A 72,089-nucleotide genomic window follows, 5' to 3' on the forward strand; every position below is an offset into this window, starting at 1 on the left:
AATAAAAAGGAGAAGACAAGACAATATGGGGTCTTGGTTAAATCAACAATAATGCATATAAGAGCCACTTCAACAATTTAATCATGGTCTTCTCCTATCTACCCCCAAAGAAAAGAAAAGAAATAAAACTATTTACACGGGAAAACTCCCAACAAGCAAACTAATTACTACTACTACTACAGCAAGAAAGGTAAACTAGCTAAAAGCTACTACTATTTTTTTTCTTAAGGTTTATCAAACACACAAGAAGAAAGCATAAAAAGGGAAAATAAACTAGCATGGATATTACAGTGAAAAAGTATGAGCACCGACATCTAGCAATGAGTGTGTGAACATGAATGTAATGCCGGTGAGAAATACGTACTCCCCCAAGCTTAGGCTTTTGGTCTAAGTTGGTCTATTGCCAAGGCTGGCGTGGCGGATATCCAAAGTTGTAGTTGGGGTCGTACTGTGATGCAGCCGTCATTGCATTGTGGGCTGCAGCTTGGAGGCGAGCTATCTCAGCCTCCTCTCTGGTTATAAAATATCTCCCTTTTGCATGAAAGTCAAAGAAAGTAGAAGCAGGGAGAGCGACGTGATAGGTGCGTCGTGTGTCAAAGATTAGTCGGTACTGGAGGAACTTATCGTTCCTCTCAACAAAACGATGACGAACCATAGCCTCATAATCTAAATAAGCAGGAGGGAACTCAATATCATCCTCACGTATGGTTACACCAAGAAAATTAGCTAAACGGGTTGCATAAATTCCACCAAAGAAATCTCCATTAAATCTATTATTATTCAACCTGCGTGCAACAATGGCTCCCAAATTATAATGTTTATCTCCTAACACAGCACTCCTGAGAACACTGAGGTCAGGGACACACATGTGACATACTTCATCCTTACCATTTATGCACCTACCTACGAAGAGAGCAAAATAATGTATAGCAGGAAAATGAATGCTCCCTATGGTAGCTTGTGCTATGTCTCTAGATTCCCCCACAGTTATACTAGCAAGAAAATCTCTAAATTCAGATTTGCAAGGTTCACTAGTACTACCCCATTGTGAAAGTTTGCAAGCAGTGGTAAAATCCTCTAAGTCCATAGTATAAGAATTTTCATAAAGATCAAACAGGACAGTTTGAGAATTACGTGAAGATGAAAATTCAAACCTCCCCACAAAGGAACTAGTGAGAAAGTGGTACTGACGGAACTTATCTGCCTCGAAGCTCACAAGATCAGCGTTACGCACATATGCATTAAATTCTTCCTTGATTCCTGCTTGATCCATGAAGTCTTCGGAAGGCCATTCACAATCCCACACTGGAGCGTCCCTTGGTGGTTCATCATCAGCATCGCGCATTGCAAGCCTGGGTCCTTGCTTCCTTGAAGGACCACCTCGGTACATTTTCCTAAACATATTTCTTCCTCTGAAAAATTTCTGAAAATTTTAGTAACTTTAAATAAAAGTGAACCAAGCTCAACAAAATTGATAGCAACTACTCCTACAAGTGCCTAGAGCCTATATCGTGCATTAATTTGCAATGAATAAAGCACTAGAACAAAAACTAATTGGACCAACGGAGGAGTCACATACCAAGGAACAATCCCCCAAAGCAGTTTTGTGAGAGGTGCTTTGAGCAAGGAGATCGAAAATCGCAGCAAAATGAGCTAGAACTCGTGCTTGAGCTGGTTGGTGATTTTTTGGGAGGAAGAAGGAGTATGTGGCGGCTGGGATAAGTGGAGGAGAGCCACCATGGGCCCATGAGGCAGGGGGCGCGCCAGGAGGGTGGGTGCGCCCTGGACCCTCGTGCCCAGGTGCTTGCTCCCCCTGCTATGTTCTGAGTGCCAGATATTCTCAAATATTCTAGAAAAAATCATATTTCTATTTCGGGGCATTTGGAGAACTTTTATTTTCGGGGTATTTTTTTGCACGGATAATTCAGAAAACAGACAGAAAATATTATTTTTACTTTATTTCAACTAAATAACAGAAAGTAAAATGAGGGTACAGAAGGTTGTGCCTTCTAACTTCATCCTCTCATGCTCATCAAAAGGAATCCACTAACAAGGTTGATCAGGTCTTGTTAACAAACTCATTCCGAATCGCATGAAACCGGAGAAATTTTGAATAACACTATGTTACCTCAATGGGGATATGCACATCCCCAATAATAAGATATCATATTTCTTCTTGATAGTAGGTAGAGGAAATTCAAAACCTCCAAAAATAATCGATGGAATTTTTCCAATAGAGCTTATACTATGAACTTGAGGCTGTTTCCTCAGAAAGTGCACCGTATGCTCATTGCCATTAACATGAAAAGTGACATTGCCTTTGTTGCAATCAATAATAGCCCCTGCAGTATTCAAAATGGGTCTTCCCAGAATAATAGACATACTATCGTCCTCGGGAATATAAGAATAACAAAGTCCGTTAAAATAGTAACGTTTGCAACCACAACAGGCACATCCTCACAAATACCGACGGGTATAGCAGTTGATTTATGTCACAACCCTAGTCAGTGCTTGCATTAGAGTGATGCATCATGTTTAAAATTTCCAGAAACTTGAAATGGTGATGAACCAAACCCCTAGCACCACTTAAACCAACTAGGGTTACGAAAATATTTTCCCAATGAACCTAAAATGCCCTTAAAATATGTTCATCACTTTTGTCTTGGTCTAGAACCTCTGCCAAAATTGGTTCACATTTTTCTAGGACACCTAAGGTCACTGGATTAAATCTTTAGCTATTTGCATTTGGGCATTTAAATTATATATATTATTTTAAATGTCCAATTATTCATGAACTGAAATGTTGGCTGTTGGAAATAATCCAAACAGTGGCCACAACCAGTCTCATGATTTTTGAAAGTACCTAGGCATTGTTAATAAAGCCCTAATTTACAGAATAATAGAAAACAGAAAGTTTAAATAGGAAGCACTAATTTACCTGGCCTTACCTAAAGCCGGCCCAGCTCCTGTTCTCGCCCAACCCACCACCGCAGCCCCCCACCCCCCGCCTGTCGTCTTTGTCACAACCCTAGTCAGTGCTTGCATTAGAGTGATGCATCATGTTTAAAATTTCCAGAAACTAGAAATGGGGATGAACCAAACCCCCAGCACCACTTAAACCAACTAAGGTTACGAAAATATTTTCCCAATGAACCTGAAATGCCCTTCAAAAATGTTCATCACTTTTGTCTTGGTCTAGAACCTCTGCCAAAATTGGTTCACATTTTTCTAGGACACCTAAGGTCACTGGATTAAATCTTGAGCTATTTGCATTCGGGCATTTAAATTTTATATATTATTTAAATGTCCAATTATTCATGAACTGAAATTTTGGCTGTTGGAAATAATCCAAACAGTGTGCACAAGCAGTCTCATGATTTTTGAAAGTACCTAGGCATTTTTAATAAATCCCTAAGTTTACAGAATAATAGAAAACAGAAAGTTTAAATAGGAAGCACTAATTTACCTGGCCTTACCTGAAGCTGGCCCAGCTCCTGTTCTAGCCCAACCCACCACCGCAGCCCCCCGCCTGTCGTCTTCCTCCCAAGACAGAAGGACAGGGGCGCGTGGTCGTCGCGCGCGAGTACGCGCCCTGGCCAGCTCCTCCCTGCCTGCTAGCCCGGCCTCCCCTGAGGATGCCACGCGACCCTAGAGCCGTCCGGCTCTCCCTCTCTCGCTCTCGAGCGTTCCCCCCTCCCCTGGACCTCTCTCTCCCACCCACCGAACGGGTTCGTCGCCGCCGCTCGCCATAGCCGTGCCCACCGTGCTCCCCTCGCCTCGCTGCTGTGTCCTAGAGCTCCGCCCCGTCGCCTGCTTCGTCTTCATCAAGCCACGTAGCTGGGGACGCCCTACTTCGACCTCGCTGCCATCGTTTTCAACCGCGAGCGCCCGAGATCGCCGGCGCTCGTTCGTCACCTCCGACGCCCCCCGAGCCTTCTAAGCTCTGATCCGACTCCGCTATGAGCCCCGCCGCCTTTCCCCTCCTCTCTAAGCTCGTCCTCGTCCTCTAACCGTCACGTCTTCGAGACCGAGAATCACCGCCGCCGTGCTTGTCGTCGATGTTGCTCCGGCGACCTTTTGGTCACCCCATGCTGCCGAAAACGCTCGCCGCACCGCGTAGTGCCTCTTTAGCCTGCTACTTTGCTCGAACGCAAGCGTAGCGCCAAGCCCGCAACCATCGGAACTCCGGCCACCTCAAAGCTCATCGCCGGCACCTCTACAGCCCACCCCAGCTCCAGCCGCCACCTCCATTCGATGCGGCTCACTCCCAGAAGCAGGTAGGAGCAAACCACGAGTAAAATGGTGCCCTGTAGCGGGCGCACGGTACACCTCTGCCGTCGGCTGTGGTCGTTGCCGGTTAACCTCCGGTGATGATGACGTGGGTCCGCCATTACTGGCTAATTCCCCTTAATTAGCCACCTCATAGCAACTGACAGTGGGCCTCACCGCTGGGTCAAACCCAGTCAGCGCTGGTTTTGACCGGGTTTAGTCCCTCTGTCAATGACACGCAGGTCCCACCGGTCAGGTTTGACATGGACCGGCTCTGTTGACCAGAGAACGTCAGCGTGATGCAAGGCTGACGCGGTAAATGCTTTTCTGTATTTTAAATAAATCTAAATGATTTATTTATTTTCAGAAAATCCCCTAAATTTCCAAAAATCATAGAAATTCAACTTTAACTTCAAATGAAATAATTTATATATGAAAAATTATCAAAAAAATTCAATCTATCCATCTGTACCATTTTCATGCATGTTAGAACAATTTATGGCTGCTGTTTAGGACAAATCATATAAATGACATTTGAATTTCACATATGGAGTTTGAATTTGAACCTAGGGTTCAAACCAACTTCATTTAACTTTTTTGCTAGTTGCATTAGCTCAAAACACCACCATATTGCCATGTCATGATCATGCATCATAATGTTGCATTGCATTGATTGTTTTTCCTCTCTGTTGCCGGTAATTGTTCCCCCTCAGTAGACGTGGTTCCGATGATGAGATCGATGACACCGATGAAGAGCTATATTATCTTCAGAAGTGCCAGGCAAGTAAAACCACCCTTGTTCATTCCGATACAATCCCACTCTCTCGCTCCTGCTCTCTTTTACTACATTAGGACAACAAAGATTCAACTGTTACATGCTGCGGTAGTTGAACCCCTTTCCTCTGCATGACCTGTCATTGCCACAGTAAATAGATGAAAGCCACTAGCATGAGTAGGAGTTGTTTGAGCCCTGATGTGCCTATTCATTCATGCTTGTTTGTCATGCCTGCTACTGCTTAGAGTTGAGTCAGGTCTAATTCATCGGGGATGAATTGGAATGGTGATGAACATGTCCTACTGTTGAGAGCTAAGTGTGTGAACACGATTTGGTAAAGGTAGCGATGAGAGGCCATGTAGGAGTACATGGTGGGTTGTCTCATTGAAACCATCCTCAGGAACTAAGTTCTGTGTTTGTGATCCATGAACAGTTACTACCACACATTGGGATCCTTAATTGACTCTCTCGACTTATTAATCGCCTTGATCTCTGTCAAGGAGTTGCAACTAGTTTCTGGTGTTTGTAGGATATGTGTTGGAGGCCGTGCGTAGCGCTGACACTAGGGGTGGGCTATGATGCGGTAGATACATCGTGGCCCGGTGTACCGAGTCGCCCGTTTGGTGTCTCGGGAACCCTGCACACATCGTTTGGGGCTGTGAGCGAAACCCCGGCCGGATCTCCTCGCGGATGGAACCCGAATAGGCGATAAACCTAGACTAGAGACTAGTGTGGTTAGTCAGGTCGTGGCTGACTCCCTCGACAGGCTTCCGCTTGAAGGTTGCCGAGATACACGACGTGTACATGGTGGTAAGTGGCGAGACCGTGTGTGAAGAAGTACACCCCTGTAGGGTTATAAATGATCTATTGGAATAGCCGTGTCCGTGGTAAAGGACTTCTGGGTTGCCTGTACAGTTCATAGACAAGTGAAAGTGGATACTCTAAAATGCGCAAGATACGTGTGAGTGCTATGGATGGCCTTCTCGTAGGGGACGGGAGCGGATCCATAGTGGTGTATTGATATGGTGAATATGTGGACTCGTGTGCGCCACCTCAAAAGAGTTACTTGCAGTAGTAGTTCAGGTTAGCCACTGAGTTAAAGCTGGCTTGCTGTAGTTATACCCCACCATCCCTTTGTTGATAATGATGCATATGTAGTTAGTTCTGATGTAAGTCTTGCTGGGTACATTTGTACTCACGTTTGCTTAATTTATGTTTTCCAGAGAGACTTCAGTCTCGCTAGTAGTTTCGTGTGGACTTCGACGTTTAGCTTGTTACCTCAGCTACGATCTTGTGCCCTCGGCAGGATCTGGTAGATAGTCAGGCTTCTCAGCCTTCTTCATTTGTAGATGTCTGTACTCAGACATGTTAAGCTTCCGCATGTGCTATTGCTTGTATGACTTGAATGCTTGGTCATGAGACCCATGTTTGTAATATCTGACGCTTCAGAGTCTTATGAATAAATACTTTGAGTCATAGAGTTTTGTTGTGATGCCATGTTGTATTTACACATATCGAGCATATTGTGTGTATGATTGAAATGCTTGGTATGTGTGGGATCCGACAACCTAGTTGTCTATCCTTGGTAGCCTCTCTTATGGGGAAATGTAGTCTACTGCTTCCACTGAGCCAAGGTAGTCTGCTACAGCCCGGTTTACCGGAGTCCTGTTAGCCCAGTTGCTACTGCTCTGGAACACTTAGACTGGCCGGCATGTGTCCTTCTTCGATCCTGTGTCTGTCCCTTCGAGGAAATGTCACGCGGTGTCTTTCAGAGTCATGTTAGCCTGCTACAGCCCGGATTCCCGGAGTCCTGCTAGCCCAGTTGCTACAGCCCGAATTCACTCGCTGATGACCGACACGTTCATTGCTGGGTCACGTATGCATGTTGTCACGACCGGTTTTTCAATAAAATAATTATTGAGAGACCAATCCCTTTTACGGACCAGCGAGGAAGAATTCCTTCTCACTGGTAGACAATATCTTGGTCACAGAAGAAAAATACCAGGAGTACTAAATATAATACAAGGTTGAGCAGAGACTGCCCAACAATTTATTACAAGCACGCCGCTAAAAACAAAACGACGGATAGGGTGGCAACTACTAACTCACGACAATGATGGTGGTGGAAATATCACCGCGAAGCGAGTGATATGATTCCAGAAGACTACAACTCATCGAGCGTCTGAGTGAGGCTCGAGAAGATTTATTACGGGTGGCGGAAGCGTAAACGATACAAGTGACCAATATCCGGGATCGCGCAGGACTGACTGGGACTCCTCTAGGCGTCGGACGCGCTATCAAACTCTTCATCCAAGAGATCGCCTTCGTCAATATCTGGCCAAATCAACAAGCCAGGTGAGTACTATGAAAGTACTCGCAAGACAGTTCGGACATAATGTATAACAAAAGTAAACATGAAGCACATGAATAAGTTAGCCAGTGCGATCAGACATAAATAAATACTGGGTGCCAAGTGAGGGTCTGAATGACGCCTCGAGCGGAAACTGCAGAGTAGTAATACTGGTGCCAAATGAGTGTCTGAAAGACTCCTCGAGCGGAAAATGCGGAATAATAATGCGGGTGCCAAACGAGTGTCTGAAACACTCCTCGAGCGGAAAATGCGGAATAATAATGCGGGTGCCAAACGAGTGTCTGAAAGACTCCTCGAGAGGTAAATGCAGAATAATAATGCCACAGTCGGGCGTCGGGGCGACACCACAGAAAGGGCTTATAACAGTAAGTAAAGACAGTGCATGCCGCAGTCGGACGTCTGAGCGACATCACATAAAGGGCTTATATTGAAAGTGAGAAACGAGTACACACCATAGTCGGACGTCTGCGCGACGTCACATAAAGGGCTTATATTGAAAGTGAGAAACAAGTACACGCCACAGTCGGACGTCTGAGCGACGTCACATAAAGGGCTTATATCACATCTCATCAATACAACAGTTCGGGAACATAAATTAACACAAGCATGAGACACAAAATAAAGTTAGTCCATCCACAGGAGTAACAATAAGTCGGAATTTTACCACTTGAACTTGTTCACCGGGGACAAGTTTTCACACGGATAGATATGGATATAATGTTCTCATTACTTGATCATGGATACGATGATTTGGAAGGACTTGACTCTGCAGAGTTTGTACTTAACCACAGCCAACGGATTTGAGTAGTCACGGGGACTAGTTCCGTCTACGGTGTTTTGGAAGAAACACGTCTAACCAGTACACACCCAATTCAACCATCCGAAGCCAGGGATCACCCTCGGCAACTTTCAAGAAAAATCTTGAGACGGGGAGGCTACAACCTCGCGTACCATGGGATCAAATTTCTATACGCGCGCTTTAAGGGGGTGCCCCCCCTCTCGGTCCCAACCGGAAACACCCATGCCCCCTGACCGGATGACTGGCTTTAATCCTGGGCCAAGGTACCATCATCCCGGCCCCTCTGTTTGGTGTGTACACGGAAAGAGGTTACCAACTTACTAAACCGCATCCTGGCAATGAGACATGTGGTAGCACGGAAAAGGGAAAGAATGGTAACGTGGCTCCAACCACGTTAACGTCGGAGAAAGTCGGATGTCACAAGGCTGGCATGCTACAACAGTACCACCTTGCTGCCATCCATGTCACCACATGATTTGGCCATCTCTCATCAGAGACCATCGCAACTTTGGAACAGGCGGAAAAAGATCGTTAACGTAGCTCCAACCACGTTAACGTCGAAGAAAGTTGGATGACGCAAGGCTGGCATGCCACAACAGTACCACCTTGCTGCCCTTCATGTCACCACATGCTTAGGCCACCTCTCAACAGAGGTCATCGCAACTTTGGGACAACCGGGTCGTTGCCTTACAAGCAACGAGGTTTTTTACCGGCACTCATATGCCACGCACAAACTCTCACGTGAACATGCAAAACATCAGCCATATCAAATGTTCAAAACATGCTTGCCTAGTTCGGAGAAGTCGGAGTCTAGCTCGGCGAAGTTCGCGGCTCCGTCACCTCTCCCGGAACCTACGGCAAATCACGAAACGGGTACTAACGTGAAAACCAACACATACACAGAAACTTTTCCAAATATTTTTCAAATAAATCCCATAAAAAACTAGACAAAATTTGAAGATTGATAGAAAAAGAATCACTCAAAAATACCTTTTTATTAAAAAGTTATAAAGGTTTCTGTCCAGGGACTTATCTGTAATGAAACAGAAAAGTTCCAGGGTTTTAACTGAGAAAACAGAAAATGCTTCGGCTGGGAATGCGCAAGCGCAAAGGAGGAAACGTCTTTTTCCTGAAGGCGCCAACAGAAAACGGTTCGCGAATAAAAGAACAGAGGCTGACATGCGGGGTCCACGTGTCAGGTTTGAAAAGCTCGCCGGCGCCCGAAGACTGCGGTGGACGCCGGCGTCGAACCACGGCGAGATAGGGGGAACGGAGGGTACCAAGAGCTTCAGCGTCCTCTTCCGCGTCGGTGGGTGGTGGACTCGTCCAACGGGGAGCCCTAAGTCTACGGCGACACTTTCTCCGGCGGACGGCGACTCGGGTGAGGATGGGGAACTCCGGTGGAGGGCTGCAAGCTTCAAATTGAAGTGCGGGTCAGAAAGAGGGATGCATGGTGAAGCTACTGGCAAGAGAATGGAGGCGGAGGAGCACACACGGGGGCGAATCGGGCTGGATCCCGTGGCGGGTCGCGGCGGCCGGAGTCGAGGAAAGAGACCTCCTCGGGGCTCTTCCAGTGGCTAGGCGTGCTCTAGGGGGAGTGCAGGGCTGGTGGGTGCTCGAGTTGAAGCTCGGGGCCTCTATTTATAGGCAGATCGACGGGGTGGCCGTGAACGGAGAATCTCCGGCGAGCGATTACGGCGGAGCAGTGGATTTGCAGGGGGTTTGAGCGGCCGGGCAGCATCAGTGGAGGTTACTGGACTCGTTTTGCAGCTAAACGGGGTCGGTCTTGGCGTAATGGCGTCGGTCCACGGTGAGGTGACCGCACGGGCTCAATGGCGGCAGAGAGCGCGCTCCGCGCCCTGCGGTTCACGACGAGAGCGGCAGCGCGTTCGGGGGAGTGGAAGGCCACGCGGCGAGCTCCGGTGGTTTGGGCGGCGCTGGGTGGCGTCGTCGGCGCCGTGTCTCCTGCTGGCGTCCGCAAAGCCGCCGCCGGCGTCGGTCACGGGGCGGCGCACCTTCTGCTGCTCGTCGCCGACGCCCGCAAGGCGCCAGGCGTTCGTGCGGTGCAGGAACAAGAGAGCGGGGACGAGGAGCAAGGCGGCGCGGTGGCACTGGAGAGATCGACGTCCGCTTCTGAAGAAAACGACAGCAGCCACTTGACTGAATCTCTGAACTTTCTGAATGTGACAAAGACAGTGCACTGCAGGTGTTCGACAGAAGGTTTTGGCTTTGAGATAAATTTTTCTAGAGCTGTAATTTGGTGAGATGACCACTCAATGCACCCAGAGGCTGCCTGATTTTACTTGGAATTTTTGGAGAAGGTTTGGGATGAATTTCACCAAATTTGGCAAATCTGGTCCAAACTTGCAGCAAGTGTAGTTTGAAAATTTTGAACTGAAGACCAGTGGATCTTCATGGTTCTAGGTTGAGGGTACAAAGGACTAGGAGGGAGAGTTGGTTTGGTGGCAAAAATCCAAACAGAAAAAGGAGTTCCTTTGTAAATCTCCAAGAGCTAGAGGAGAAGACAGAAATTTGTTTGAATAGAATTTAAATGGAAATAGACATATGGGGAGGTTCAACTTGCTAGATTTGGTGCAAAACATGATCCAAAGGTGAGGGGAGTGGTTAGGAGAGATCATTTGCACTAGGGCCATGGCAAGGAGGAATTGTTGAAAGTGGCAAAGAACTTTCCAAAAGCCATAGTGCAAAATTCAAAAAGGTTTTCAAAAGTTATTTTTTTCCCAAATGAAAAACGTTTTGTCTTGAGTCCAAATGAAAAGCAAGGACTTCCAAGACCAAAGGAAGATCTTGGGTGAATCCAAATAAAACTTTTTTCCATAAAAAAAATATTTGAGAGGGAGAGTTCTCTTGAAGAGAAATTTAAATCACCTCCCTCAAGTCACATAAAATCTTTTGAAAGAAAAAAATCCAAAAAAAAACTTGGGTGTCACACATGTCCCTGTAAGTTAGTGCCACGTTGGGTTCATGACTAGTCATGTCGGCCCGGGTTCTCTGTCATATGGATGCTAGCGACACTATCATATACGTGAGCCAAAAGGCGGAAACGGTCCCGGGCCAGGTAAGGTGGCACCCGTGGGGATACCGTGCGTGAGGCTGCAAACTGATATGATGTGTTACATGCTAGATCAATGTGGCTTCGGATCGGGGTCCTGACAGCTTTGGTATCAGAGCCTGACTGCCTGTAGGATTACCAAGAAAACTGGTCGAAGTTGAGTCTAGAAATTCTTTAGTTATATAAGGGAATTGATTGTGGAAGGGAACGTATGGCTATTTTTACTCCTTTACCTTATGCCCTTCTGATCCGAGTCATCCTATCTTTCCTACGGGGTTAAGGAACTAGGCTTTCTCTTCTTTCTATCAGGATCATGTGTTACTAATCTGAAGACTTATATGATTGTTGGTTTCAACCCCAGTTCAGTTCCTACTATTTTTGTGTGTTGATAGTTGATCTCAGAACCTTGATAGTGTGATGTTAAGTGGTCATCCACTATTTTGCAAGATGTCTCCAATCTTTTTGAGCATTTACAGTCGTTATGTTGTCCGAGTCATCCCAGGTTTCTAAATAGTCCGATGCATTTGCAAATCCCTTCTTTCCGTTCTCAATGTACCTTTGGGCCGGATTAACCACACTAATCGCCGAGTTGAGGTACTCCGTTGCCTCGCCGTATATGTTGAAGCCATTATTATGACCCTAGGCGGCCTAGAGAACCACCCACTAATCTAGCAATGCTTTATGTTCCCAGTGTGATGATTCTGGCCCCCATTCTCGAAAGCATCCCGTGATGCCATTTAGTTACTAGGCCTTCTATTTCTGGGTTCTTAAGCCCAAGATTCACTCTACTTACCTCGTGTTGATAGTGTTGCTCGTACGTTTAGGATATTAGTAACCTTTGCGATAGTTCTCGAGGTCCGTGTTATTTCCTTCTTCCAAATACCATGAACGGCTTATGGCGGAAGTTCTTTTGAACCAAAAGATCACAACCAGGGTGCTCTTGAGGAGTACTCCATTCATATTGTGAATCTGCCAGTTCTACCTTTCTACATGGGTTATTCGGAAGAAATATGTTGAACTCATTCGACATGGTAATCTATGTGTCCACAGCTCAGAAAATGATGTGTTCCTTTGATTTGTTCTCTTTAGTTGTATCCTGACCTCCGTCTATCATTTGATAGTCAAGAGCATGTCATGCATTCATGCTCATCGATACCTCATATTCTTGTGGTCCGTCAAGCCATTCTATCCCGGACTGACTAGGAGAAACAAACTCCAGTACCCCATCTATATCTAGGATTGGGTCAAAGTAGTTGTATTCCGCAGATCAAAATGCCAAACCAGCTTTTGTTCTGTTCTACCTTCGAGTATTACCCCCTTCATGTCGAAAATATCATAGGAATTGCACCACCTCTTATGAATTCTTGACGCAGTGATACTCCTCACCATCATCATTCATTTCTTGGTCCCGTGTTGTTGCAACCGGAATGCCGACAAGTGAACTATGATGTGTGAAATCAATACTCCTAGCAACCCCGTTGCTTGGTAGTTAATGGACAATAAACTCATTCTTAGCATGTTGGTTATTGAATTATCATTCTAAGATTGATCGTGCTTCCTAGTCCATGTTTCTGGTGCACACTTCGATCAATGAGTTAGGATTGTGTAATCCATCACTCTCCTGATCACATCGTCTTGCCCTGAAAAGCAAGATTTTTTTCGAGCTTAATAACATATTGGTGGTTCGTGATTTTACGGATATCTTCTCGGAAGTATTACCAGGTTGTCACCTGACCGCTATGTTGAGTTCGTGATCAAGTTGGTTTTTCCATAAACCACCCTTTCTCCAAGGATCTGTGTTGGTTATTCCTGAACTAGTTGGATAAGCTAAACAATAACTTGGAGAGTTGGAAGATAAAAGCTTTATCTGGCTTAGTTCATCTCCAAAGGGATATCCTTGTGTTTGTGTGTTTGTTGAAGAAAGATGATATCTTCATCGACTGATCCTCGTGATCAATTGTCGGCGCTATTGTCTTATCCAATCTTTGATTTGCGCATGGGCTATCGTCAAATCAAATCAGAACCAACGATAATCGTAATGCTGTCTTACTCGTGGTTGATCCCACGAAAACGGACGGCAAAGAAGTGGCTGATGGCAAAGAAGGTGTTTGCCATCAGCCAACTCTTTGCCGTCCGCTGGCTGACGGCAAAGAAACTATGCCGTCCGCTAGCGGACGGCAAAGAGGTTGGTGGGTCCAGTTATTGTGTAACCAACCCAAGCCCACCAGCCCCACCTCTTTGCCGTCCGTTGGCGGACGACAAAGAATGTTTGCCGACCGTTGGCGGACGGCAAAGATGCGGGTACGTTAACGGCCGTCCAGCCCCCGTCCTATGTCTCTTCTCTCCACTCTCTCTCGCTCTCGTTCCCTCCCCACCCACAACCACGCCGCTGCCGCCGACCCCGTCTGCCGTAGCCGGCCGCCCCGCCGCCCCGCACCCCTCCCCAACCTCCATCGCGGCCTCGATCTCCACCGCACCCTCGCCGCCTCTTCCACATCGCCCCGCCCACACCAGCCCGTGCCGCCGCCGCCGACCCCGTCCGGCGTAGCCGGCCTCCCCGCCGCCCCGCACCCCTCCCCAACCTCCATCGCGGCCCCGCCGCTCCGTCCACGCCGGCCAGCCGCGCCGCGGCCGTCCAGGCCCCGTACCGCCGCGCCCGTCCCCGCCCCCGACCCCCGACCAACCGCCGCTGCCGCTGCAGCCGTGGGTCGACCGCCCCCCGAGGAGCGCCGCCCATCGCTGCCCCTCCCCTCCCCATCGCTGCGCCGCCTCGCTGCCGCCCCGTCGCCGCCCCCTCACCGACCCGTCGCCGCCCCCCACGGTGAGCCCCTGCCGCCCCCCTGTGTCCTATTTTCTTTTTTGTTTTTTTGTTTTTCTTTTCTGTTTAGATAAGGTTTTTTAGTTTAAGTTTTTTCAGTTTAGAATTAATTAGTTTAGGTTATTTATTTTAATTAGTTTAGGTTTAATTAGTTTAAATAGTTTAGTTTTAATTAGTTTAGGTTTTTAGTTTAGGTTTAGGTTATATAGTTAGCTAGATTAGATTAATTAGATTGGATTATATTAGACTAGTGTTAGGTTTTAGTTAAATAGTCATAATTAAAGGAAGTGAAAAAAGATGAAAAAAGAAGACGAAAAGTAGAATAAGTAGAATGGGGAAGAAGAAGAAGAAGAAGAGGAGGAGGAGGAGGAGGAGGAGAAAGAAGAAGAAGAAGAAGAAGAAGAAGAAGAAGAAGAAGAAGAAGAAGAAGAAGAAGAAGAAAAGAAGTAGAAGACGGGGGATGAGAAGAAGTAGAAGAATGAGAAGAAGTAGAAGTAGTAGAAGAATGAGAAGACCCCCTGACCCCCCAACCCCGACACCACACCCCGACACCCGACCCCGACTCCACCCCGACAGCCGACCCCCTTTCCTCGGCGCCGGACGGCAAAGAGGCCACGTGGCATCTAGCTGTGCTTCCTGGGAGCTAGCCCATTTGGTCAATTTGCCTAAAGTGGCAGACGACAAAGATTAAAAGAGTTTGCCGTCAGCGGCGGATGGCAAAGGCCTGCCATGTAGTGACGTGTAAATGACATCATATGGCAGATAGCAAAGGCGCTAGAAAGTTTGTCATCCGCGGCGGACGGCAAAGGCCTGCCGTTAGCCACTTAACGGACTGAAGGCACAATTATTGCCGTCCGCCCTCGTTGCCGTCTGCGGCGGACGGCAAAGGGCCTTTGCCGTCAGCCACCAGGAAGCAGACGGCAAAGTAGCTGTTTACCGTAGCCTACTTTGCCGGAGCCTGTTGCCGTCCGCGGCTGACGGCAAAGGCCTTTGCCATCCGCCGTTCGTGCCTTTGCCGTCCGCCGTGGCAGACGGCAAAATGGCTGATTCCTGTAGTGATACTATCACATTGTCACATAATGGTGGAATTCCAGTGATAACTACATCATCATCGACGACACCGACTCGGAACCAAGTGAAGATGACTTTGTTGACGAAGCTGGAGCAGACATCATGGAGTCTTCAACGGATCAGAATTTCTAGTAGACCACCATATCAGTAGTAGTTTTCCCCCATTTAATAGTATAGTTCAAGCACTTTGTAACGCTAGTTAGATCGATTGTTATGCCTTGTTTGAATTGATTGAGTGATATTGATTGTATTTGTCTCATGAGCATATGGGTAGTGTTTTCCCCTCTAGACCTCATTCTATTCTTAACTCTCATCTTTTCTAACCCATCAGATGCCTCCAAGACGCGACACCGGATTTGTTTTCCCACTAGAGATCACCCAGTTGATTCAGCAACAGAATGCCCTGATGCAAGTGTTAGTGCAGAACCAAGGCAACAACAACACCAACAACCCACCACCACCACCACCTGTTGATCACTTAGCCCGTTTCTTGAGGCTAAACCCGCCGGTGTTTTCCAGTAGCACCGAGCCGATTGTTGCAGATGATTGGCTCCGCAAAGTTGGAAGGGAGTTGACCACTTCAGGATGCACAGATGCGGAAAGAGTGCGTTTTGCCGCACATCAGCTTGATGGACCTGCAGCATCATGGTGGGAGAATTATACAGCCACGCACCCTATTGACACTGTCACATGGGACTAGTTTCAGCAAGCTTTCCGTACATCTCATGTTTCAGCAGGAGCTATGGTTATGAAGAAGCGCGAGTTTCGCAACCTACGCCAAGGAGGACGCACCGTAGGCCAGTATGTGGAGGATTTTAGTAAATTAGCACGTTATGCACCAGATGACGTTGCTACAGATGCAGCCAAGCAGGAGAAATTTTTGGAAGGACTGAATGATGAACTGAGTATGCAGTTGATGGTAGCAACCTTCAACAACTACCAGGAGCTGGTAGATAGAGCTCTCATGATTGAAGGGAAGCAACAGCAGATTGAAAACCGTAAGAGGAAGTATGGACAAGGGAAGTATAACTCTGGAGCTCAACAGAAGCCTCGTTTTGCCCCGAAGCCGGGAGGACAGTTTCAGCATACCCATGGAGGAGGTAGTTCGCACAACCATAATGGCTCCAAGAATGGTAATGGAAATGGAGGAACCAACGGACAAAACCGCACCAACCCATCTACCCCAGCCAAGAGGGATCTAAGTCACGTTACCTGTTTCAAGTGCCAGAAGACTGGACATTATGCAACTGATTGTCCTGAAGCCCAGAATGGAAATGGTAATGGAAGCTCTGGGAAGAAGCCGAACCCGTTCAACAAAGGACACGTGAACCACGTGAGCGTGGAGGAGGTTGAAGCTCAGCCTGATGCAGTAATAGGTAAGTTTTTGGTTAAGTCATTTACTGCAACCGTTCTTTTCGATACTCGTGCATCGCATTCATACATATCAAGGGGATTTGTGAATAAGTTTAAGCTGTCCACCAATGTTCTCAAAACCCCTATGTTAGTAACCTCGCCAGGAGCAAAGTATATGGCAAGCCAAGGATGTTTTCAGATGCCATTGGCCATTGGTAGGCATGTTTTCCCCTCAGACCTCATAGTTTTGGAGTCGCAAGGTTTGGATGTGATTTTGGGAATGGATTGGCTATCGTTGTATGGAGGAAACATCGATTGTGCCAGCAAGACGATTTTGCTTACCACCCCAGAAGGAAAAAGGATCAAGTATGTATCCCGGCATATGCCGAAGAGGACTCAAGTGAATTCCTTATCAGGAGTTGTACAGGAGGAAGTACCAGTGGTGAAGGATTATCCGGATGTATTTCCAGAAGAGTTGCCAGGCATGCCACCAGATAGAGACATTGAGTTCTTAATTGAACTTTTGCCAGGCACAGGGCCAATATCTAAGAGACCGTACATGATGCCCGCAAAAGATTTGGAGGAAATTAAGAAGCAGATCAAGGAGTTACTGGATAAAGGCTATATTCGCCCAAGTTCGTCACCTTGGGGATCACCAGTACTTCTAGTGGAGAAGAAAGATGGATCATTGAGGATGGTTGTTGATTACCGTGGATTGAATGAAGTAACCATCAAAAACAAGTACCCACTGCCGATGATCAATGATTTGTTTGACCGCCTACAAGGAGCTAAAGTATTTTCCAAGATCGATCTACGATCAGGATACCATCAGTTAAAGATTCGAGAGCAGGATATACCTAAGACGGCTTTTACCACCAGATATGGATTATATGAGTATACCGTTATGTCATTTGGTCTGACTAACGCACCTGCTTATTTTATGAACTTGATGAACAAAGTGTTTATGGAGTTTTTGGATAAGTTTGTCATGGTGTTCATTGACGATATTTTAGTCTTTTCCAAGAATGAGGAAGAGCATGAGGAGCATTTGCGATTGGTACTTGAGAAGCTCAGAGAACATCAATTATATGCCAAGTTCAGCAAATGTGAATTTTGGCTGAAGGAAGTTGGATTCCTTGGACATGTTATTTCTAGAGAAGGAATAGCAGTAGACCCTGCCAAGGTTGACACAGTGACAAGTTGGGAATCACCCACGACAGTTGGAGAAATCCGGAGTTTTCTTGGACTTGCAGGATACTACCGGAGATTCATCGAGAATTTCTCAAAGATTGCTAAGCCCATGACTGAGCTATTGAAGAAGGACACCAAATTCAATTGGACTGAGGAATGTGAAGCTAGTTTCCAAGAGTTGAAGAAACGATTGGTTACATCACCAGTGTTGATTCTGCCAGATCAATGCAAGGATTATGAAGTTTATTGCGACGCTTCTCGTCGAGGACTTGGAGCAGTGCTTATGCAGGAAGGAAGAGTTGTGTCATATGCTTCACGACAACTTAAACCCCATGAGAAGAATTATGCTACGCATGATTTGGAGTTAGCAGCCGTGGTGCATGCGTTGAAGACATGGAGACATTTTCTCATCGGAAACCATTGTGAGGTGTACACGGATCACAAGAGTTTGAAGTATATTTTCACGCAGAAGGAGTTAAACCTCAGACAGAGGAGATGGTTGGAGCTCATTAAGGATTATGATATGAGATTGCATTATCACCCAGGAAAGGCTAACGTAGTAGCAGACGCGTTGAGCCGCAAGAGTCATGTCAACACCCTCATGACAGGAGAGTTACCTCAGGAGTTAGCCGAGGACCTTCGCGAGCTATGTTTGGAGATAGTCCCAAGAGGCTATTTAGCGACACTGGAGATTCAGTCTACCTTGATGGAAAGGATCAGAGAAGCTCAGAAGACGGACAAGGAGATTGAAGAGATAAAGGAGAAGATGAGCAAAGGAAAAGCCAAGGGATTTCGTGAGGATGAGCACGATACCTTATGGTTTGAGGACCGCGTGTATGTGCCAAAAGATCCGGAGACCAGGAAGATGATTTTGCAAGAAGCCCATGATTCACCGTACTCGATTCACCCAGGAAATACCAAGATGTATTTGGATCTGAAGAATACTTTCTGGTGGACCGGAATGAAGAAGGATATTGCAGAATATGTAGCAGTTTGTGATGTATGTCAGAGAGTGAAGGCAGAGCATCAGAAGTCAGCAGGATTGCTACAACCATTGCCGATACCCGAATGGAAGTGGGATAAAATAGGCATGGATTTTATCACAGGATTACCCAGGACTCGTTCAGGCTATGACTCAATATGGGTTGTAGTCGACCGTTTGACGAAAGTGGCTCATTTCATTCCAGTGAAGACCACTTACACCAGTGCTAAGTTGGCAAAGATATACATGACCAGGAACGTATGTTTGCATGGAGTTCCGAGGACCATTGTATCAGAAAGAGGAACCCAGTTTACCTCGAAGTTTTGGAAGCAGTTACATGAAACATTGGGAACCAGGCTAGAATTTAGTACAGCTTTTCACCCACAGACAGATGGACAGACCGAGAGAGTCAACCAGATTTTGGAGGACATGTTGAGAGCTTGTGCACTAGATTATGGATCTAGTTGGGACGACAATTTGCCATATGCAGAGTTTTCGTATAACAACAGTTATCAAACCAGTTTGAAGATGGCCCCTTTCGAAGCTCTGTACGGAAGGAGGTGTAGAACACCATTGTTATGGGACGAAGTTGGAGACCGTCAGTTGTCTGGACCAGATTTGATTAAGGAGTCTGAACAGAAAGTGAGGTTGATTCGCGATAGGCTCAAGGTAGCCCAGTCCAGGCAGAAGAGTTATGCTGATTCTAAACGAAAGGAGACAGTTCACGAAGTCGGAGACCGAGTTTATCTTCGAGTATCACCACTTCGAGGAGTGAAGCGCTTTGGAGTTAAGGGAAAGTTAGCGCCCCATTTTATCGGACCATACAGAGTTTTGGAACGTATGGGAGAGGTTGCCTACAAGCTGGAATTGCCCGAAGGATTGTCTGCAGTTCATGATGTATTTCACGTTTCCCAGTTGAAGAAGTGCCACGCAGAGATGGCTGAGATACCACTGAGAGATACTGTGCCGCTGGAAGCGATTCAGCTGGAAAGTGATTTGACCTATGAGGAGAAACCAGTTAAGATTCTTGAGTATGCCAGCCGAGTTACCCGCAGTAAGGTTATCAAGTTTTGCAAAGTCTAGTGGAGTCACCACACGGAAGATGAAGCCACCTGGGAGCGAGAGGAAGATCTACGGAAGAACCACTCCCACCTGTTTTCTAGCCAACCCGAATCTCGAGGGCGAGATTCATCTTAAGGGGGGTAGGTTTGTAACATCCCAAATTTTCAATTTGGTATGTTATACATAGATCATCATTGCATATCATATTTTAATTGCATTTTGACAAATCCTCGATAAATCCTAAGCAACTCAAGGACCCTCGGAGAGAGTTGGGGATTTTCTCAAATTTTCATATTTGATTTTCATCAAATCATAAAACGAGGATTTTGGTTTTAATTATTTTTCTCTCCGGAAAAATATTTCATTAAAAATAAATGAGGGGAGAAAATATGACTTCTCCAAAACAATTGAAATATTGGAGGAAAAGTGTTAAAATCATTTATTGGAATTTATTCGGATTTTATTTGCAATTTTAATTGCATTAAAAAAATATTGCACGTTTTCAAAATTTATTTTGTGTCAAGAAAATGTTCACCCTATTCTAAATTTTCTAACTAGACGGGGAAATTTTGTTTTATCTTTTTTGGATTTTTATTTATTTTTCTACGAATTTTTTTCGTCGGAACGTTTTAAAAAAAAAAAAATTGCGCCGCGCCCGACCGGGCTGAGGCCCAGCCGAGCGGCCGGCCCAGCCCCGCCGTCTCCCTCGCGCAGCCGCCACCGCCACCGCGCCCGAGTCCGCCTCGAGCACGGCCACCGCCGCCTTGCCCCCTCCCCCACGCCACCAGCCCCTCCCCCTCATAAATACCCCGCCGCCGCCGCCCTCCCTCTCACCCCGAGCCGCCGCCCCAGCCCGCACTCGCCGCCGCCGCTGCAGAGCCTCGCCACCGCCGCTCGCCAAGCCCCGCCGCCGGAGCCGCCCCTCGCCGCCCCGAGCACCCCACCGAGCCCCGCCGCACCCCGCCGCCGTCGCCGGAGCCAGCCGGAGCCCCGTCGGAGCCCTGCCCCGACGAGGTATACCTCGCCGTCGTTGCCGGTTTTGTTTTAAAAAAAAACCGTTCGTTTAAAAAAAAACCCTAGATCGGTTTATTTCTTCGGTTTTGTTATTTTGTGAACGTTCACCGACCCGTTCGTTTTAACGAACGCGTTCGTCGGATTTTCTCTGTTAACGAACGTCCGTTCTTTAACCGTTCGTCCGTTTTTCTTTTTCGTCGGGTTTTTCCTGATTATCTCAGATCTCAATTTCTGATCGGATCTTCGTTTCTGTTTAACTTTTCGCTCATTTGTCGGAATCAGGTGATTCAAGCGCCTAGAGTTTCGTCCCGAAATTCTCTTTCCTTTTAACCTACTCAAACAAGTTTTTGCTACTGTAAAATTTGACCTAGATCCAGATTAGTAAATGAAGCTTGTTTCTTTCGCCATTTGACTTTCGTTGCTTCGTTCGAGTTGATTCTTTTGCAAACCAGAGTTCTTAAGTTGAACCTTCTGGTTGGATCTTTCATTCGAGTTTTACCTGTGCATTACATGAGTACTTATTGTTTGCTTGTTTGTTTGCGATAGAGTACCCGGAGTGTGCCGCTTGTTACTTCGAATCGCTAGGTTTCGCGGATCATCGGCAAGGCAAGTAACACTTTGATCATATACCTTCCATACCCAGTTTTTATTGCATTAGTTCTATCCTCAAACATTGCATGGTTAGGATCTAATTAAACTGTGGGTATTGGGAAGTAGTTGAGGTAGTACCTATTACCTGTTCTTTTATCAAACCCTTGGGAGTTACTTCTACGTTGCTATTATATTGCCAAGCTATGCTCGTAGACGTGGATTGGGTTTGAGAGATATTTAGGACAGATGTGAGATTGTTAATAATGGTTTACTTAAGGTGGCAACTAAAACTCACATCTGGGTGGATTGAGGCACCTGGAGAATCCAGTGTTGTCTGTTTGTATAAGGACCGCCACCCAGGCTCAAAGGGATCATAAGATTATTCATGCTAGAAACTTCCGTGTGCAGCCACAAGCTATTATGGGCTCTAGCATAGTTGAGTAGGTTACATGATCTCTTGAAGAGGTGGGCTAGCAGATGTAGGGGAAAGTAGGTGTAACTGTCCACCCGGAGTAAAGAGTGATTGTTCCTGAAAGGCTGTGTCTCGGTCATCCGTTTCTCAAACATCATGTAGTGCGAGAATCAAGCGGAGGCGATCGAGTCTTGTGGGGAAAGTGCGCAAACCTCTGCAGAGTGTACGAACTAATCATGGTTAGCCGTGTCCCCGGTTATGGACAACTTGAGTATCTAGTACCTGGATTATCATGTGAATCTCATCACCATGTTACTTTTAATTAATTTTGTTGGGTTAATGATGATTTTTAATTGGGATTGAGATGCTATCAACCATCTCAATGTTTAACAACCACCATGATAGTTAAATAAAATTTATTCCTTTGCAGTAGGGGAAAATTGGCTTTCGGCAAAAACTTAACCATAGAGCTTTCCACCAGCCAAATATGCATGTAGTATAGCCTTATTATGTTCATTATTCTCTATGTGTTATTTTGCCAGCATATTCTATGTGCTGACCCGTTTTTGGGCTGCAACGTTTCATGTTGCAGACTTTTCAGACGACGAGTAAGGTGCCTTAGGTCGTGGTCTTATACTCAGTGATGCCGCTGGAGTTGATGGACTCACTTATCTTCCAAGTCTTCCGCTGTTATCGTTTTTAGATGGCCTTAAGCCATATTTATCATACTTTTTCTCTTTGGAGATATTCGATGTAATAAGTGTGTGATTGCTACTCTCTTATAAATCCTCCATTTGTACTGTGCGTGTCAGCATTACTGATCCAGGGATGACACTGGTGCACAGCAGCACAGACCATTTGAGGTCTGGTCGCTACACAATCTAGCATCCACTCCAACTTTTGTTTCACTTCCTTTGTTCCTACGAAGAGAGTACTTGCTCTAAATGATGTGCCGCTGCAAGAGCCGCCTATATTTATTAACCATGCTCTAAAAAGGTGGACCAACTTTGGCTATAGTAGTACTGTACTATGTTAGTAGGTGACCTTGCGCTTGGCTCTTCTCCTCTTCCGGAAGTCGAACAATAATGATGGTACTACAGTAGTACTTCTGGCAATCTGACACCAAATGAACTGCTGCACGTCCACCGCTTGTAAGGAAAAGTTTCTCCTCGTGCTGCGAGCCACCGCGCACGCGTTGGCGAGGGAGAAGGCATAGTAAACAAGCTTCTCGTCATTCTGTGAGTTGACGGGACACATCAAAGTTATTTATTAGTACTCTCTTCGAAAAGGGCCGACCATGTCCATGGCTACCATCCCATGCTCTGTCATTGAGTACATGCACTATTCACGTGCCATCGAGGAGAAACAAATATTGCGTAGTACTAGGTGCCATCGAAGTGCACGACTCACTTACGCACTGCATATCTCCATTTTCTTGCATGACACACCACCTTGATGCTAGATTGCCCGCATCGTTGGAAATAATCTCCATTGCATATCTCCATTTTGTTGGAAATAATCTATAATCCAACATGTATCCTCGTTGTCGTTGTGTGTTGATGACTTGTTGTATTTAATGAATGGTACATTTAAGTTGCCAATGCATGTCATAGACTCAATTTATGAATGGTTTTCGAGTCACTTCTTGGAGTGTGAGTACCGTAGTAGTATAGCCAGCATCCGGTTAGTATATGAAGTTGCCACATCACATAGAGCCAACCTAATATTGGAGTATGCTAGCCCTCCACCGGCGCGTCGCTTCAAATGGCGGAGGAAGTGAGAGGTCGCGTCACCTTGTGTCCAGATCTAAGATGCCACGTGTACCAGATGAATGACTCCAAGTTCGACCACCGTGATGCTAGGTGTGAGCCAAGGAACACTATTGGAGAAACCCCCCTCATAATTTTCCTACATTGGTCGTTTGATTCATAGGATAGAATGCTATAGGATTTTTTTCCTATGTAATCATGTTTTAATTGGCAATCTAGCATCCACTCCAACTTTTGTTTCACTTCCTTTTTTCCTACGAAGAGAGTACTTGCTCTAAATGATGTGCCGCTGCAAGAGCCGCCTATATTAATTAACCATGCTCTAAAAAGGTGGACCAGCTTTGGCTATAGTAGTACTGTACTAGGTTAGTAGGTGACCTTGCGCTTGGCTCTTCTCCTCTTCCGGAAGTCGAACAATAATTATGGTACTACAGTAATACTTTTGGCAATCTGACACCAAATGAACTGCTGCACGTCCACTGCTTGTAAGCAAAAGTTTCTCCTCATGCTGCGAGCCACCGTGCACGCGTTGGCGAGGGAGAAGGCGTAGTAAGCAAGCTTCTCGTCGTTCTGCGAGTTGACGGGACACATCAAAGTTATTTATTAGTACTCTCTTCAAAAAGGGCCGACCATGTCCATGGCTACCATCCCGTGCTTTGTCATTGAGTACGTGCACTATTCACGTGCCATCGAGGAGAAAAATATTGCGTAGTACTAGGTGCCATCAAAGTGCACGACTCACTTACGCACTGCATATCTCCATTTTCTTGCATGACACGCCACCTTGATGCTAGAGTTCATTTGGTGTCACGCCACCTTACTCATTAAGTCGCCGGAGTTGGTTCCTCGGGCACCAAGCCTCTTAACGACGACATATGAACGGACGGCATGAATGCGGGCAGCTGGTGCCGGCTGGGAACGCACCGCGCGACGGCGCGAGGGACTACGGTTTTGGTGTGCCAGGGTAGTCAGCTGCGGTCGTGGCAATGTTGGAGATGCCCTTTGCTCACGTGCGATCCCCGCATGTCATTGAAAAAGCAAGATGACCCGGCATGGTCTCAGGTCCAGAGGATGCAGTTTGCCGCGCTACCCCACTCCGCGGACGCGTCGCGACGCCCCGTGCATCCTCGACGAGCCGGGTGTTGGGGTGTGTTTGGATTGTGGCCAAAGTGCACCTTACCAAAATTTTGGTCATGACCCAAAGATTGGTCTTTGTTTGGGTGGTTGCCATTTTTTTGGCATGCCAATGAACTCTAGCCAACTCTAGTTCATTTTTCTTGCCAATGTCGGCCAAATCATGGGCAACCAATACCTCAACCAAAATTTTGGTCATGACCCAAAGATTGGTCTTTGTTTGGATGGTTGCCATTTCTTTGGCATGCCAATGAACTCTAGCCAACTCTAGTTCATTTTTCTTGCCAATGTCGGCCAAATCATGGGCAACCAATACCTCAACCAAAATTTTGGCTACCCAATGCTTTGATGGGGCAACCTTGGGCACAAACCAAACATACTGTTGGTCGTGCCACAGCACTAACGCCACCCTCGGCACACTGAAACCGACCGTGTCAAGCGACGATATGAGCGTGTTGCTCACCGCGGTCGCCGTGCCCAGAGGCGGTGCTGGAGCTACGCCCCATTGTTGGCCCCAACGACCCACATGAACGGTTGTCGGTGGCGAGGAGGTCGTGGGCCAACTCCTCCATTGGACTAGTTTGTGCTTCGTCGTCCCGACGGGTGTGCCCCACATGTCGGTTTCCCTGTTTTCCCGGCCATATTCGAGCGTCAGTGCTCCCCATTGCGCATTAGGCCTTTCACTATGTAGGCCAAGCGAGACAACTTATTGTTTATTTGAGCCGTTCAAGTATAATCATGTGGCGTTTGCTTATTTCTCATTCCTCTCCAACCCTCTTCTCCATCGGTCATGTCGCCCTCCAGTCAAGTCCATCCTCCCGCATGCCTCATTTGAACATTCCGCCGAGTATCATTCGCATGTACCCACCCTGGTCCTCTTTCAATAGATCTCCGGACCCCGAGATGAAATCGAGAGGGAACGAGTGGGGGCACGTGATACCTAAGGCGGATTCAAAATTTTGAACTGGTGATCATATCATCCTCAAATCATATATAAAGGGTATTCAATGTTCGTTTCATTTTTGAACGTACAATATACTCCCCCTATCCTTTCTAGTTTACATATAAGTTTTATGTGTAGTCAAAGTATCTCTAGTTTGATCAAAAAGGTATCAACATTCAACAACGCCGAATCAATATTGTTAGATTTGTACGTACTCCTAGATTTGTACTCGAGATGGTTTCCAATTTGACTATTGACAAGATTAATAGTACATGAGATGTATAATATGAAAATTATATCATTGGAAACTCCCTTCACATACGAACTTGACCATATGCTTTGTGTGAGGGTGCGGTGCGACCGCGACAGCCGTGCGCAAGTGTACCTCCTTCTCATTTTGAAAACTTTAGGCAAGCTTGGCAAAAATGTGTGGCGAAGTTTGGCAATGCAAGGCCTAGACCCAAACAGGATAAGTACGTACGTACTAGGAGTACTAGTGTTAAAAAAGAAAGGCGGGGTTTTCCTTCGCGGGATTTAATCGATACAAATCCTCGTTTCACGTGTCAATTAATGCGTATTTGTTTCTCCAAAGACTAAAGAGCTAACCATCTCACTCCTCATCGCTTGATTAATGCAGCGCCATGCAAACCAACCTTCTCACTTCCGCATGCATGCAGGGGATATTAATGTCCTTGGTTGCTAACCCCATCAATTTTGCCTCGATTAGTGTTAGTGGCCCTTTGCAAATTGTAATTTTGATATACTGGCCTTGTGTACAAATAAAATGGAGGTAGTAACTATATTTGACTTCCTTCCCCATTGCAGTGACGTCGACGATATCTTTTTTGGGTGGTTTGGCGAAGTGCGTTCGACGGAGAACACCATTGAGGGAGACCATGGTAAGTCGTTCGCAAGTGCCGCCTGCAAGCCGAGACAACCGCCTTATTTGCATCCAGGAAGTCCTTTACTAGTACTACTAGGAGTACTAGTGCGGTGAGATGGTTTCTCGAAGAAGACGATGGAGAAGCGGAGTCAGCGAAGAGTGAAATGATGGTTGCTTCGTCGTGCTTTTGTGATTTGACGCCTCACTACTTTGTGATTTGTGATAGAAGGGATAGGGGAGTAGACTCTGTGCTCTATACTATACTACATGCGTCCAAACATGGGAGAAAGAGGAGAGACATTGCATTTTTCTATTCCTTCAATAAATCAATCAGGGAGCTTCGGTTCCATCTTTTTGGCTTTGGCAACACCGTCCACAATGGTTCCCACGATGCCAAAAGCTATTTTCACATTTGGCTACACATTGTGGATGCCCTTAACCGTACCACTTGGTTTTGCTCCTGTGTGCTATCTATACAAATCTCAATTATATTGATCTAAAAAATTATAGAATCAAGATTAGTAAAAAGGAGGTGATTTTGCCGTGCAGATGGCGGGGGAGGTTTCTTATTTGAGCAATTCTACATCCACGTAATGGTTTACGTAAAGTTACAAACTGATGTGATGTGGGACTATTTGATTGGATTAAAGGAGAGGATTAGGCCCACCCCACCTGAAAATCAGGGGGGCATATATAGATTAGATGGAAAGTATACGTAGTAGCTACGTAGCCCTTTGTAAGTCTAGGATTAGGCTTCTTATTTCCGGAGGACGTTGTCCTGGCGGTTTGCTAACATGCGGTCCCACGTGTCAGTGATTTACCAAGCCGATCCACGTCCCACATGAGGCAAAACAACGGCAGAAGCAACACGTGGTTAAGTTGAAGAAGATGAGGGAGAAGCGGATTCAGCAACGATTGAAATGATGGTTGCTTCGTCCCTCCAACTTAACTGCAGGAAAGGTGCAGCTTTGTGATTTGAGGCCTCATTGCTCATTACTATGCCGGCGCCATGACTGGGGTGCTTCACCCCGGCTGCTCTGCACTGTATTCCGGTATGGCACGTGGACCCGGTAGCTTGATGTCCCACATGTCAGTGAAAGGGACTAGAAGATTTATGATAGTGAGCGCTCCACTCTTACGACAGAGGAGTAGACGACACGACGGCCCAGTGAACTGTCACTTGTAGTACTGTATAGTACTATAGTTTTGCTGTTTCGCACGATCCATCGATACAAACCCGATTAAACAGGAAAGGGTGGGATTTTTCCCGCGCGGTAGATGATACTGGCCATACATTTCAAAGGCAATTTTAATGTATGCAAACTGAATAATTATAAGTAACAATATGATATCTAGTAAAACTAAAAACACATATGATTTATTGTGTTAGAGTGTAGTAGTAGTGCTGTATTGCATAGTTGTTAGATGTAACATGCGAGAACGTGTAGAGATGTAGTTTTGGAGGGCCTACAGAGAGAAAAGCGTAATACGGTCACCGAACTTCAGAATAAGCTGATTACGGTCACTATATATGTTTTGCGGTGATTATACGGTCACTTGCTCACAGTTCAGCATCGGATTGCACTCTGTTGACCGGCCAAATAGTCTGCGTGGCGCCATGTTGACTAGTTAAATTGACCACATTCCTTGTGGGTCCCACCTGTCAGTTCACATAGGCAAAAGGTCAGATAAACACAAATTTACGCAGGCGCGACAAGGCTCCAATCCGTGCGCGGGAATCACCTGGTTGTGTATGTGTCTGTCAGGGCCTGATGTGTGCGCATGCACGTGTAGGTTGAGCACTTGAGCGTGAGAGTGTGTTGGTCGTGTGGTGTACTGGTGTGTGCATGCATGCGTGCGTGTGTGCGTGTGAGTGTTGCGTGCGTGCGTGGCTGCGTGTGTACGTGTGAGTGTTGTGTGCGTGCGTGGGTGCATGTGTTTGTGTGAGTGTTGCGTGGATGCAGTTTGTGTGCATGCGTGCGTGTGTGTATAATCACCACACCAGCTCCTGTGTGTTAAAACAGATGGCTCAGCATACCAATACAAGGCTACCTTGTCCGCTGTGCCCGCGGTCATGACTTCGAACCACCGTCCAAATATTTTTTTGTCGTTTGTTTTCATTCTTACTAGCAAGATGCCCGTGCGTTGCACGTAACATCAAGATGCATTTGTATGACTTGTTTATCTTGTGAGAGAAAAGGATGAATGAGGGAAGGCCTTATTTGCAAATGTGGAGAGGTGTGTGGGTACCCTTTTGCAAAATTGCCATAGTTTCTTTCCTATCCGTCACATATAAATCGGATGGCCTATATTACAGGATGGCAGGCACACCATCATCACCAACTCTGTTTTTTATAAGAGTGTATTTTATTTATTTTATAAGAGTGTAGATGTAGAGTAGATACAAGTCGACAGGTGGGCACGATGGTAGTGAGATAATGTGATGCAACACTAGAGGTGCCACGTGGAGCGTTTAACTGATCAACTAGTCATGTCATGAGCAAATACAGAGTTGTACGGTGAGCCCGTGACTGTATAATAACCACTAAACGTAAATGGTGACCGTAATGAGTGGATTCTGAAGTCCAATGTACGTATCGTGCTTTCGCTTCAAATACAATGATCGTCATTGCATATATCGCGAGAGAAAGATAAAACATGCGTGAATTTTCTGGGGGCTTACTTTTAGAGGACCTGGAGATAGTTTTGTGTGCATACGTGAAAGGGGCTTACAGGGGGGTATGCGATGGAGAGAGAGATGCTCTTCGTTTCTCTTTATTATGACTAACTTTGTATATAGTATAAAAATATACAAATTCACAGTGCGGAATAAATATCATTGTGGGCACCATGCAATGCAAAATAGCGTTCGTACTCCTCCATATAACTTTGTAATGTTGTATATATGTAGAAACTCTAAAATAATTTTTTGGCCACACTTTATTCAAAAGGAATGTTGTATGCAAAATAAACGTGAAGAGAGGACTTTTTAGATCAATGGGGTACGTGATGTAACTTGTGTGAATGTGTAGTTGATGCATTTGGCGGGGCCTAGAGAGGTATGTGTGTGTATTATGTATTCGAGAGTGGCATGGATAGAGGGGCCGACGGGGGGGGGGCGTGGGAGAGATAGCACGAGAAATGAGAGTGGTCTAGCGAGAGAGACGAATATGACGTCATGACAAGAGATTCCATTCCTTTGAGTGTGTATATGCAAGGGGGAGGGAATATAGGCACCAGGAGAAATTTTCTCTGTGTGTGGTGTTTGTGTTGGTATGTGTGGGTGTGAGAAGATAATGAGACGTGGGGGCAGAGGGTGTGTCACCGCGTGAGGTCCGGTGGGTCGAGGTGAGGCCCTTCGTTCGGTTCCGTCCTGCGCCACATTGGTTGGCCCATGACGCCTTCAGGAAGACCCATGGATGACTAGTCGTACAAGACAAAGATAGCAGAATTGTGAAGGACTCTGTGTCCACTGACAAAGCCGGCTAGGATTTGTAACCCTAGGTTCTCGGACTAAGGTAACCCCTTTATCTCTGATATTACTATTCATCCAACCTAACTTAAAGGGGCATCCTACAGAATGCTCTGCTAGAATCATACTCGTCGATTAGGAAGAGAGGTGTGAGACAATGCGTGAGAGACAGTTGTAAAGATAATGTGCGTACATGAGAGACGTAGGCATGTCCATGTATATAGAAAGGGTCGATGAGGATTGTGCGTGTGTATGTTTGCGAGAGGAAGAGTACTTGTGATAAAGTTTAGTGAAAACAGTTGTAAATGGTTACGAGAGGGAGGGAGGGTTATATCTAGAGCATGTGTGCGAGAAAGAGACCTCGGGAGAGAGAGTGTGAGCATGTGTGAGAGACCACCGATGGAGAGTGAAACTACATGTAAAAGACTGCTCTACACATTGATTAAAGATATAGATTGTATCCAAATATTAGATTGATCCATCAGACATCTAGATTCTATCGAATTTGAGCATGTCTATGTTATTATTCGACACAATTGATCCACATAGTTAGTATTTTGAACTCCAGACAATGCATCGCTTTAGCAATCGAATATAAACGTGAGTATAGTTCATGTTGTGTGTGTAAAGCACATTATACATACGAAAGTTACACAATGGACATTATAAATAGCTACCTACGAACTAGCATACATTTGAATTCAACTTAAGGTGGTTTAAAAAAATCGAATTCAACATGAAGTCCATTCAATTGTTTGAATTTGATATCATGGCATTTGTAAACCATACCTAAATTATGCGGGCACCAATCTTTGCTCTGATTTTGTACATAATAGCATATGTACTCGTGTACAAAATAGATTCAAATTTAGCTCCTCCATTCCAAAATAATCGTAGTTATAGGATTTTCAAGTGTCAAAATTTCAAAAAGAAGCGGATAATTTAATGAGGTTTTCAAACATACAAGGTCAAATATAACGTTGTCTATTTAGGTCAATCCTCATAGTTCAAGAGTACTCTAAATGTGAATGGTTGTGTTTCAAAATTTCGAACGAAGCGCCAAAAGAGCCTCTACTCGCCCGAAACCGCGTGAGACCAATGTTTGGTAGTACAAGGAAATTACTTTTCTAATAACTCCGACCCGTGAAACCTACTGGCCCGACGTCCAAAGGTCTAAACCGGGGTAGGTTTGTAGCTGCATCTAGACGCCACACAACCGCATCCGAAAAAAATTCATACACAATGGCCGCCTAAGCACACATGCGCGCAGCCGAAATCGCTCCCGCCCACTATTTGGGACACCTGGGATTACCATCCTACCCCCGACCCGCAGTAGGTCTGAAATTTAAGAGGGGGGCAAAGTTTGTACTTCCCCAAATTTCAAACAAGCGCGTCCCATCTTCTGTTCAAAAAAGCCAAAAACAAGCGCGTCCCAGACCGAAACATGGTTCCCCCCCCACCCGTCCGATTCCCCATTGGTACTCCGTGGGCGCCAAAACTACCTCTCCACCAGCCGCGAAACCCCGACGTCCTCCGTCCGCCACCCCATCCCACCCATCAACCACCGCTCTCCTCCATCACGCCGGAGCCGATACTCCGACGTCGTCGTCCACCGCAACCTCAACCGCAACACCCTCCATGGCTAGTAGTTGAAGCCGAGGCCGAGCCGTCCGTACCCGAGCCATTTCAACCACACTGTCCTGCGCCTCACCGCTGCCGCTCCAACTTCGCCACCCTCCACCGCACTGGAGTTGTTCCTGCTACGCCGTCCTTCGCCGCCTCGGATCTGCTTCCCCTCCGCTGACATACGGCCACGGCAACACAGTCAACAATTTGGCCATGGGTTCATCCAAGCCTGCACCCTCCAGAACATCGGTTTCCCCGGTAAAAAGAAGAAGATCGGCGCGACATGTGGAGGTGACCACACCGGCAACCGAAAACGGTACTCCTCTTCCCTTATTCGTGCAAATCTTACGTCTCTGCTTGCACAGTATTCATCCCACAGAAGACACTAGTTGACCGCTTCTTCTTGATACTAGATGTTCCTAGTAACTCGCGATGCACAAGGTTTCTCCTCATATACTATTTCACCTTAGCTAGAGGTCCGTCGCCCCCCTGAATTTCAATTTCTGGCCAGTTGATTCCCAATTAATGGAAGCATTCCCCGGCGCAACAGGCGCTAGTACGCCTATTACACCGGGGAAGCAGCGCCTTGGTGTTTATCTTAGGGGTGTGTGCGGCCTAGAGCTACTGGCGCCCAATCTGGAGGTCGGCCGGGATTAAAGGGATGGCCTGGGGGCGCTGCCAAGCACGGCGGTGGTGTGAGGTCGATGGGAGGGCGGGGAGGCGGAGGCAAGGGTCTGGGCCGGTGGTCGCTGGCGGTTCGAGAAAGATCGTCAACAGTGACTGCCGGGAGGTAGACGAAGGCCATCTGCCCGTTCCTTATAGATCGGACGGTTCAGTAAAAAAATCGACTGACCTATTTATTTTCAGTCGACTGTTATCTTAGATATGACCACATGTGGTGGTGTGCTGGAGGAGTACCTGCATTTCCTGTGCTCATATATTACAAAATCATACGGAGTAGAATCTAATTTTGTTTGCCATGCAATGTTGTAGAGCTATCATATGTCTCCTGTCATTTATTTTTCAGCCACCTGCTATCTGCTACTTTTATAGTGCACTAGTTTTGCACACACTTCACCCTTACTCTCACTATTGTGTTTTTATGCAAGGGTATTTCAGACTCTGCTGCCATGAGAGAAGCCAAAAACAAAAGAGAGAAGTTGCTCCAGCTTCGTATGCGGGTAGGCAAGACACATTACAGCGCTATAAAGGGTGCAGTGTCAGCAGATGGAGATGGTAAATGTAGCTCTGGAGTTGATGACCTCGCTCGCAATGAACCACCATCCCAGGTGCTTGCTTTAACTTCGCGGTGTCATATGTGGTTGCATGTTCCATATGGTGTCTAGCTTGTATTCGAAAGGCCGAAGTCGGCAAGATAAGGAAATATATATTTTTTTACATGAACCACCATCCCGTGAGCACCAGAAGACAAATAGCTAGTCAGGGCACTGGCCGAGCCAGTGACAAGCCCAGCAAAGATAGGCATCACCTGGAAGCCAACTAAAAAGCTGCGATGGTGGCGAAGCAGCCAGCCTCCCACCAGGCTCTCAGGTCCTAGATGATCATGCTCACCACTCCAGCCGGATGTCTATCTTGTATTGCTTCCAATTTGGTTAAATTGCATCTGCTTAGCTTACACATTATACCTTTGAATATGACATGCCTTTCTGTTTTTGGTACATACTAGTACATTTCTGTATTAACCATGTTCTTACATCAAACTAATGTTCTTGTGTATCCCTCATCAATCACTTATGACGAGGCAGGCAGGCAAGGGGACTACTCCCCATTTAAAGAATGCAGCGTCAGCCTCCCGACATGATTCTCAAGAAACAGAAATGCTAGATGAAGATAGTGAATGTACCTCTGTAGTTGATTACAGCATTTCCCCTACACTAGCATCGCAGGTGCTTGCTCTAACTTGGCAGCGTGATATGTGGTTGCATGTTGCATATGGTGTCTAGATTGTAATTCTTCCAATCTGGTTAAACTGCATGTGCTAGTCTGCTTAGCTTATACATTATACCTGTTAATGTGACATGCCTTCCTGTATTTAGTACACAGTACATCTGTCTATTAAGCATGTCCTTACATAAAACTATTGTTTTTTTTGTATCCCGCATCAATCAACATGACGAGACACCTTTATTATATGCAGTGCGATATTAGTTGCATCTTCCATATGATTTATAGCATGCACTGCTTCTAATTTGTTGAAATTCCATTTATGATGGGACGCTTTTAACTTGGCAGAGTCATATTGGTTGCATCTTTCATGTGGTGTCTAGCTTGCATTGCTTCTTATTTGCTGGAATGGTTTCTGCTTAGTTTACACAAAGACTTGTGAACATGCCATGCCGTCCTGTTTTTCGTACATATTCCATCCTGGTATCATGTGTTTGCCTTACATCAAAGTAGTGATTGTCAGTATCATGCATGAATGAGTTCTGAAGAGAGAATTTTATCGCTTTTTCTTGTCGGTTTTACTTGACAATTCAAAATCAATAAAGCGGAAGGAAGTTAGCAAGGCAGCGGATAAAGGCAACGGATAAAGCGGAAGGAAGTCTACCTTCCATTGCATTGCTTCTAATTTGGTGAAATGTCTTCTTCTTAGTTTACACATCATAGTTCTGGTTATCTCTTCCGTCCTATTTTTCATACATATTACGTCCTCCTATCATGTGGTTGTCTAACATCAAAGTTCAGTTCTTCTGCATCACGCATCAATTTGTTCTGAAGAACTAAATTGTTATTCGTTTTTCTTGTCGGCTTGACTTAACATGGCACAGAGAAAGAGGAAGAAACATATAATGGCAGGGAATGAGAAGCGGATAAATCCTGCAGATTCTGCTGGTCCTGATGGTGCAATAGAATGTCAAAGTCCAGCGGAAAATTCTACAAACACGGCATCCCATGCTACACGAGTTGCAAAAAAAGCCAAACAGAAACAAATAGCTGCCACCAAACAAGTAGAGACATCCCTAGTTCTTGCAACACCTACCACAGTACTACCAGCTACACGACTTACTCGTGCGTCAACTGAGCTAGCAGCACGTTCCCAAGCTCCCTTGCCACCTGACACTACTTCCCAAGCACACTTGACACAAGACGAGTTGGCAATATCAGATGAACCTTGTGAGCTTCAACAGTAAGAAGGTAGTTGCTGGAGTCAAGTTACAGTTGCATGCTTCTTTATATGTAGTCTCGCAGTTTGATGTACACTAACACTTCCTATGTTTGTTGTTGGACTAGCACCTAGGAGCAAGAGGAAACAAACATCAGGGATAATGCTCGATAGGTTAACTAAATCTAGAGGAGGAATAATGGAGATCCATTTTGAGGCAGGTTCAGAAAGGCCACGTGATGCTACAGAGTCAGCCAAGTTAGTATTAGAGGCAGCGGTTGCCGTTAGGTGTTATGTACGTATCCTCCCAACATGGATTCAGTACAGGAATGACAAAGACGAAACCCAGTTCAACACCTTCCTCGACCATTTATCTGTAAGTATGGTTATGTATGGAAACTAGTAATATCGTCTTGCTCTGTCCCATACTTTCTAGGTTGCTGATAATGAGACTCCCATAATTTTCAACAGATGAGATTCAAGTTGGATAGCCAAGATGATGCAACCAGACAAGCTTGCACCCATGTTTTCAAGTCTGCTCTGCGATAGTATCGGTATAACTTGAGGAAAACTCACTTTGAAGGCAAGGCTAACAGTGAACTTTCCCAAACATCTCCAGTGGAAAATATATCGGATGAAGACTGGAGGGGCCTTGTTAAACACTGGTCTAATCCGAAGTATCAGGTACATTATATATATGTGATCAGATCACATGTTGAAGTCCTATTTACGCATGTGCCACACAAATCTATCTTCTTGTAGGTGAACTTTTCAAAGAACAAGGCCAACTGTACAAAAGTGAAATTCCAACAAACGACAGGATCTCGTAGCTACATTGCACACTGCAAGGCTCTTGTAATTAGCTGCTGTTTCACTCTTTTCGCTGTACCATATTATCAGATCTATATTGACTTGTTCGAAATGCAGAGGAAAGCCCGCAAGGACCAAAAAGTACCTGAACCAAATTCCGTGGAAATCTTCAAGGATTGTCACACCAGCAAGAAGAAGGGCATGAGTACACCAGTCAAAGCCGCTGTTGTATGTCCTTAATCCTCATGCCTTTTAACTACTACTTACTCTGACTTGTGCCTTGAACTGCATGGTTTGCAACCAATTTCTATTACTCTTTTCAATTTTATACACAATTTTCTTAGCGTATCATTGCACCTTACAAGGTTTAAAAGAGAGGAGTGATGTTCCTTTGATCTTGACCCGTAATCTAGTTCCGTGCTGGACTTGCCCACACAACGTTAAAATTGCCTGTTTGTCTGTTCTCAGTTGTTTTGTGATATGAATGATGTCATACTATGCTTACCGTATTATAAACTTCGTCTCTTTATCCTTAGCCCTCAATACAATGTGAAGGAATAGACAATACATTAGCGATGGTACATGGTCATATGTTTGGAACCTGGTTTTATTATGTACTTTGCAATAAAATACAACTAATATTTTACATGGGTTCACCAGAATAAGTTCTGTATATAGACCAAAGCTATTTTGTTTGGTTTTGCTACCTCCTTAATATCTTCTGTTCTGGTACTACTAATGTAAAACCTCAACTTTTTAGCGAGCTATGGAAAAAATGGTGGAACAGCCACCTTCTGAAGGTGGCGAGGCAACTATAACCGCAATGTCAGCTCTTGCTGCAGTGGGTCAGTACCTGTCCACTAACAGTGCCAAAAGCTCGTTCCTGCGTAATACTGGGTTGGTTGTTAAGGTAATATCGTCCAAACTGCCTCATGATCAAGATAAGCAAGCTCAAAGCAATGTTGTATCTGCGCTCCAGACACACGTCCATTCCCTAACAGAGACCCTTTGTGAAACAAGGAGAAACATTGCTCAATGTCGTCAAGATATGCACGGTTTTGAAACCAGACTATCAGACATTTGCTATGTTGTTCAGGAGCCTAGGGGAAATGAAGGCGAGGGTTATGGTGCTCCATCGGAAAATACAGCATGAAAACATAACAGTCAGGTCAAATGAACTGAGCTTCTGAACTTCTGGTGGTGCATTTATCTGCTAGACTGTTAAGTTTTATGCCAACCTTCCTTTTGTTATATAGTTGTAATTTGTTTTGGTGCGATACAAAATTTATTCTTAGCGTGCAGCCACTGGCTGAAGAAAACAACAAGCCATTTTTGTATAGTGTAGGGTGTTCCCTATATTTGCACTGGTGGCGATCTTTGATGCTGAGTGGATGTAATCTGTGCAATCGCCTTAATAGCCTAACGTTAGTTTCGGCCTTATTTATTTCCTAGTCTTGTTTTTCCCTGGTTTGCCAGTGGCCGCAACTACCATGGGCCATATACGGGCCGTAGGATCCATGGGTCTCCTATGGGCCGTCAATAAATGGGCCTGTAATCGGCGTGCCTCGGGCCGTCGGATAAATGGGTCTACATGGGCCGTAATCGGGCGTAATTGGTATCGGCGCAGCACGGTAACAGGCCGTTAACAGGCCATAGGACAGCAAAGGCTTAATTCTGTCACAGGCATAATGGGTCGTTAATGGGCCAGAATATAGGACGGGCTAGAAACGGCGCAACAGGTTAACAGGCTAGAAACGGGCCGACTCTTGCCATGGGCCAAATTTGGCCCATTAGGGTAACAGGCCTGTAACGGGCCGACTCTTACCATGGGCCAAATTTGGCCCATTAGGGGAACAGGCCACTAACGGGCCGACTCTTGCCATGGGCCGAATTTGGCCCATTAGGGGAACAGGCCATAATGGGCCGGAAGTAATCGAGGGTCGAAAAGGAGCCCAAGAACGTATGGGCCGTTAATAGGCCGAAAGTTAACACGGGCTGGAAACGGCCCATGTAAATCACGGGCCGTTAATGGCTATAAAGAAAATTACTGTTCATTATGGGCTAGAGTCACCGTGGGCCTGTAAAGGGCCGAAAGATACGAAGGCCTCACATGGGCCGAAAGTGAAATGGGCTGGTGTTATATTCGACGTCCCACATGACGTTGTTGGGCCGATTCCCTTTAGGGGCTAACGGGCCGTGAGTTAACGGGCCATAAAATGGGCTATTTGCGAAGAGACCGTTAACAAGCTTTTCATGGGCCAGCCCGTTAACTTTTGACCAAGTCAAACGGGCCGGCTTTGTAAGCTAAATGGGCCAGTTGTGGGCCGTGGCATGTGTCGACATATCATAGGCGCCTATCCGACCCACTGACGAGCTGACACGTGTTTCGTCCGGCCAATAAGAATTTTACACGTGGAAATTTCCCATTGGTCGGGGCTGTTAACGGGTTATCGGATCCAAAACCCGACCCGATAGCTCAACGGCGTTCCGTTAGGGTGGATGCCATGTGTCGGTCAACCTTGACGAAAGCACTTCTGTGACGCGCGATTTATCGTCATGGAAGTGGACACTTCCATGATGATAATTTTGGTAATGTCATGGAACACTTCTACGACAGCACAGGTATGACTATCTTGATTCTGTCATAAAATCGTCATGGATGTACATGCATGACAAAAAACGCGACCTACTGTGACAAACACGTATCATCACGGAAGTGCATTTTTTTGTAGTGATTGGTGTTAGACGCCACCCTCGCGACAGAAAGGTGAGCTGCCCGTTTCTCCCGTGTACTGAATGACGGTGGGAGCAACATGAACATACTGTACCGCGACACCATGGAGAAGCTGAACATCAAGACGAAGCAACTCATGCCAAGCCGGACTGTGTTCCATGGCATCGTACCCGACTTGTCCTGCTCACCAATCAGCAAGGTCAAGATGGATGTTCTCTTCGGAGACAAGGATCACTTCGACCGAGAGGCAATCTAGTTTGAAGTGGTGGATCTAGAGAGCCCTTACCACGCGTTGCTTGGCCGACCTGCCCTGGCCAAGTTCATGGCTGTGCCCCACTACACCTACCTCAAGATGAAGATGCCAAGTTCAAAGGGGATCATCACCATAGCCGGAGACTACAAGAAATCCTCCGGGTGTGCTGCAGCCAGCAGCCGGCTGGCCGAGTCCCTCGTGATTGCTGAAGAAAAGAAGATGCTGGACCGAGTCGTGGCCATGGCCGGCAGGCAGCCGGCCCTGTCCCCTGACCCCAAGGAATATGATGCTCAAGGCTCCTTCCAGCCGGCCAAGGAAACAAAGAAGATACCTCTGGACCCGGAGAACCCGGAGAGGTTTGCCGTCATTGGAGCAAACCTGGACAGCAAATAGGAAGGCGAGCTCGTCGAATTCCTCCGTGAGAATCGAGACATCTTTGCATGGTCCCCAAAGGACATGCCGGGTGTTCCGAAGGATTTCGCCGAGCACAAGCTACACGTCCGAGCAGACGAAAAACCAGTCAAACAACCCCTCCGCCGACTGTCAGAGGAAAAGAGAAGGATTGTAGGAGTAGACATAGCCTGGCTTTTGGCAGCCGGATTCATTATGGAGGTGTTTTTTCCAGAATGGCTTGCCAACCCGGTCCTGGTGTTGAAGAAAAACAAGAAATGGCGCATGTGTATAGATTATACCAGCCTCAACAAAGCCTGCCCCAAAGATCCGTTCGCCTTACCTCGAATCAATCAAGTGATAGACTCCACAGCCGGATGCGAGCTGTTGAGTTTCTTGCATGCTTACTCAGGCTACCATCAGATCAAGTTGGATCCAACCGACCGCCTGAAGACAGCCTTCATCACACCACTCGGAGCTTTCTGCTACCTGACCATGACATTCGGCTTGAGAAATGCCGGTGCCACTTTTCAGCGTTGCATGCAGAAATGCCTCCTCAAGCAACTCGGCAGAAATGCCCACGTCTATGTAGACAATATTATGGTGAAGACGGAGAAGCGCATCACCCTGCAGGAAGATCTCAGAGAAACATTTGACAACTTGCGCCGGTTTCAGATCAAGCTCAACCCTGAGAAATGCGTGTTCGGAGTACCAGCCGGCCAACTTCTAGGCTTCTTGGTCTCTGAACGCGGCATCGAGTGCAACCTAGTGAAGATCAAGGTCATAGAGAGAATGGAAATTCCTACCAAGCTGCGAGACGTCCAAAAGTTTACCGGGTGCCTGGCCTCCCTGAACCGCTTCACCAGCCGGCTAGGAGAGAAGGCTCTCCCCCTGTACCGACTCATGAAAAAGTCCACCCACTTCGAGTGGAACGACCAAGCAACCAAGCTTTCCACGAGTTGAAGAAGATGCTGACCACGCCGCCTGTCTTGGCGGCGCCGACTGAGAAAGAGCCCATGCTCCTTTACATTGCCGCGACTAGCCGAGTGGTCAGCATAGTTATTTTGGTCCAACGCCCAGAAGAAGGCCGGACTCAGTTAGTCCAGAGGCTGGTGTATTATTTGAGCGAAGTACTGTCCACCTCGAAGCAAAACTACCCGCACTACCAGAAGATGTGCTATGGAGTATACTTCGCCACCAAGAAGCTGAAGCCCTACTTTCCAGATCTCGGCAAGACAAGTTCAACGCCCAGCCAGAGCATACACAATAATAAACAGAGAACTCGTTAGGCGCAGCGTCACTGGAGTCTTCCAGCGCTGCGTCGAGTCAGAGAAGGGCATAGCAATCCTCAAGGACATCCACCAAGGCGAATGCAGCCACCACGCGGCCTCAAGATCACTTGTCGCCAAAGCTTTCCGCCATGCGTTCTTCTGGCCGACTGCTTTGGAAGACGCTAAGGAATTAGTCAAATGCTGCAAAGGGTGCCAAGTCTTCAGCTCCAAGCAACACATGCCGGCTTCTGCACTCAAGACCATCCCCCTCACCTGGCCCTTTGCCGTTTGGGGATTGGACATGGTGGGCCCATTCAAGACGGCGCGCGGCGGCATGACACATCTGCTTGTCGCCGTGGACAAATTCACGAAATGGATTGAAGCGAAGCCAATCAAGAAGCTGAACGGGTCGACTGTCGTGACATTCATCGCAGATATCACCACCCGGTATGGCATACCACACAGCATCATCACCGACAATGGCACGAATTTTGCCAAAGGAGCACTGGCACGTTTCTGCGCGACACAGGGCATCCGACTGGACTTAGCGTCCGTTGCCCACCCGCAGTCAAACGGCCAAGTCGAGCGAGCAAATGGCCTCATCCTCTCCGGTATCAAGCCCCGACTGGTCGTACCACTGGAGCGTTCGGCCGGCTGCTGGCTCGACGAGCTATCGGCTGTCCTCTGGATTCTGCGTACTACCCCGAACAAGTCAACCGGCTTCACCCCTTTCTTCCTTGTATATGGTGCCGAGGTTGTCATCCCAACTAACATTGAGTTCACCTCACCTCGGGTCACCATGTACACGGAAGCGGAGGCCAAGGAAGCGCGAGAAGACGGCGTTGACCTGCTGGAAGAGGGCCGGCTGTTAGCACTCAGCAGGTCTGCCATCTACCAGCAGGGTTTGCGCCGTTACCACAACCGGAAGGTCAAGCCAAGATCCTTCCAAGAAGGCGATCTTGTGCTCCGGCTGATCCAGCGAACAGCCGGTCAGCGCAAGCTCTCGGCCCCCTGGGAAGGCCCCTTCGTCATCAGCAAAGCTCTAGGAAACGACTCCTACTACCTGATCGACGCACAGAAGCCGAAGGCACGCAAGATAGATGATTCCGGCAAGGAGTCGGAACGACCATGGAACGCTAATCTCACTCGAAGATTTTACAGTTAAAAGCAGTATGTACCACACTACCTTTTGTATTAAATACAAGACGACAGGCCCCCCGAGGAGCACTCGGGGACTACCCTCTTTTATCTATGTATGACAAGTGTCATACCTATGAATGTATTACTACATTTGTTTTTCTGTCCGGCACCGGGTTCGATCAGTCGGCCCCGGGACTTGCCGCCTTGAGTTATGTTAAAGTTCTACCTTCAGTCAGACAAGTAGTGTGCCGACACCCAAGCCCTCTCTTGTTGAAAGTCGGAGCTTGAAGAATCGACTGTCCGACCGACAAGAGTCAAAGGCAGGAAAGGATGCCCACACAAAAAACGGCTAAGGACTAACGAACTTATATAACACAAACCGGCTTCCCACCCCGCCTACCGGCTGTCGGAACAGCCGGCTGGCCAGCTTCCCATTCACCTTGCTACAATCTAAGAAAGCTAGAGTACTTGCCCTTCCAAACGGCCAAGCCCTTCCCCAGCCACAGACTGCAGAGCAGCTGTCCGACTGGGAAGCCGGCGACCAAGGGAGGGCGACAAAGGAAACAGCCAAAAGGATGAAAAGCAAATACAATCGGAAGCCAAGCACATGCATGATTATATTTACACAAAAGGCCTTCGAAAGGCCGGCATTCAACATAGTTTGAATACACCCCAAGTGGGTGGAACTATGCAAACTTAACAAATACTGTTCAAGAAGTAATAAACAGGAAAGCAAAGGTGGCGGATCAGGCTAAAGGTGCAACAGGCGAGCCAGGTAGGTCAGTGGAGACGGCAGTGCTGGCTGGAGGGGTGGCCGGCTGGCGAGTCTCGGCTTGATCATCACCGGCCGTAGACGGCGCGCTCGCACGCGCCTCGTTGCTGGAGGCACGATCAAGCTGAGGCTGGCCGGTTGCTCCATCGTCTGGCACGGCGTCTTCACCATCCTCTCCCTCCTCCTCTTCGCCCTCGTCGCTGGAGTCGATCTCCTCCGCCGAGTCCTCACCATCCGCTGGGTTCAGCCCAAAACACTCCTCCGGCTGAGCAACGCCGTCATCATCCACCTCAGGGGCAAAGGCACTAGTGTCGGTGTAGTCGGCGATCGCCGAGGCATGCTGGATGATAGCCGGCCGCACCACCTCCAGCTCCTCGTCGGCCTCCTGCCGCCAGGTGGCCAGCTGGTCCAAACTCAGCTCAGGATACCAAGCTCGGACGAACTCCAGCGCCCGCCTGGCGCCTGACCGAGCTGCAGAGGCTTTCCAGGCCTCGAAGGGCCCAACCGCTACCTCCAGCCAGTCGGTAGTCCGACTGGAAGTACGAGGAATCACCTCGCCGAGCCTGAGGGCGACCAGCACTTGCGCCCCAACGCGCTGAAGGCGGCGGTGCATGCGGTGAGCTGGCTAGAGGCGTGCTTGGATCGCCAGAAGCTGCTCCTCAAGTGACCGACGAGCATCCGGCGCGATCTCAGCACCAGCCTGCCTTTGTGCCTCGCGGCGGGCCTCGACGACTTGGTTGGCGGCAACGGAGTAACCAGGGAAGTACTCTGCACAAGTAAGAAAGGAAGAGAAAAAACACAAAGTCAAAAAATGGACCAAATGGCAGGCGGCAAGCAAAGGAACGAAGAAGAAGGCAGCCTACCGTCAACCAAATCTTCGATCTGGCCGTAGCTGTTGATCAGCGACTGCCTTGCCTCAGCCCAGATCGCCGCCTCGGTCTCGTATTCGGCTTGGAGGGCGGCCTCGCTGTCCTGTGCCGCCTTCAGGGCCGCCTTATGGTTGTCCTCCTGGTCGGCCAACTTCTTGACCAAGCGGTCACGCTCCTGAGCCAACGCGTTGAACTCGGCTTCCTTGGCGCGAAGGGCGGTCTGGGCCCCACCCAACTGCTCCCTCAGGTCGGCATTGGCCTCTGCAGATATGGCAAAGAAGAAAAAGCAATAAGAAAGAAGTCGCCAGAAAAGATCCGGCCCGACTGCTCAGCAGTCGGCCCGAATCTCGGGGACTACACCCAGTGGGTGCGCTGACGCGCCCCCACGTGAGATAAAAGATGAAGCACTTAATCCGGCTCTCAGTCAGATCGGTTGTCTTCTGGTTCAGCTCCCGGACCTGGGAGTTGAAGGTAGCCGCGCGGAGGTTGTGATAGTCCTGCAAAAAGGACAGAGGAGCGAATAAGAACAAGATAGCAATCGAAGTCTACTAAGAAGTTCCAAGCCGCCTGCTCAACAGCCGACTCAGAACTCTGGGGCTACACCCAGTGGGTGCGCTGACGCACCCCCACGGAAGAAATCAAGAACAAGAAACAAAAAAGCGGGAATACTCACCCGAATGGCCGTCCGTGTCGCGAGGAACTCTTGATTATACTGCCTTAGCACAGCGACCTGGGATTGAAGCCGGTTCCGGACTTCTTGCGCCACCACGTTCAGCACGGCCGTCCCACCACCCGGCGTCCACCCCGAGCTGGCGCTGGCCGTCTCCAGATCCTGGGCCGACGAGCTAGAGCCCGCAACCTTCTGCGGGTCCGGCGCCGAAGTCGCCTTCCCCGCGCGCTGGCGCGATGGCGACCGGACCACAAGGTCTGCCCTCGCCGCCGGCTCGCCCCCAGCCGATTGCACGGGCGGCATGCTAGGCCGGCTGCCTTGGTCCGCCCGGTCGGCGATGGCGGTGCCGCCTCCCTCTCCCGGACGACGACGTCGTCCTCCTCCCTCTGCATCCCCAGCTGGTCGCCACCGGCTTCCTCCGGCGGGGGCTCCAGGATCTCGGGCGCCACAGCGCGCAGGGGGACGACAAGCAGGGCCTCCGCCGCCCTCTCTGTGGCTGCAGCCTCCGCCTGGGCCTTGGCCGCCGTGTCGGCTTGTGCTACCACCGACTCCTCCGCGATCTCCTGCGCCGCCTTGGCAGCGGCCGCCCTCAGCTCCTCCGCCTCCCGCTCCTCCCGCGCCTCCCGCGCATTCTGCTCCGTTGCCGCTTGAAGCTCGGCATGGGGGTCCACGCGGCGGGCGCTTGCGGATCCTCCCGCCGCTCCAACCACGGAGGCGGCAGCGGTCCGCTCAAGAGAAAGTGGAGCCCTATTTGATGAATCAAGACAAGGACTCAGAAGAATATCAACAAAGAAGAAGAAGGAATATGCGAGAGAATTGACACTTACGCCAAAACCTTTTGTGGCTGCTTCACCACCTTGCGGAAGCGGGCCGCCTTCGCGGCTGCCTCGTCCCGCTTGGTCGCCGCCGCCGCGCTCTTGGGCCTCTTCGGCCGACTGCCAAATAGGCTCGGCGCGGCCCGGCGCTTCTACGCACCGCCTCGGACAGCCGGCACGGCAGATGAACCCACGCCATGATCAGACGCCGGCTGGCGGCGCGGGACGACTTCCGCCTCGTCATCGTCCGGCCAGTTGTCGAAGCTGGCTCCAAGCCCGGAGCCGCCTGCCTTGCTGCCTCCCCCCATGGTGTTGTCGTCCAGAGCGGCCGCCCCCAAGTCGGGGTCGTCCAAGTCATGTGTCTCCCGGGCGGGAAGAAATTGGCGCTCCACCCCCACTGCCCCGGCCGCCGGTCGAAGGAGAGGGCTCTGCCAAGACAAACCCACTGGTCAGAGTTGGCCAAGAGAAACTTGGTGACAAAAGTAAAGAAGAGAAGAAAAAGAAAGCTTACCATAGGCGGGGGATTGGCACGGGAGTACGGCTCCTTGCCAAACTGCCACTCGTCGGTGAGCTTGCAGTTCGCGAGGTAGTTCACCATGAGAGCTACCTCGGCATGAGGCATCTCCTTGGTGCACATCCGACTTGGATCGAGTTGGCCGCTCATTTGACAAATCATATGAGGGCGGCCTTGGAGCGGGAACACCCAGCGCACCACGAAGGCGGCCAGCAGGTCGGGCCCGGTCAGGCCCTCCGACTGGACCATTACCCGGAGTCGCGCGACGGTGGTGGCTGTAGTAGGCGACAGCGTTCTGGCCCGATAGGACCACTGGGGCCGCCTCCCAGCCGGCGGGCGGGCTACATACGCCGACAAGTTGGCGAAGTCGCCTTGCGCAGTGACGTTCTTCACATAGAAGTAGGATTTCTGCCAGAGCTTCACCGACTGGATCAGTGGGATGGGAGGAAAAGGGTTGTCGGCTACCGGCCTCCGCACCGTGATGAAGGCGCCACTCTGAGCCGGGACGCCCTGCATGGCGGTGCCGAGCTTGGACTGGAAGAATTCCCCCCAGAGCTCGAGGGTGGGGAGGACGCCAAGGAAGCCCTCGCACAATGTGACGAAGGCAGACAATAGCACCACCGTGTTTGGAGTGAGGTGGTGCGGCTGGAGCTGGTAGAATTCGTGGAATGAGCGGAAGAAGGCGCTCGCAGGCAGGCCAAGGCCGCGCAGGAAGTGCGAGCGGAAGATTACCCGCTCGCTTTCCTCCGGCGCCAGCAAGATCTCCCTCTCTGGCGCAAGACGGACCTGCACATGGTCCCTGCCGGGCAACCGCCGCGTCTTGCGGAGGAAGTCGATGTGGTCTGCGTGGACGTTGGAGCCGTCCCAGTCTCCGCCACACAACATGAGGGCAAGAAGCCGATGAGAAGGGCACGGCGACGGCGAAACCACGGCCCCGCGGCGGCAAAGCTGCGGGGTAGTGCGATGACTAGAGGGACGGCGCGGCTGCGAGGGGCTGCAGCGACGGAGAGGAGGAAGAAGAAGATGGCGGAGCAAGGGTTAGCGTGCGAGCGTCTGCCGCTCCTCCTCCTCCCCCTATTTATAGCCTCATGCAGCGAAGCCGAGGAGGTGAGGCGTGGGGGGACGTGGGATTAACTGCGCCCACTCCACCATGTCCCGCAATTATTGCGCCCTAACAGTGTGCGGAAACTGCCGCTGGGAGGCGAATGGCCCATTTTGGGCCACAGAAGATCCACACCTAGGCCTAGGCGTGGAAGTGGTGGGCCCCGGCCTGCGGCGGCGTCCCGTCACGCGCGTGGGCTGGCAGGTTCTTCCAGCAGGAGGGTGCCACATGGCGCGCGGGCGGCAAGCGGCCGGCCCGCAACCCGGCATGTGCGCCAGCTGGCTCCCGCCTTCAGAATTCAAAACCTCACCAAGACGGCGCACCTGATCGAAGCTGGCTCCTAGCTGCTGGCTCTTCAAGATAGGAAGCTGATTGAGCTTCTCGTCCTCCTTTCATCCTCGAAGCCCAACCAGCTTCGGGGACTACTATCGGAGTAAATGGCCACGGGTAGCCTAACCGACTCCCCTGGCTCTTTGAAAAATTATTGGGACGATCGAGCCTTCAAGCACCCAAAGCACATGGCCGCCTTCCCCTGGCCGGCTATCTCACGGACCGACTACGGGAAGACAGCCCGGCCCTAAAAACCCTCCCGAAGAGAGGCACAAGATGGCCGACTCCAAGAAGCCGGCCACAGGAGGACCGACTACCAGAAGCCGGCCATAAGAGGACCGGCTCCCGGCAAGCGGCCAAGATTGCACCCTCAAGGGCTGCACCCACATAACGGTGACGAGACGGGGCATGGCTCAGTACAGCTTGCCACCCCCGAATCCCGGAGCACGCGTGGCCACAGTGCGCCGTACAGGTCGGCCATCCCCTGTCCGGCGCGACACTGTTGCCATGTTGACCATGACGCCACCCACGACAGGCTGTCAGTATGGCCCGCGGGCGGCGGGCCCCTTCAGCCAGAGAGATGCTCGAAGATGGCCAAGCCTCTCGTAGGCGGCCTGGGGCGTAGCCGGCTCCCAATAGCCGGCTACCTCCCTCCCTCAAAATATGTGCATCATTAAGGAGACAAGACGAGGTAAGGCTACAGCAAGAGCCCGCCAGGCGGCAGCACTGTAGCCATGCTTACCTCGGCAAAGCCCTCGTCATCAGGGGCAAGGCTACAGTAACCAGCCACCGGCAAGACCCCCAGGCGGTGGGGCCGGCAGCCGGCGGGACCCACCAGTCGGGGGGCCCCAGCGGCTGGCGGAGAAGCCGGCGAATACAAACACTGATGGCTAGGACCCACGTCAAGCCAGATTTTCATTGTACCCCCGGGGGGTAGGCCTATATAAACCCCCCGGGGCACCCATACAAAGGGTTGATCTCTCAGAGTTTTAGACACCACATAGAGAGAAGAGGAGAGCTAGCCTTGCCCTTCTTCTTCCTCTAGCCAAACAGCTCAAGGAGCCACTTGTAGCCACTTGTGTTGATCTAGTGATCATGCGGAGACCGCGCAGAGCAGGACTAGGGGTGTTATCTCCACGGAGAGCCCCGAACCTGGGTAAGATTCGCCGGCGTGCATGTCTTCGCCTTATCCCGTTTCCAGGCACCGGCGATGTCTTACTGGCTCCCACAATGATAAGCCATCCGTTGGCATATGTCGAACCTACCACCCGATAGGCATAGAAGCCGCCGGAGGGGCGCGTGCGGAAGCCGCGGTATCCCCAAGTTTCCCGGCGACGCGGCGGCAAGGTGGCGCGGCGGCGGCGAGGCGAGAAAGAGTGGGGAGAGAGCAGTGGCGAGGCACAGAGCGGGGAGAGAGAGGTTGCAAGGCACAGAGCGGTGGGAGGGCGTTGGATTTTATAAAGCGCGCCGGACGCCACGCGCCAAAACTAGCGCACGCCCTGCCGCTTTTTCCCCCGCGCGCGCAATCCTTTCCCGACGTCTCTGCTATCTCTACTCTTTTCTCTACTGTTATATTTATTTCATATTTAATATTTATCTCTACTTCTCTACTCTCTACTTTTTTGCGTATAAAAATACAGAGTTGGTGATGATGGTGTGCCTGCCATCCTGCGATATAGGCCGTCTGATTTATATCTGACAGATAGGAAGGAAACAATGGCAATTTTGCAAAAAGATACCCACACCCCTCTCCAGATTTGCAAATAAGGCCTTCCCTCGTTCATCCTTTTCTCCCACAAGATAAACTACTCATACAAATGCATCTTGATGCATGCAACGCATGGGCATCTTGCTAGTTCTAAAAAAACTTTCCATCATTTGCCACACTACTGGTTGCAAATGAAAAACCTACCCAAGCACAACGCGATACAGGAGCGACGCACATTTACAAGCTGATATTCTGTTGGACAATGGAGGCTATAACCAATTACTTTTACGGGAACAATAGTACCCAGGAAATTTGAAGGGTAGGTATGAACAAAATTGGAACTGCACATGTACTGCTAAGCGATTCAATACACACATTACCAATCAAGGAGGAGAACGATGGTCGCGGCGGCCTCTGTGAGTCATGGTCGGCAACAGGAGTCAGTTCATTGTCCACGACGGCGGTGCTTCTGCGCTTGGCGTCGGCTTCCGGGAAGCAGATCCGAGACCGTGGAAGACGGTGTCGGGGAAGAGGCTTCGTGTACGACAACGACGGTGGACCGGCTCCAGTGCAGCACACGAGGTCATCGATGAGGCAGATGCGCTGTGGTGGACGAGTGCACCGATGTAGAAGGGGAGGAGCATGAAGGCTGCGGTGCCGTGGAGAAGTCTATTTTGCGGTGGGGATAGAAAATGGGGAGTATTCAGGTGTACTACTCCGGGTGCGAGGGTGGGGTCGGTTGGGTAGGGTGAACCTAAAGTAACGAAAACAGCCCCCAACCAACCCTCATCCATAGGCCTGTTCCGAAGGCTATGATGGTAACTTCCCACTGCTCGAATCAGGGTCACGGGAGATTTTCCCGCCGACCTCAAAATTTTGTGACACTGAACTCCCCGTGTGGCGTGTTGGGTGATTCGGCTACGTAACTAGCGAGTAGTACTAGTAAACTCTGCATATTAGGTTTGACCAAGTCAAACTTCCTAAAGTTTGACCAAGTTTATAGAAAAATATAAACATTTACCATAACAGATATGTATGATGTGAAAGTACATTCAATAATGAATCTAATGGTATTTATTTGTTATTGTATATGTTAATAGTTTTTGTTATAAACTTTCTAAGAGTTTACAAAACTTGACTTTGACCAATGCTAATACGCGGACTTAAATAAAAACGGAGGGTGTACACATTTGTTTTCTTAGTATGTAGTGAATTAATCATTTGTTGAGATTGTGAAATAAATATATTAGGCTACTGCCTTCGAATGTAATGGTCTATACAATTCAATAGTTACAATCATTGTCAAATTCCAAGATGTATACGAGGTCTATAGTACTTCACAACATGCTCATACTCGCATAATCCCAGTCAAATGACAATCAAAAGGCATTTCATAGTTATTACTTTGTAGGATGCAACAAAACCAACAATAACTCTACATCAGCCATTATAAAAGCAACATTTTGAACATATCCCAATGTGTGAATGAAACGTGCAGAGAGGGCTTGCGAAGATGGAGTAGATAGGGAGGGAAAGATTGTATGTATGTGGACGAGAGAGTAGGAGACAAACCTAACGAAACAGAGAGAGATAGAGAGAGAAAGAGAGAGGAAGAAGTTAGGTCTGTGAGAAAGATGAAGACATGTAATATATGTGAGATGCGTGTGCATGCGGATTCTGTACACGTGGAAGGAGAAGAGACAACTTGTTTGATCAGAGAGTTGGAAAAACATGGATGAGAGGGGAAGGATCTCGTGGGTTGAGGGATTGATAAATTTGTGCAGGGGAGAGAGGGATTGGTAATTTTGTGTGAGAGAGAGGGTGGGGGGAGGAGTCAGTCAGCCGTCATCACATCATCCTGCTTCCAAATGGCCCCTCTTTATCTAGCACAGTGTGGTCACCATCTTCGATCTCCTCGATGCCCTCTATGAAGATTGAGGTGTTGCGCATGCTGGGGTGCAGAGAAGCACAAGCGAGAGTGGTCGCCATATAACCTTGGATGGGGATGAATTGTGTGCTCGGGGGAGGGGGTGTGTGTGTGTTGTGTGCTGTTTGTGTGTCAGATATTGAGAGAAAACAAACCTAAGGAGAGAAATGTGTGTGTATGTGATGGAAAGCTACATGCTAAACAGGGTATTCACGAAGAGATTGTGCGTGCAAGATAGAGAGCGATGTGCGGGCCTTGAGGTGGGCAGGGGCCGGGTGAGGGTGTCAAAATGTGCGCGTTGATGCATGTGTTACATGCGATCGTGCGAGGGACGGACGAATCGAGAGAGATGGTTGTTGTGTTACGAATGCTCCTCTCTCTCTCTCTCTCACACACACACACACACAAGTAAAATAGAAGACCGTTCTCTCATGTATACACAACGTATCGGCATCTGTCTATGTCTCACTCATGCATGATCATTTGCACATTCACACCTCTCTATGTCTCTATCACACGCACACTGTCTCCACATTGCCCTTCCGCCACAACACACATATGGACACATACACACGTTCGCTCTCAGTCACACACACAAAATCAGTATTAAAAAACTAGGGCGCACCTAAAACGTCCAAATCCAAATAAACACGAATTGGAGCTAAATTCAAATATATGGAAATATTGTAGCGTCAAGAACTTATTCCAGGAAAAAAGTTGAGTAATATTCGGGGATTGTTTTCACAAACACAAAAAGGTTCGGTGGATGTCCTTCGAGCGCGACACGGTGACGCACCGTTCGATCGACCGTGCGGCCGCGGTTCACGCGCTTGCACAAGATTCCGCACCGTGGTTGTGGTAACTGATAAAAGCGCTACCTAAGTCTAATGTTTACGTGTACTAGTACGGTTTTATTTTATGTTTGACCAACCCTATATAAAACTAAACTAAGCTCCCATACGCGCACTCATCAATATGCCGACGTCGTTGTGCTTGCCGGCACCCGCCTACTCCGGCCAACAATTTCTCGCCCATCACCGCCGTGTCGCCGCCATCCCTGTGCCATGAAGCCGAAGGCTCGCCCGCTCACGTCATATGCACTCCCTCCTCGCGATGCCGCCGCGCTGCCAAGCACGCTAGCAGCTGGTGGAGCCGCCTCTATGCACGCAGCGTATGGAGAGGAGGACGAGCGCGTGCTCCAGCACACCGGCGAGGAGGAATTAGCGTGTCATTGTTGTCTCCGCCCGCGTGGAGGAGGCGCGCATGGTGGCTGTCACGGCGGAAGCCGGTCGCGCGCGCGTCGAGCCCTCAAACCGGATGCGGACACGGAATCTACCTTCGAGACCTTGAATGCCACGTGGATCCTGCAATCTGAAGGAGCAATTTGGGTCAGTCGACTCTTGTGAGCCGTTTGATTCAACATGGATGGCTATAAGGGCTTCTTCAACCTCCAAAATTGATGCACGGTTCATCTTCTCAGCCCGCCACACGCCTAACACCTGCTGCCGCCGCCGCGCCCTCCCCGGAACCGCCTGCCACCGCCATGCTCCCCCACCCCCGCCATCCGTTTAACCCCGGGCATGATCCATTTTTTCTGCCGAACTGCATTCCACACCTAACACTCATAAGATATATCATGGGCACCCTGCCACCCTAATATAGATACTGGGGTAGCTTCTCTGCCGTCTTCTTCCTTCGCTCCATCGAACTTCTTTCACAAATCGACTGACCCAAAATATACTACTAGTACGAACGTATTAAGTATAGTAGGAAGACGAAGATACGAGCAGTAGTACCAACTGCAAGAAGAACAGTAGTAAGACATAGTACTAGTACTACTGTACGTACTAAAGAGTTCAAATAACAAGAAATAACATAGACATAGTTCTGCTGGGGCCTCAGCACAACACACCCTTGAAAATAAACTAAGCAACTAGTCCGCTTGACACTGCAGTTGAACCAGCATGAGCGACGACACTGCCACCCACTCGGAGTCCGAGTCCACGTCCTCGACTTCGTCCTCGTCCCGCTTCCTCTTCCTCTCCGCCAACGCTTCTTTGCTTGAACCGGACACTGGGCTCTGCTTCTTCATCCAACCCTTGTAGATATTTAAACAAAGGTAGGCATCCATTGCCGCGTACAGGATGTGATCTTCATCTAATGTCTTCGACTCCCATGCATGATGAAACTCGTGGTGAGGTTTCTTCAGTTTAGCGTACGAAGGATCAATCATGGCTGCCGCCAGGGTCAACATTGAAGGCTGAGAGGAGGACACCAGGCTTGCCTTCTGGAGATCGAAGGGCTGGCCTACAACGAGGCCTATCCAACCCAGGACATCCCTGTCGTTCCTAAAGTCTACAATAACGAATTTCAGTCTTTCGTCCTTGAGAAAGTTCTTAATATCCTGGCACTCAACATCGGCATGGCATATGTGGTAGACCAAGCACACGTTATGTACGCGAACCTGGATCACGACGGGCTTCTTCTTCTCTGCCTCCTTTAGAATCTTCTCTCTTTGCAGGACTGTGGTGTACTCAACATCTAGCCCAGCGACCCACTCATCCGTTGAATTGTTGAACATGCGTACGAAGCGAGCAAGGCATGCTTTCACCGTCACGGATCCACGTGTGTTGATGACAATGAACTCATCGCCGGTGATGGCTCTAACCTGGTACTCAGGGGCGACCATGGAGATTTGGGAGGCCATGGATTTTGGAGGAGGGTTAGGAGAAGTTGAATTGGTGTAATGTGAAAGGACGGGACGACTGGGAGCGAACTGTTGTAAGGTACTATACTAGTAGAAGACGGGGACGAGTAGGGCCGCGAACGGCATGGGGTTGCTGGCTTGCCCGGCGGATAAACGGCTGCAAGCCCCCAAAGAGTTCTCGAGAACTATGCGGGACCCACTAGATGTCATGTCTACTAGACCCATATCGTAGGCCTAACGGTATAGCTTCTGCCTGTTCGCACGCCATGCCGGCGCGTGGGTAACTTCACTTAATTCCGTCAACTGTCGCGCCTCCCACAACCTTCGCCTCCCTCGCGCAGTCGCGCCTTTTGAAACTTTGACCGGCTATAAATGAGCAATTTTTTTGCCTACTCCGCATGCATGATGCTCCCTCTGGTCCTTTTTACTTCCGTCAACCATTTGCAAAGTGTTTGGACAAATTTATACTAAAAATATCAATATCTACAATATTGATTATAATGAGTATAAGAACTACTATTAGATGAGTTAAAGATTCTAATCCTGAACTAACCCTGAAGTAACTCTAGTGAAAGAGGTGTTTGGAGGACAGGGTTAGATGGAGCGCGGATACGGCGAGGTGCCTTCATGGGCGGTGCGAGAGGGAGGGAGGGAGGGAGGGAGAGGACGAGAAGTTTCGAGGAAGTGGGGAGGGATCTGCTGTGGGGAGAGCGAGAGAAAAATGTGTTTTTCAGTGTCCCGAGAAGAACTAACCCAAATAAGCACCTCTTGGGTGGGTTAGATTTTTTGAATGGGTTAGATGCATCTAACCCAAACTAACCCTCCTGTTTGGATATTTTTGGGTTAGTTGAGTTCAAACTAACCCAAACTAACTCTAACACACGAATCCAAACAGGGCTAAGGTTAGCTATTCGAGTACTACTACCTCCCTTCTAGTTTAAAGGGCTCGATTCAAAAATTTCACATACTCTTACCAAGATAGAGGCGGTGGAATAGTTTTTGTAGTCTGCAAAAGTACTCAACTAATGCTATCGTTCTTCACAAAAAAATGTGTTTACCAATGCATGCATGAACACTAGTTACTCTAACCCCCCCTCTCTTCTTTAATTCTTTGCCACATCAGCATGTTTGCTATTCCCGTGTGCATGATGCCTGCTAAGATACCACCATTATGGCCATCCTTAATCATCGCATGCAATAATTTAGTGCACCTTGAAATATGAACATGTGTGGGGCGTGTATGTTTTTAATGACTTGAGACTATACCTAGCCCGGCATGCAAGATGAGACTTATTATGCACCGTTCCCCATACTTGCAGGAAGCCCGTTCGTCTCCAAATCTTTTCCTCTCCATGTGTGGAAACAATATGCCTGCCAGACTCTCCTTCTCCCTCCGCGGTCCCACCACTCCACCCTTTGTGGAAAAAATCTGCATGCATGACTCTCCTCCCCCAATGCTCGTCCAATCCGTTGTGACCAGCAATATTTCCACCCCTTCCCTCCCCCGTAATTTACTCCAACAAATATGCCCACGTAGCTGTTCTGTTAATTACGCAACATATCTTCCAGGACGCTGCTTCAGTTACTTAACTGCAGGTGCATTGGGTCACTGACATATGGGCCCAACAGGGGTCTGGCCCACTTGTCAGTGATGTAACTACACCTGCAGTTAAGTCAGTGCAGCTTAGTCCATATCTTATGTATGTGTGCCATTGCTCGCTATAAATACTGTGCCTCCCACGACATTCGGAAGAACGCTCACGTTCATCGCTATCTCCTCGCCCTCAATCTCACGTCGACCACCATGGCATCGCCCCTCCCAAGCCCTAGGCGCCCCTCGTTGCACCACGCGGACGGTCACGCGTCGCCGTTCCGTTCTTCGCTGCCACAAGTCGAGGAGGACGCATCGATGTTCCGCTCCTCACCGCGACGCGTCGAGGTGGACGCGTCGGTGTTCCCAATCTCGCCAGGACGCGCGTTGGAGGACGTGTCGGCTCCCCGCTACGAGGAGAACGCCGCGCCGCCCGCCGAGCCCCCCAGCCTTGAGGAGCTTTGGAAATAAATGGATGTCGCCTTGTGGGAGGCTTTGCCTCCAGCAGAGCGCGCGAAAATAGAAGCAGAGAAGAAGGCCGAGGAAGAGAAGCACACCGCGGGAAGCTGCCTGGCAAGCCTATGTCGCATCCGAGAGAGTCAGGCAATTGGCTCTTTGGCAGAAGGCTCGTGCGAGGGTCGTGAGGGTGGCGGAGGACGCCCGTGCCAAAGCCCTGAGTGCAGTCGGGCCGAAAGCGCCTCATCTACACTTGGCGGTATGTGGACCGGGTGCACGCTTCCAGCGAGGAGGAGTACCTGTTGGCGCCGGATCACCACACCGGTGAGATCGTGCTCGCCCGCCGGCAAGCCGCCAATCAGCACCTCGCGAGTTGCGAGGCTGAGGAAGAGGCGTTGTGTCGGCGCGCTGGGAAACGGCCGCACACCAGGGCACTCGTGGCGCGCCGCAAGCGCTCCTGCGAGCGTCGTGGCATTTTGTTTCCTAAGGCGATCTCATTAGTTTTGGGATGCAAATGATAAATCCTGAACGTTTAGGAATTATTAGCGTCCTTAATTAAGTATGTAAAAGGGAAAGTTTGGAAACCTTGTGTATTCGTACGCATTTTGTAAGTACATGCATATAGCACAAACTTTACTATATACTATCGCACTACACGTCTCTCTATATATGCTTGCAGACTATGCTACTCCCTCCGTCCAGGTCAATAAGTCATCTTTGGTTATGCACCGTGACCAAGAAGGAGGGAAGACTTATACACCTAGATGGAGGGAGTACTACTATTACTTATGTACGTGCAAATGCACGTTTTAACATTACGATGCGGCTTTTGAAAAGTAGAAAAACAACACTAGTCAAGCTTGTGAAACGATTCAATGCAAAACAAATGCAAAAATGCTCGTTTGATTGTCTACTTTTAGCTTCCATCTCTGTGGTTATTTCTCTGTCGTACTTTGTACGAAGTATCTCACTGGTCGGAAAGGCATGCAAATTCCCAAACCGCTTCCTACACCCTGTATCGAATTTTTTGCCTAACAAGTTGTGCCGTGCAATTGGAATTCCAACTTGAGTACTACTACTAGTAGGAGTACCAGGGGCCAGTTCTTTTAGGCTTCTAGATTAATAATCCCATAACTACTACCTCCGTCCTGGTTTATTGGTCCCCATTGTAATCTGTGTCAAATTTTGATCATAAATTTAACTAATGAAATGTTAGTGCATGTCACATGCACTAACATTTTATCAGTTAAATCTTTGGTCAAAATTTAGCACAAATTACAATGGTGACGAATAAACCAGGATGGAGGTACTACTAGTAGTAGTTTAGAAGCCCAAATAAATGAGTGAGGCACCTTAATGTTACTCTCCACTGTGACTAGTCTTATGGGAAAAGCTGGGGAAGCCGCCTAAAGAACTGGCCCTAGGAGTAGTAGCTAGGGATCGAGTGTGCGAGATGAACCGGAGAAAGTAAATGCAGAGAGATGAAATGCAAAAAAGATGGAGGGATGTGATGGTTGCTTGTCCGTTCATTTTACCAGGCCACTTATTAGTGGGAGTGGTTGGGTTTTGTGATATGACGGCTTTACTGCCGCGCCACGACCGGGGTGAGACTCCCATGCAGCGCCGCCCTCTACACTAGTACTACATCGGTCGTGGTTTATCCCCCATTAAATTTGACTGAAGATTTAACTGACAAAATGTTAGTGCATGTCAACAAAAACAATATCGTTGGATTCGTATTTGAACATAGTTTTCAATGATATAATTTTAGGTGACATGCATCATCATTTATCGTACTATATATAATGTTAGTTCAATTTTTGGTCGTACTAATCTATAGTAAGGTGCCCGTGCGTTGCACGAAGGAGGGAAATGCATTGATCGGGGAGTTGTTTATTTTGACAAAGGATGTGGGGGACATCTCATGTGTAACGGGTATCGATACGTTTCTTCGGATATTATTTCATCTCTAGCTCACAAACATCCGGGTGAAATAGATAAAAAAGTATCTTTTGCAAACAAAAGCGTCCAACTATTCAACCTGCATCCAAAACTTGTGAAGAAATAACTCTTATTGTGCTTTGCATGAAATGATCTTCAAGAATTAGTTTTTGAGTATCCATTGCTATACATGTTGGCTACAGATGACATGGCACTTTCTTATAGTCAACAGTTGGCTATACTATTTAAATATTAACCATGCCCTTATACACCTAGACGGAGGGATTAAATCAGGATGACTTGGAAGGGGGCAGAGGATATGTAAGAAATGGTTCATCATAAGTCTTTCACCAGTACTATAGTAAAAATTCATACATGGAAGATTCTAGACTAAACCATAAATGGATACACTTTTATTCATGCGCAATACTCCAATAGAGCAAGATCATGCATGGAAGTCTCCACATGCTTAGACAGCGGATTACATTGAGCGAAGACTAATGATCAACATTTAACTTGGTAATGCAGATGTCCAGGTGAACCTCCTTGGAGTCCCCGTGCACATTGTTGGGGGTCAAATAATACCGTGCGTCTTCCATGTCCACATCGGCGGGAAGGTCCCAGCTCGGCAGAGTCCAAGTCAGCTTGACATAGCCAGTATGGCCACCCACGTACCTCCGAGGGGTAGTAATAGTGAGCACGCACCTGTACATCGGCCTCATGTCAGTGTCAGCGTCAGCGTCGTCGACCCTCGCCGGTGCCCACGATCAAGAGGAAGACGCTGCCGTCCTCCTCCGAGACTAGCAGGCGGCGGTGATCCTCCAGCGACTCCGGCACGGTGAATGGGTAGCACGTCTCGTACTTGATGTTCTTCGCCAAGGGCCAGTAGTGATCGCCGCACGCCTGCGTGAGGTGATGCACCATGTCCGCCGGCAAGCCCCAAAACGGCATCGAGCACTCATAGCAGTAGACGAAGGGCTCCTTGGAGGCATCGACCAGGCCATCCATGAAACGGGACTGGCTGTAGGGGACGTTCCGCCAGTTGAATATATGAGCAAGTTACTACGAGATTTTGTCCGAATAAGCACAAAATAAATCATGACGGCTATAACAGAGATTAAACTAATCATGCAGACTAGCATAGTAGATGAACAGATCGAATCTAGGACATAGACTAGAAACATGAATTCTACCACGAGAGCAACACCATTGGCGTTGAGGTTGTCGCCCATCTCGTTGAGGAAGAGGTTGCCGAGGTCGGGGAAGAAGTCGTCGTCGGTGAAATCATCGCTGCTAGCAGTCGCGAGAGTGCGCTCCCCAAATTTCAACAGCGCCCGCCGGATGGAGCGCAGGAGTAGCCCACGAAGCAGTAGATGGTGATCCTCCCTAGTCTCTATTCTTATCTCTATCTCTACTACTCTTCTTTGTTTTTTATAATATACTAGTTGTAGCAGTCAAATCGAATAGTACTCCGCCGTGCACTACACGCCCGGCTGAACATGCCTCCTCGCCTCCATCAAACCCCTCCGTTAAACCCGCATGCAAACCGAGAAACCTACTCCGGCCCGCGGGAGGAAATTTGCTGGTTGCCGTTGGAGAATAATAGAGTCACGTCCATTCCATTTGAGTTAATTGCGTGTATGATTCTCCCTCTATAAAAAGTTAATTGCATCATTAATCTTGTATTCTAAGTACTCTGTGGGTTCCACTGTCAGTACAGTGTACATGACTTGCAGGCTGGCTACAGATTCGTACAGAAAGTTAAAAAGAAACAAATCCATCCTTAATCTTGTATTCTAAGTACTCTGTGGGTTCCACTGCCAGTACAGTAGCGAAAGAAGTATATATTAAAAAAAATATAAAAGCTAAAGTTTAGGACAGAATTCGAACTCAGGTCATCACGCTGCGAGCATCCAGCCCGGACCAATACACTAGGTGTTGGTTGCGGAGAATGCAAGAGATAAACAATTATAACAATGAGCCGCTGCCGGCGCCGTCCATCCCCATGCGTCGTCCATCCCCATGCCTCTGCCCGGTCCGACCACCAATCACCACCACGCCCCACTCCTCCTCACCTCTATCATCTTTCTCGACATATCATTTTTTCGATGAAATGGTCGACATACCATTTTCCGATAAAATTCTCAAGATATCATTAGTTTTTACACATGGGATTACTCCTGCATGGGTCAATCACAACAGGTGTTTTGTAAAAAATGCATCTTGATGTTCCGTGCAATGCACATGCATCTTGCTAATTTTTTTTCATATAATTCCAATCACCACGTAGACACGGTCTTTGACCATTTTACAACTTTGTTAGTATCATTGTTAGTGGTCAGCCGGTGCAAGTTATAGCCCCGGGTGTTTTAACCTTTTTTTAGTAATGATATCTGGCGATTGTTCGGCACGAGCTCAATCTTGGCGAATCCCACGTAACCGTCAGATTTCCATCCGACAGTGGCCTGTTTTAAAGACATAGTATTTGACAAAACCGCCACCCTTACACACGTACTGTAACTGCGTCGCGGGCGTTTGCAACTGCCATGTCTCCCAGCGAACGTTTGCTGGGGATTGGAGTTAGCACCGATGGCGGTTCGTAGTCGTTCCACGCTCGGGCATTGAAGTTTGTAACTATTTTAGATTAGAATATACTACTCCTCCGATGCTAGTAGTAGAGCAGAGTCCTACTCCACTACTACTCTACTCAAGCATGTTAGGGCATAGTAGTAGGTATTGTAGGGAGTACCAGTACTGTGATCACTCAAGCAAGTTGTCTGACTTCAATATGACCCTACGCTGCTGGTATGTGTCTCGTAAGTCAAGCGGCGTGTAGTCATCATCACCTGTCCACTTCCCGCAGCACATATTCGCTTCTCCATCTTTGTCTGCTCTTCCATCCCCGCTAAGGCGCCTCCCCCTCATCCGAAACCCAAGCACTAACAATGGCAGAACCGAGCAGCGTCCGCCAAAAGAGTGGCTGGAATTCGCTCCCCACAGAGGTAATCAAGCTCATTGTTTCGCGTGTGGACAATCTCAGTACCATGCCGCTCGCCGTGTGCTCGTCGGGGCTGTACCGTTTACTCAAAGCCCTCAGGCCGGAGCTTTTTAAGCCAGCTCCTTGCTTCCTGATGCTGCCTGATCTTTAGAAATGGCGTGCCATGCAGCATAACAATCGTAGGGTGGCAAGCATCAACCCCCTTGACTGCGATCCGATCCCCGTCACCCTCAACTACATTAACGGTATGTACTAGGTCGGCATGAACACGTCTTGGATGGTGCTCATCGATGGTCGCAGCAGCTGGATGCTCGTGGAGGTCTACACCCGGCAATTGATCCCCCTTCCTTCGATTAACACTACACTACTTTGGCACCACGTCCCAGAATACTCGGAATCTTACAGTTGCCAACATGATACCAAGTTAGCTTTGCTCAAGGTTGTAATCTGCCAAGTGCCCACAAGACCTGCGAATTATAAAGACTTCATGCTAATTGCGTTCTTCAACCGCGGTCTCGCCTATCTGACAGGTCACTGAGGTAAGTGGATAAATCTGCACGTCCATCGCAGGATCATACATCCTCCATGGTTCTCTGATGCCATTGAACACAAGGGCTTCATTTAGGCTATCGACTCCTTCTATGGCTGGACGTATTGCTGGCCTACTCCAGTCATCGCTACAAACGGCTGTTACAGCAGTATGTTACTTTCCTATGATATCATGATGGCTTGCTTATATTACTGTCAACATTTACTGAAAAAATATTCATGCTCATAACATGCTGTTCTTAAGATTGACTACATCAAGAGCCCTTTTTTATTTGACTCCAACTTTTTGTTGAGGGTTATTTGACTCCAACTTGATATGATGTTGTAGGCCGCCTGGTGTCCCTACCCTTCCTAATCCCAGAACCTTTCAAAGAAAAGCGGCATGGTAGTTGCAGGTGGTTCCTGGCTTGATCAGATGACGGCGAACGATTGATGATAGTTCGCACGTACCGGACGTGTTGTTTCGCGGAATACAATCACAGTCACTGCAAGGTCTTTGAGCAGGATCCCAGCTTCTCTGGGCCTTCAAGAATTTTTGACTGGAGCTTGGTAAGTAGCCTTGGTACACGCTCTCTGTTTGTCGGACTGAATTATCCAATTAACCAGGAGATAACTGACGGCAAGGATCATGATGGCAGCGCGGTTTCGTTCATCAGGCAAAACTGTGTGTACACAGCGTACCATGCGTATCTGCATGCACCATACCCTGATATGTGCCGCCACTCTCTGCAGCCCAAAGTATGAGAGAGGGTCGCAAGTATTAGACTTCGACCTGGTGGCTGGAGTTTTCCCCGTCAGGCACCCATCTGGTTCAAGCCATCAGCCAATCTCCACAGCTTAATAAATAGTAATGTCTAACTGAGCCAGTTAGCTAGATGCGTACACTTGGTGTAGTAGGATCTTTATTTAGTTTGATGCATACACTTGTTCTTTTTTGGTAGCCCTTTTGTAATGAAGGCTGATGTTTGGTTTGGAAGAGAGAGCTGCGTGTTCACTCTTCTGGCCTGCTTCTGTTGCACCCCCAGCCCTGGTTGCTGCTGCTGCTATTTTCAATGTACAATGAGTAGTATATTTCTTCTGTTGTTTGAATAAATGTGTTGTTAGAACGACAAACACAATGTTTTGGAAGTCGTTGCACGGTTCAATCCTTTAGTGCCCCGTACCGTACGTAGCGCATACTATTTTTCGTACGGAGCACATTTTCCACTTGTTGATAACATGCAGCCCACTAATGAAGGCCCAATAGAGAAGACCATAATTAACTGGAAGGGAGGCTCTCACATGAATCCGGCCCAGGTACATGCTCATGGTCCCCTAAACATAAATAAGTAAATAAATAAATAAAGCTAAATGCTCATGCACCAGTTCTTTAAATTCACGATTTAACAGGAGGATATTATGTCCTATGATAGTGTCGTTACATTCAGTCGATATTATTCTTAGGCAAAGATAGCGACCAGTCTTCTTTCTCCTAGCATTTTCTTCCTGCAACCAGCGGACCCATGAAAATCGTACTCAACATCGTAAATAGTTCTGGACCATTTTTATTTTTCAATAAGAATGTCCAACCCAGCCCAGCACATTGGCGACATCACTTTATCCTCCGCCTTGGTGCGCTCGCCGCGGTGCCGCCGTCCGGCCCTGTTGATGTCTAGTACGCAACCTTCCTCTTGTAGACGTTGTTGGGCCTCCAAGTGCAGAGGTTTGTAGGACAGTAGCAAATTTCCCACAAGTGGATGACCTAACGTTTATCAATCCGTGGGAGGCGTAGGGTGAAGATGGTCTCTCTCAAGCAACCCTGCAACCAAATAACAAAGAGTCTCTTGTGTCCCCAACACACCCAATACAATGGTAAATTGTATATGTGCACTAGTTCGGCGAAGAGATGGTGATACAAGTGCAATATGGATGATAGATATAGGTTTTTTGTAATATGAAAATATAAAAACAGCAAGGTAACTAATGGTAAAAGTGAGCGTAAACGGTATTGCAATGCTAGGAAACAAGTCCTAGGGTTCATACTTTCACTAGTGCAAGTTCTCTCAACAATAATAACATAATTGGATCATATAACTATCCCTCAACATGCAACAAAGAGTCACTCCAAAGTCACTAATAACAGAGAACAAACGAAGAGATTATTGTAGGGTACAAAACCACCTCAAAGTTATTCTTTCCGATCAATCCATTGGACTATTCCTATAAGTGTCACAAACAGCCCTAGAGTTCGTAATAAAATAACACCTTAAGACACACATCAACCAAAACCATAAAGTCACCTAGATACTCCAATGTCACCTCAAGTATCCCTGGGTATGATTATACGATATGCATCACACAATCTCAGATTCATCTATTCAACCAACACAAAGTACTTCAAAGAGTGCCCCAAAGTTTCTACCAGAGAGTCAAGACGAAAACGTGTGCCAACCCTATAAATCGGTTCATGGGCGGAACCCGCAAGTTGATCACCAAAACATACATCAAGTGGATCAATAGAATACCCCATTGTCACCATGGGTATCCCACGCAAGACATACATCAAGTGTTCTCAAATCCTTAAAGACTCAATCCGATAAGATAACTTCAAAGGGAAAACTCAATCCATTACAAGAGAATAGAGGGGGAGAAACATCATAAGATCCAACTATAATAGCAAAGCTCGCGATACATCAAGATCGTATCACCTCAAGAACACGAGAGAGAGAGAGAGATCAAACACATAGCTCATTGTACATACCCTTAGCCCCGATGGTGAACTACTCCCTCCTCCTCATGGGGATCGCCGAGATGATGAAGATGGCCACCGGTGAGGGATCCCCCCTCAGGCAGGGTGCCGGAACAGGGTCCCGATTGGTTTTTTGTGGCTACAGAGGCTTGCGGCGGCGGAACTCCCAATCTATTCTGTTCCCCGATGGTTTTAGGGTATACGGAGATATATAGGCTAAAGAAGTCGGTCAGGGGAGCCACGAGGGGCCCACGAGGGTGGAGGGCGCGCCTAGGGGGGTGGGTGCGCCCCTGCCTCATGCTCTCCTCGTTGATCCCCTGACGTGCACTCCAAGTCTCCCGTATTGCTTTCTTTCCAAAAATAACTTTTCCGAAGGTTTCATTCCGTTTGGACTCCGTTTGATATTCCTTTTCTGCGAAACACTGAAACAAGGGAAAAAAAGAAACTGGCACTGGGCTCTGGGTCAATAGGTTAGTCCCAAAAGTAATATAAAAGTGCATAGTAAAGCCCATAAAACATCCAAGATGGATAATATAATAGCATGAATACTTCATAAGTTATAGATACGTTGGAGATGTATCAGCATCCCCAAGCTTAATTCCCGCTCGTCCTCGAGTAGGTAAATGATGAAAGAAATAATTTATGAAGTGTGAATGCTAGCAGGTGCATAAGTTTGATCAATGATAACTTCAATCACCTTTTCTAGCATCATTATATGTCATAACAGTAGCTCATATCATAAAACTTTGCATGATCAAGTAACAAACTATTCACATGTTAAAGTATAGATCATAAACTTTCTTGAAAACTAACAAACCGTGTTATTAGTCATCAAACAATTACAATTCATCTTATTTTCAGGAAGAGTCTATGTCAGAGCTTTGATTCAGCAAACTTCACATACTCAACTATCATTTAGTCTTCTATGATTGCTACCACTCAAAGCATATTTTTAGAATAAATAGTATTCATCGAACACAGAGAAAGATAGGGGCTTAATGTTTCGTCTCCCAACCTTTTACCTCAAGGGTAATGTCAACAGTAATAATTCATGCTCAAATATATTTGAATGGCCATATATGCTTAGATCTTTCCATCACATGATGCTTGCCAACTAAAGAGTAGGTTGGAATGAGAAGGAATAGTACTGACTCTTGCATAAAAGTAAAAGATAGACCCTTCGCAGAGGGAAGTAGGGATTTGCGGAGGTGCCAGAGCTCGAAGAAAAAACAGAGATGAAAATAATTTGCAGAGGTATGCTTTCATTGTCAACATAACGACCAATAGTTCCCAATATCTTCCATACTACATACATTATAGGCGGTTCCCAAACAGAAAGGTAATTTTTTACTCCCCCTCCACCAACAATCATCAATCCATGGCTTGCCCGAAACAACGGGTGCCTCCAACTAACATCAATCCTGGGGGAGTTTTGTTTGCAATTATTTTTTATTTGATTTTGATCTTTGGATCATGGGACTGGGCATCCCAGTTACCAGCCATTTTTCTCGTGAATGATGAGCGGAGTCCACTCATCGTGAGAATAACCCACCTAGCATGGAAGATACTGCTAGCCCCTAGTCGCTACATGAGCGATTCAGGCATAAAAAACAGATTATTATTTGAAGGTTTAGAGTTCGGCACATGCAAATTTACTTGGAACGGCAGGTAAATACCGCATATAGGTAGATATGGTGGACACTCATGGAAGAAACTTGGTTCAAGGAGTTTGGATGCACAAGCAGTATTCCCGCTTAGTACAGATATTTTGGCTAGCAAAGGATTCTAAATAGCAAGCACCACATGTTAGAGGATCCATAACAATATAACTTCTATACAAATATAACCAAGCATAACTCATTATGTTGTCTTCCTTGTCCAACTTCAACTAATTTGCTCAGGTTTGAAAATAATTAATGGGGCTCACAATCATAGAAGATGTTCAAGATAGTATATTTATATGTGAAATCTCTCTTCCTTCAATATTCTTTCATGAATTGTTCAAGTGACCAATACAATGTTTGCTAACCTTCAATGAATTTACCACCTCTACTTCTTATATGTAATGTCATTACTCCCCATAGGATAAGCATATGAAACATATAATTTCAGATTTATGATATTCAATTCATTCAACCATTTACTCATAGGATATAAGTGAAGCACACGAGTAAATGACAAACTACTCCAAAAAGATATAAGTGAAGATTAATGAGTAGTTAAATAATTATGTAGCTATGTGAAGACTCTCTCCCATTTAAGAATTTCAGATCTTGGGATATTATTCAAACAGAAAGCAAAACAAAATAAAACAACATTTCAAGGATAGCACTTATCATGTGAAGAGGCAAAAACTTAGGCTCAACCGATACTAAGCGATAATTGTTGAAGAAGAAAGGTGGGATGCCTACCGGGGCATCCCCAAGCTTAGACGCTTGAGACTTCTTGAAATATTCTCTTGGGATGCCTTGGGCATCCCCAAGCTTGAGCTTTTGTGTCTCCTTAATTCCTCTCATATCACGGTCTCCCTAAATCTCAAAAGCTTCATCCACACAAAACTCAACAAGGACTCGTGAGATAAGTTAGTATAAACCAATGCAAAAACTTTATCATACTCTACTGTAGAAAATCACTAAATTTATTATTCAACATTGCATACTAAATGCCTCTGCATATTTAATACTCCTATCCTCAAATAGAATCATTAAACAAGCAAACATATGCAAACAATGCAAACATAACAGCAATCTACCAAAACAGTATAGTCTGTAAAGAATGCAAGATTCATCATACTTCCCTAACTCCAAAAATTATGAAAGAAACTTCCCACCATAGTAAATTTATCAGAGCTTATTATGCAAAAGATTTCAACATTTTATCACATTCTAACTTTTCTAGGGAATTTTTGCAACAGCAGTAAACTTTCTGTTTTGAAACAGCAACATGTATACTTGCAAAATAAGCATGGTAAAAGTTATCCTTGACATTTTTATTGAAACTAGAGACGCAAAAAATTATTCTAAGTAACAGCAAGCAAATACTAACAAAATAAAATGACGCTCCAAGCAAAACACATATCATGTGGTGAATAAAAATATAGCTCCAAGTAAAGTTACCGATGAACGAAGACGAAAGAGGGGATGCCATCCGGGGCATCCCCAAGCTTAGGCTCTTGTTTGTCCTTGGATATTACCTTGGGGTGCCTTGGGCATCCCCAAGCTTAGGCTCTTGACACTCCTTATTCCATAGTCCATCGAATCTTTACCCAAAACTTGAAAACTTCACAACACAAAAACTTAACAGAAGATCTCGTGAGCTCCGTTAGCGAAAGAAAAAAAAACACCACTTCAAGGTACTGTAATGAACTCATTCTTTATTTATATTGGTGTTAAAACTACTGTATTCCAGCTTCTATATGGTTTATAAACTATTTTACTAGCCATAGATTCATCAAAATAAGCAAACAACACATAGAAAACAGAATCTGTCAAAAACAGAACAGTCGGTAGTAATCTGTATCAAACGTATACTTATGGAACTCCAAAAATTCTAAAATAAACTGGTGGACCTGAGGAATTTATCTAGTAATTATATGCAAAAAGAATCAACAAAATAGAACTCTCCAGTAAATTTTTTTAGCTAATCTCGTGAGCGCTAAAGTTTCTGTTTTTTACAGCATGATCATAAAGACTTCAGCCAAGTCTTCCCAAAGGTTCTACTTGGCACAAACACTAATTAAAACATAAAAACACATCTAAACAGAAGCTAGATGGATTATTTATTACTAAACAGAACCAAAAATCAAGAAAGTAAAATAAAATTGGGTTGCCTCCCAACAAGCGCTAACTTTTAACGACCCTAGCTAGGCATGATGATTTCAATGATGCTCACATAAGAGATAAGAATTGAAACATAAAGAGAGCATCATGAAGAATATGACTAGCACTTTTAAGTCTAACCCACTTCCTATGCATAGGGATTTTGTGAGCAAACAACTTATGGGAACAATAATCAACTAGCATAGGAAGGCAAAACAAGCATAACTTCAAAACATTAAGCACATAGAGAGGAAACTTTATATTATTGCAATTCCTACAAGCATATATTCCTCCCTTATAATAATTTTCAGTAGCATCATGAATGAATTCAACAATATAACCAGCACCTAAAGCATTCTTTTCATGATCTACATGCATATAATTTTTATTAATCTCCACATAAGCAAATTTCTTCTCATGAATAGTAGTGGGAGCAAACTCAACAAAATAACTATCATGTGATTGAAAATTAAGATCAAGATGACAAGTTTCATGGTTATCATTATTCTTTAAAGCATACGTGTCATCACAATAATCATTATAGATAGGAGGCATGCTTTCATCATAGTAAATTTGCTCATCAAAGCTTGGGGGACTAAAACATATCATCTTCATCAAACATAACATCCCCAAGCTTGTGGCTTTGCATATCATTAGCATCATGGGTACTCAAAGAATTCATACTAACAACATTGCAATCGTGCTCATCATTCAAATATTTTATGCCAAGCATTCTATGTAATTCTTCTTCTAGTACTTGAGCACAATTTTCCTTCCTATCATTTTCACGAAAGACATTAAAAAGATGAAGCATATGAGGCACCCTTAATTCCATTTTTTTGTAGTTTTCTTTTATAAACTAAACTAGTGCTAAAACAAGAAACAAAAAGATTCGATTGCAAGATCTAAAGATATACCTTCAAGCACTCACCTCCCTGGCAACGGCGCCAGAGAAGAGCTTAGTTGACGGGGTGTGAGTGCCGCTTACCTAGCCTCCCCAACAACGGGACCAGAAAAGAGCTTGATGTCTACTACGCAACCTTCTTTTTGTAGACGTTGTTGGGCCTCCAAGTGCAGAGGTTTGTAGGACAGTAGCAAATTTCCCTCAAGTGGATGACCTAAGATTTATCAATCCGTGGGAGGCGTAGGATGAAGATGGTCTCTCTCAAGCAACCCTGCAACCAAATAACAAAGAGTCTCTTGTGTCCCCAACACACCCAATACAATGGTAAATGGTATAGGTGCACTAGTTCGGCGAAGATATGGTGATACAAGTGCAATATGGATGATAGATATAGGTTTTTGTAATCTGACAATATAAAAACAGCAAGGTAACTAATGGTAAAAGTGAGCGTTAAAGGTATTGCAATGCTGGGAAACAAGGCCTAGGGTTCATACTTTCACTAGTGCAAGTTCTCTCAACAATAATAACATAATTGGATCATATAACTATCCCTCAACATGCAACAAAGAGTCACTTCGAAGTCACTAATAGCGGAGAACAAACGAAGAGATTATTGTAGGGTACGAAACCACCTCAAAGTTATTCTTTCTGATCAATCCATTGGACTATTCCTATAAGTGTCACAAACAACCCTAGAGTTTGTAATAAAATAACACCTTAAGACACACATCAACCAAAACCCTAATGTCACCAAGATACTCTAATGTCACCTCAAGTATCCGTGGGTATGATTATACGATATGCATCACACAATCTCAGATTCATCTATTCAACCAACACAAAGTACTTCAAAGAGTGCCCCAAAGTTTCTACCGGAGTGTCAAGACGAAAATGTGTGCCAACCCCTATGCATAGGTTCATGGGCGGAACCTGCAAGTTGATCAGCAAAACATACATCAAGTGGATCAATAGAATACCCCATTGTCACCACGGGTATCCCACGCAAGACATACATCAAGTGTTCTCAAATCCTTAAAGACTCAATCCGATAAGATAACTTCAAAGGGAAAACTCAATCCATTACAAGAGAGTAGAGGGGGAGAAACATCATAAGATCCAACTATAATAGCAAAGCTCGTGATACATCAAGATCGTATCACCTCAAGAACACGAGAGAGAGAGAGAGATCAAACACATAGCTACTGGTACATACCCTCAGCCCCGAGGGTGAACTACTCCCTCCTCGTTATGGAGATCACCGGGATGATGAAGATGGCCACCGGTGAGGGATCCCCCCTCTGGCAGGGTGCCGGAACAGGGTCCCGATTGGTTTTTGGTGGCTACAGAGGCTTGCGGCGGCGGAACTCCCGATCTATTCTGTTCCCCGATGGTTTGAGGGTACATGGAGATATATAGGCGAAAGAAGTTGGTCAGGGGAGCCACAAGGGGCCCATGAGGCTGGAGGGCGCGCCCAGGGGGGTGGGCGCGCCCCCCTGCCTCGTGCTCTCCTCGTTGATCCCCTGACGTGCACTCCAAGTCTACCGTATTGCTTTCTTTCCAAAAATAACTTTTCCGAAGGTTTCATTCCGTTTGGACTCCGTTTGATATTCCTTTTCTGCGAAACACTGAAACAAGGGAAAAAACAGAAACTGGCACTGAGCTCTGGGTCAATAGGTTAGTCCCAACAGTAATATAAAAGTGCATAGTAAAGCCCATAAAACAACCAAGATGGATAATATAATAGCATGAATACTTCATAAATTATAGATACGTTGGAGACGTATCACCTGTCAACATAGTTTTTTTTTTGAAACGGTCCCTATCAACATAGTGAATCGGGAGAGGACTGTAGTTGTGAGTATGACAGTACGGACCCACCAGGTCCACTCCCGAACACAAGCAAGTGCATCTTTTACTACTCATATGAACCCCTCGTTTTTTACTCTAATCCACCCTGCTGATATCTGGGACCCACATCATTTTCAACGTATAGTCAATTAATGACAGAATTGCACAACTTTTTTTTGAGTAGTAATTCGAAGGAGCAGGCTATAAACTGGGTTGTGCGGTCTCTGTGGCCCGTCTAACAACATGACCAGGCCAGCAGTTTTTTCTTTGGGAAAATAGGTAGCCCAGTATTTCTTTCTGAAGAATACCCAAGCTAGGCCAATTTGTTTTCTCCAACTTACTGGGCTGCAAATCTTTCAAGACGAGGAGGGATGCATTCCGGCCTGACCAAAGAGTATGGTAGGTGTCTGTTAAAAGTAATATCAAAAGGGGTTGAAAATTCCAAAAAAATTATAGCAAATGGGATATTAGTTTCTTTTTTTGTTTTTCTTCTTCATTGATATCTTATACTCCCTCCGTCCCAAAATTCTTGTCTTAGATTAGTCTAGATACGGATGTATCTAATACCAAAACGTGACTTGATACATCCGTATTTAGACAAATCTAAGACAAGAATTTTGGGACGGAGGGAGTATTTCATTGGATTTAACATGACATAGTACTAATTTATTTTTAAATTTGTTTTAGTATGGCCACTAATTTTTGGATTAAGAATATTTTGTTCCCCAGCAAAAATTTGCGAATTTTCAAAATTTCCCACATATTTAGTTAATTTTTTTAACCCTCGTACTGACCAGAAAATGGGCGGCAATTCTAAAAATGGAAAACGGGCTACAATAAATTCCATATGAATTAGAAAATGAGTAAAAATTATAAAAATAATAGCAAATGGGCCGTACACGCCACAGATTTCGAGGCTGACTTGTTTACACAAGGCTTTGTCAGTCAACACACGATTCTAGCAGCAGTGACTGTTGGATGTCCATCCAACGGCCGACGTGATTCTTCAGTCTCTGATCTTCCTGCTCCAGCCGCCTAAACTAGCGCCGGTGGGACTGCCTGCTCCCTCCTCTTGTGGCCCGCTGTGATGCCGCGCAGGCTTCCCCGGCCCACCCTACTCCCTCTATTGGCCTGGCCGCACGCAATCAATTGCCTCCTTATTACGCGGAAAAAATGATTCCTCCCACTGACATCTGGGGCGCACAGGTTGGGAGGCTGACCTGTGGGCCTACTAAGTTGACGCGTACACAAGGCTTGTCAAGTTAGTCTACAAACGATTCTAGCAGCAGTAACCGTCGGATTTGAATCAAACGGTCCCGCTGCTTCTTCAATCGCTGCTCTTCTTGCACCAGCCGCCCAAACCAGCGCCGAAGAGACCACCTGCTCCTGCCTCCATTGGCCGACTGTGCTGCCGTTGAGGCCTCACCGCCCCCTACTACTCCCACCGCTAGCCAGGCCCTGCGGCGACGGCAGCCTCACACCGCAGCCGAACAAGTGAACCCTCGTACTCCTCTCCGCGTGGGCATCCACTGCTGCGTCTTCCCCGGCTCAGCGTCGTCCCCTTCCTAGGCCTCGCCGTCGTCGACCACCTTGGATGCGCTCGGCGCGGAGTGATCAACGTGGCCAACAAAGGACACCATCGTAAGTAGACTATGCGTGGAGAGGCTGACAGTTGGGTCCACGGCCGCACACAAGGAAATGCCTCCTGATTACGCGCAAAATAATGATTCCTCCACCTGACAGCTAGGACCCACCGGAAGGGCCTCTGTATTTCGTTAAAAAAACGTTCCCACTGCTGAAAGGTCGGACCCACCAGCTATATCTTTGCACGCAAGGAAGTGCCACCTTATTACGCACAAAAAAGTGAATACCCCCTGCTAGCTGGGACCCACAATAGTGGGAGGCTGACTTGTGGGCCAACTAAGTTGACGGGGACGGAGGGCTTTGTCAACTTAGTCAATATGAATGATTCTAGCTCAAGTGACCGTACGATGTCCATCGAACGGCCGTAGTGCTTCTTCAACCTCTGGTCTTCTTGCTCCAGCCGCCCAAACCAGCGCCGGTCGTGCCTCGTGCTCCTGCCTCCCATGGTCTTCTCTTGATCACACGGCGAGCCTATTTTCGGAATACAAACTTTAACTTAGGCAAAATGATGCCCATTGTATAATCAGACTAAAGCAATGAAGCACCTAGTGTTGGCCAATAAATAGTACAGTACTACTTTTCTGCAGTCCATGAAGTGACTATGCAATCTTTCTGTGTCTATTTTCAAATGGCACTGCATGCAGTGACTATACTATTCTCTTGTGCAGTTCAACCAAAATTGAGGTCACTTTGTGTGTTTGCTAAATAGCAACGGGCAGACATCTCTATCTACACAAATATCAAGTAGCTAGTAAACATATACCCCACCTTGTATTTTCGGTTTAAACATGTCTCTTCCGCTTAGATCTGTCATGTTTTGCACTGGACAATTTGATACATTCATGTTTTGCCCTGGACAATTTCATAC

Source organism: Aegilops tauschii, chromosome 3, assembly GCF_002575655.3.
Source record: "Aegilops tauschii subsp. strangulata cultivar AL8/78 chromosome 3, Aet v6.0, whole genome shotgun sequence".
In the NCBI taxonomy this organism is placed as follows: domain Eukaryota; kingdom Viridiplantae; phylum Streptophyta; class Magnoliopsida; order Poales; family Poaceae; genus Aegilops; species Aegilops tauschii.